Consider the following 72,089-nt stretch of genomic DNA (forward strand, 5'->3'; position numbering starts at 1 on the left):
TGTATATCACTGACATGTTCCTCTATTGAACTATTAACAGCTTCTGAAACTTAGGATCATTAAAATTTACACATTCCTGCAAATACATTTTGTGCTATACTGAGAAAACAGGTACATATCTCAACAGGTACGGCCTAGGAGATCCCAACACGTGCCAGCAACAAAAAAAAAAGAACACTATAATGCTACCGACTCTAAAACATTACAGAGTTGGCGATTTCAGGAGGGTAGTTGCAGTATATAAGCATTCCGCCAGAATTTACCTTGAAAGGTGAGTTCGAAAATTATCGCGCGATCTAAGAGACCACGCCTCTTGAGTTACGGGATACTAAGTTCTCTTTTCACAGCCCAAACTGAGATGGAGGGGTGACAGCATGCTTATAGCACTTGCGAGGAAATGAAATTGCCTCGAAGCGCGATAACAGAGGAGAATGTTTCAAAAGTTTCCATGATGGGGCTTACAAATACAAATAAGTAATTTCTAAGGTTCGTACAGAATTTGAACGGTCTTTTAATATTGGTGCCTAGTGTGGGAGGTAATACACGGGAGTGACCAGATAGAGATATTGTTCAGATGGTGCGATTTTCTCACATTTTCATTGGAACGGGAAGACAGGGCTGTTGTTGACCTCTATGCTGAATATATACTTACCATATCCCAAATGGACACCTGGGGACCAAGGAACCTTGTGCTACCGCAAGTCAGGGATCAGCTTCTGGAGGCCACAACCCAAGTGAGCAGCCCTTGGGAACCACCCCAGATTGCCATCCAACTCGAGGCAAGCTTTACTGTCACAAATCTAGAGCAAACACAGAATGTCCCGGAATTCGCTTCCTTTAGTGAGAACATTAGTCCCAGCACCCAAATGATATCACTATTCACTTTTACTTCAGAAATAAATGTAACTGAACCGACACATTATCAGAAGCTATCTGCGGAGATCATGTTACAGTGTCTTTGTTCCAGCTGTTAAGGTGAGGGTGCCCGTGTTGCGTCCTAGCTTTTTGCTGACGAAGCGTCTAGCGGCCAGCAAATTTCCTACTCATGTCGGGTAATACCAAGAGGCCCACTGAGCTTAACGTTGCCACCCTACGGACAGATCACCAGCAGCTGTGATATTTCAAGAAACACGGAGGAGAAAAAGAAATATTGTGGCGAAAACTTTAGCTTTGTAAAAGAGAAACGTGTTTTTAAACATTTAGTATTTCATATATTGTGTTCTGTCACGCAACATAATTGTTCCAGATACCTCAAGCAATACACTGAAAGAAAGAATCAACGATAGTAAAGTAACCAGAACCTGCACGACTTGACATTGATGATTGTTTTATGTTCACTTGCAAAACAAAAAAAAAAAGTACATCTGCCACACTAAACAAAGCTACTGCATAATCAGTAATGCATTGTATAAGATTAGAGTAACGTTTTTTCGAAAGAACATCTATCGGCGTACAACATTAGTAGACGAATCAGCAACCAAGTTACTCAAAATCTTAAATTCACTACTGGAATTTTATAATACATTTTGTAAGGAAATACCTGCCGTCAGCTCAATAGCCCCTTTACGATATTTCTGGTACAATGTGTAAACCAAACATTTGTGATCAGCTTCAACCCCCTTCAACCCCGATCAAAGAACCCGTGATCTCCACTCTTTCCCATATACTTATTTTGCCCATCAGCGTTTCGTTCACCTCTATTCCCTTGTCTTTATCCATCATCTTCATTTCCTAATTCTCGCTTATCCTTATTTCTCGTTTCTCTTCCGCCACCTTTATTCGCTGTTTCCAGCGCCAATTCTCCTACTCTGTTTCCCCTTCTCTATTTCCCTCTCTCAAACTCCTCCTAGGCAGTTCCCCGCCTCTACACCACCAAATTCCAACACTATTTTTCGTCGTCTCTATTCACCCATCCCCATTTCGCTGTATATTTTCCTGACTGTATTTCCCCATATATTTCGCCTTTGTGTCGACATTTCGTGAACGAGCGTCTCTTGCTGACTCGTTATCAAGTAGTTGTTACTAGGAGCACATCCAGGATTGATTGTTCTCTCCCATCTTCTTGGGCATATTATTTACCTCAGATAAAACAGGTAATGCACGTACCTCCCATACTACAACCTCAAGACCACAGGATCCATTGCGACCGTTTCGTCCTTTACCTTGGTAAGATCAGCTTACTACCCAATATGAAAAATGTGCACTATGTTCATCTACGTTGGCTTTAATTCTGTGCCGTCCTATGCACAGGATGCACGAAACTATTCTCTCAAATTAATATTGCAGGTAAAGAACATCAAAACAAATACATTTAGTTAAGGTACACAGGGTGCCTGGCAGCAATTTTGATGCTAGGGACGATTTACACAGAAGGTAGTTGAGCATGCTAATTCAGCACTGAAATTCGCGGGGACTGTTCGAAAGTGCGAGAATTAGCCTGTATGAACGCAGTAAATCGTCGGACTGTTGACTGTTGTGCCCGTTTGAATACTCCTAGGACGGAAAATCTAGCGACGAGGTATTCTTCTCCTTATACAGCTGCTTCATATGCTCCCAGAGTTTAGACTCCTGAGGTCAGATGGCGGGGGTTGCCTGGCCAACGGGCCACCTTGGCCGGTTCATCGATTCCTAAAGATCGTTCTCAGATAATTCCTCTCAGCAGTGCTTCTTTGTCTAACGTTCGGATGTACATTCAAACAGTACAGCCAAGCATCCGTACACAGAAAAGTTGACTTATATTTGTTTTCATGTCCACTACCTCCTGTATGAATTTGAATGAAAAGTTTCGTAACACCCGGTATGTTAAGTTTTTCTCTTAATCTGCTGCTCTTGATTTGAACTGTGCATCATTTGATTCAGAAATCAATATTCAAAAATCAGATATTAGTTCCAATCAAGCGTGAGTAAACAGACAGCGAAAGACATATTGGTACAAGGTCTGGTAAGATAATCTAATCGGACTAAGGGGTGAGTACGAGACTGACAAAATCGGAAGGTTACTTACATAGTAATTAACGGCAGCTTAGAGATTATGAGTAATTACGGTTAACGAAATTTCCTTAATTTCGAAAAGGACGTAGAGTAACATCCGAGCAATCAATAGAAAAGTAATACCTCAAAAAATTGTTGAGTCATTACAGCACCTGTTTTATACAACGGTAACAGCGACGATACAGCGGACAGAAGTCTGTAAACTATCACCTTCTAGAGTGCCAGAGATCAGGAAATCACCTTATTAGTACCGTTGTACCATGTGCTCCTTGTCAATTAATAAAGACTCTTGGTTTAAATAAAGATTAATAACTACCAATAATAATGAAAATGTAAAAGACATTCTTGCTATTACATTGTCGAGAAAATGCGGCAGCGAATCTGGATATAAAAAATGTATATTCTTTGAAGCAAAGAACATTATTTAACGCTTCACAGTAAAATGTAATACACAAATAATAGCTGTGACTCTCTCTCTTGTACTCTGGTCTCAGTAGCACACACGGTCGTCCATTGCCTACGTTGATGTAACTTTATGCTCATTACATGTTATTTAGGGCAAAATTGTTTTAACGTAAGTATCTGTTTTATCTCTCCTACCAAAGAAAAATAATTTTATAAGTTTTCAGGAGGCTGAGCCCAGATCAGCGCTACGAAATCGCCAGTATTGGTGGCAGGCATTGATCGTCACAGCAACTAATAAAGCTCCTTTACAGCTTCCTGCACGAGATACGGCTACGAGTACGAAATATAAGTACTATGCAAATGAATGGTTCAAATGGATTTGAGCACTATGGGACTTAACATCTGAGGTCAACAGTCCCCAAGAACTTAGAACTACTTAAACCTGACTAACCTAAGGACATCACACACATCCATGCCCGAGGCAGGATTCAAACCTGCGACCGTAGCGGTCGCGCGGTTCCAGATTGAAGCGCCACAGCCGCTCGGCCACACAGGCCGGGTGCAAATAAATTTCAAATATAACAATAACAATTCCTTTAAAAATATTAAGAAATTCAACCAGGACTACAGTTCAGTGATTTCTTTAACCTGCTTATCGGCCGGTGTTTTATTGATAAATTTTGAAGACGCGCACCCGTGTTACCACTGCGGCAAGGCCACTGGCATTGTACCACAAGGGTATTCCTATTTATAACTAAAAATTCAGTTTCAACCGGCTACAAGCTTCCTAGCTTCAACTTGGAGAGCTCATCAGGATACCACGTGCTTAGTGCATCGTAAACTAGCGCAGTCACACAGTGTTGATGTTCTTTTTCCTATTCTCTCTACGCATTTGAGATGGGGGCAGTATCACTCCTTTGCTGGAGATCATGTGGTTTATTCCTCTCTTCACGTTGCGAAAGGAACTGTCCACTCGTCTTTCTGTATCCCAGTCCCACTGCAACTAATCAAGAGTCCATTGTGGATCGTGTAGCTCACTATTTCTTGTGCAATCAGGACAATGTTGTAGTTGATCTAAATTATCTCGCTATAGCCAATATGTTCGGGCCACATATGTTACTGTCATATCAGTGGGACATATTCCCAGAATTACGAGGAGCGTTTGTGCTGGTGTTGAGATGAAGACTACCGTCGTCGTTAAAGTATCCTGCGGCGCGTATCTTGAGGTGGCATGCCGAATGGGGCCGGAGAACCAGAGTACTTGCTGCAAGGCACTAACGTTTCATCTCTGAGATAAGACCACGGTCAAGAAATGTTTAGCATTAGCAACAATACATTCCTCATCTAAAAAATTCTAGCAGCGATTCGATTGACAGGACTCCGAAAATTAATCTGCATTTTGATCCTTGGGAGTCTTTTTAAAACTTTCTGCTGTTCAGTCATTCTACCGTCGACTCACCTTGTAGTCAATGACATTCACGTAAAGAAATTTTGAGACTCAAACACCACACCACCAAAAATATTAAAATTCTCCTGAGATGTTGATCTTAATCATTGCACAATATTTATGTATCAGTTATTGGCTGTGTCTACAATTTGGACACGTGATGTCTATCGATTTACTTCAGTGGATGCCGAACTGACCTGGGCTCCTGAACTTTCGACAGCGTGTTTACTAAGCATACCAGTCTACCGTCTTCGGTTCTGCTGGATCTTTATTGAGGCCTTTCATTACGGTAACTGCAACAAAGACTGACGTCCCAGTACCTGATTCCGTGCCCAGTCTGACTGTCTCATTCAGTATATGTGTCAACAATGGTACTGTGTTTCTTGCTACCTCGTAATCACTTCCGAATACATACGGTTTTGGTGCCTGTGGCTTGTCGTGCTCGGTAGTAGCTATCTCTAACGCTACATCTATCTGAACAAACTGGAGAAGGAGATGGTTGTTAGTGTACTCCGAATTCATGCCATAGAACAGTGCCCATAACGTAAGAGCCATCTGGCATCGGAAAGATTAGTAAATATTCGGTCTGGTCTCCCCGGCTATTTGCAATTGTCACATCAGGCTTATGAAGAATGGACAGAATGTCGGCAGCACTCACCTTATCAGTGAGAAGTATGTATGACTAACCCTATAAGCCATGTTTCAATTGGTCATTCAGGAAACGCTCCCAGTGACCCTCCTTAGTTTCTCGCTTTTTGTTGTATATTAGTTCCAGATGCCAGTATGTTTGTGGAATTGCCTCGGGGAAACTCATTCAAACATACCAATGCAGTAATAAAAAGTACGATCGCACATTATGCTACCGCTTTATCGTATTTTCCAACACAGCCAGTCCGTGACTCAGTGCACCCGTACTTCCTAGCAACTAGTTTCCCAGCCGTGTTCGTAGAAAACTGCCGCCAGCTGTCTAGGTCACTTCGGCCTGGCATCCAGCAATCAGCCGTCGTTCACAGAACTGCTCTCGCCAACAACGTACCTCTATCACGAACTGGTTGACGTAATGTCAGAACGTTGGGATGTTGCTCAGTTCGCGTACAAATTGGCTTAAGTTCCGTGGATATCGGACTCTGGTGGTAAAGGCCATAACGAACTGGCATAATCGTGTTACATTCAAGGTCTACTGCAATAAATCCTATCATATAATGACTTTCATTCTAAACGTGTCAAAAGAGAGAATTTAGAATGGACTATGTTACTGACCTCCCCCCATGAACCATGGACCTTGCCGTTGGTGGGGAGGCTTGCGTGCCTCAGCGATACAGATGGCCGTACCGTAGGTGCAACCACAACGGAGGGGTATCTGTTGAGAGGCCAGACAAACGTGTGGTTCCTGAAGAGGGGCAGCAGCCTTTTCAGTAGTTGCAGGGGCAACAGTCTGGCTGATTGACTGATCTGGCCTTGCAACATTAACCAAAACGGCCTTGCTGTGCTGGTACTGCGAACGGCTGAAAGCAAGGGGAAACTACAGCCGTAATTTTTCCCGAGGACATGCAGCTTTACTGTATGATTAAATGATGATGGCATCCTCTTGGGTAAAATATTCCGGAGGTAAAATAGTCCCCCATTCGGATCTCCGGGCGGGGACTACTCAGGAGGATGTCGTTATCAGGAGAAAGAAAACTGGCGTTCTACGGATCGGAGCGTGGAATGTCAGATCCCTTAATCGGGCAGGTAGGTTAGAAAATTTAAAAAGGGAAATGGATAGGTTAAAGGTAGATATAGTGGGAATTAGTGAAGTTCGGTGGCAGGAGGAACAAAACTTCTGGTCAGGTGACTACAGGGTTATAAACACAAAATCAAATAGGGGTAATGCAGGAGTAGGTTTAATAATGAATAGGAAAATAGGAATGCGGGTAAGCTACTACAAACAGCATAGTGAACGCATTATTGTGGCCAAGATAGATACGAAGCCCACACCTACTACAGTAGTACAAGTTTATATGCCAACTAGCTCTGCAGATGATGAAGAAATTGAAGAAATGTACGATGAAATAAAAGAAATTATTCAGATAGTGAAGGGAGACGAAAATTTAATAGTAATGGGTGACTGGAATTCGAGTGTAGGAAAAGGGAGAGAAGGAAACATAGTAGGTGAATATGGATTGGGGCTAAGAAATGAAAGAGGAAGCCGCCTAGTAGAATTTTGCACAGAGCACAACTTAATCATAGCTAACACTTGGTTTAAGAATCATGAAAGAAGGTTGTATACGTGGAAGAACCCTGGAGATACTAAAAGGTATCAGATAGATTATATAATGGTAAGACAGAGATTTAGGAACCAGGTTTTAAGTTGTAAGACATTTCCAGGGGCAGATGTGGACTCTGACCACAATCTATTGGTTATGACCTGTAGATTAAAACTGAAGAAACTGCAAAAATGTGGGAAATTAAGGAGATAGGACCTGGATAAACTGAAAGAACCAGAGGTTGTACAGAGTTTCAGAGAGAGCATAAGGGAACAATTGACAGGAATAGGGGAAAGAAATTCGGTAGAAGAAGAATGGGTAGCTCTGAGGGATGTAGTAGTGAAGGCAGCAGAGGATAAAGTAGCTACAAAGACGAGGGCTGCTAGAAATCCTTGGGTAACAGAAGAAATATTGAATTTAATTGATGAAAGGAGAAAATATAAAAATGCTGTAAATGAAGCAGGCAAAAAGGAATACAAACGTCTCAAAAATGAGATCGACAGGAAGTGCAAAATGGCTAAACAGGGATGGCTAGAGGACAAATGTAAGGATGTAGAAGCTTATCTAACTAGGGGTAAGATAGATACTGCCTACAGGAAAATTAAAGAGACCTTTGGAGAGAAGAGAACCACGTGTATGAATATCAAGAGCTCAGATGGCAGCCCAGTTCTAAGCAAAGAAGGGAAGGCAGAAAGGTGGAAGGAGTATATAGAAGGTTTATACAAGGGTGATGTACTTGAGGACAATATTATGGAAATAGAAGAGGATGTAGATGAAGACGAAATGGGAGATACGATACTGCGTGAAGAGTTTGACAGAGCACTGAAAGACCTGAGTCGAAACAAGGCCCCCGGAGTAGACAACATTCCATTAGAACTACTGACGGCCTTGGGAGAGCCAGTCATGACAAAACTCTACCAGCTGGTGAGCAAGATGTATGAGACAGGCGAAATACCCTCAGACTTCAAGAAGAATATAATAATTCCAATCCCAAAGAAAGCAGGTGCTGACAGATGTGAAAATTACCGAACTATCAGTTTAATAAGCCACGGCTGCAAAATACTAACGCGAATTCTTTACAGACGAATGGAAAAACTGGTAGAAGCAGACCTCGGGGAGGATCAGTTTGGATTCCGTCGAAATGTTGGAACACGTGAGGCAATACTGACCTTACGACTTATCTTAGAAGAAAGATTAAGAAAAGGCAAACTTACGTTTCTAGCATTTGTAGACTTAGAGAAAGCTTTTGACAATGTTGACTGGAATACTCTTTTTCAAATTCTAAAGGTGGCAGGGGTAAAATACAGGGAGCGAAAGGCTATTTATAATTTGTACAGAAACCAGATGGCAGTCATAAGAGTCGAGGGGCATGAAAGGGAAGCAGTGGTTGGGAAAGGAGTGAGACAGGGTTGTAGCCTCTCCCCGATGTTATTCAATCTGTATATTGAGCAAGCAGTAAAGGAAACAAAAGAAAAATTTGGAGTAGGTATTAAAATTCATGGAGACGAAGTAAAAACTTTGAGGTTCGCCGATGACATTGTAATTCTGTCAGAGACAGCAAAGGACTTGGAAGAGCAGTTGAATGGAATGGACAGTGTTTGAAAGGAGGATATAAGATGAACATTAACAAAAGCAAAACGAGGATAATGGAATGTAGTCAAATTAAATCGGGTGATGCTGAGGGAATTAGATTAGGAAATGAGACACTTAAAGTAGTAAAGGAGTTTTGCTATTTAGGAAGTAAAATAACTGATGATGGTCGAAGTAGAGAGGATATAAAATGTAGACTGGCAATGGCAAAGAAAGCGTTTCTGAAGAAGAGAAATTTGTTAAAATCGAATATAGATTTATCTATCAGGAAGTCGTTTCTGAAAGTATTTGTTTGGAGTGTAGCCATGTATGGAAGTGAAACATGGACGATAACTAGTTTGGACAAGAAGAGAATAGAAGCTTTCGAAATGTGGTGCTACAGAAGAATACTGAAGATAAGGTGGATAGATCACGTAACTAATGAGGAGGTATTGAATAGGATTGGGGAGAAGAGAAGTTTGTGGCACAACTTGACTAGAAGAAGGGATCGGTTGGTAGGACATGTTTTGAGGCATCAAGGGATCACAAATTTAGCATTGGAGGGCAGCGTGGAGGGTAAAAAACGTAGAGGGAGACCGAGAGATGAGTACACTAAGCAGATTCAGAAGGATGTAGGTTGCAGTAGGTACTGGGAGATGAAGCAGCTTGCACAGGATAGAGTAGCATGGAGAGCTGCATCAAACCAGTCTCAGGACTGAAGACAACAACAACAACATGTTACTGAATTTAGAACTGTAACTTTCCAGGCACAAGGGTGTAGTTGATGCGTCAATAGAGTCCACACCACCATTGGTTTCACAAATAAGACCCCACGAGAGGAAAAAAAAACATTGTAAGAGATATATGCTTATGGTGTGGGAGGTACTAGATTCCCGTCCTTTTTTTCAATGGTATGAGTATAAATATGAAACAAAATTAAAATATTTAAGGATTTGCCTACAAACTGAAAACTAAGAGATTGGAGAAGAGAAAAAGTAATAAACGTCATCAAAAAAAAAATGATGACATCGAGAGTTCTTAAGTTGTGAAGAGAAAGGTAGCATGTTTGAGTACATCTCGTTACAGTTTTTTTTCATCTTATGTTAACTGAAAGATTTTGAACCTATATAACTCATTTATCGGAAGTATTGTCTCAAACGTCGATATTATTTATTGCAAATTTTCTCTTTTCTTCAATTCTTCTTGCAAAAGCCAACAACAGGAATGTGTCACCAGCGGGCTGTAATCTTAAAGTGACAGCTAGTAGATTTCTGAAAGTAAACACAAGCTACACACTCTCTGTAAACTATACATGCCCATCTCTGGGTTTATAGACTGGTTTTTGTTTGTATCTTCCAGAAAATATCTGATCCAATGATGGTCGAAAGAAGAAAAAATATCTCAATTCTACAGACCCTCTTCGAGTGTCCCAGGTACGGTTCCCAATAATGCCAGTTTTTCCTGGGTGGGATGACTGGATCGCTTTGCACTCAGAGTCGTGATGCCAATTGAGGAGCTTCGTGATTGAGAGGTAGCGGATCCGAGATCGCAACGTCGAAAACGCTCGAGATTACGGTGTACTGACCCTATATACTGAATCCAATGACGAACGACTCCGTGTGACACGACGGTCGGTCGAGTATCGCGTGGGCCTGATCGCGGGTTTCCTTCCACTCTAGGCCAGATTCATGGGAGAAGCTAAATACGCTTAGGACTGCCAAGGATCGGAAACGCAGTTGAAGGAAATTACTAGTGGTTTGAAAACAGGTTAAAGATTAACTGCAAAAGTCAAAGTAGGAGAATGGAACAAAAAACAAAAAGAAATTTAATGTATGAGAAAGAATCCGTAGATAGAACACATCATCAGGCATCAAAGAAACGCTGGTTTGATAGTGGAGGGAAGTGTGGGAGGTAAACATAGAAGTGAGAAATCAAGGGATGAATGCAATAATCACGCTGAAACAGATGTAAGTAGCGGTAGTTATTCAGAATGAAGACTTCCACAGGGTGAATTAGCGTGGTGAGTTGATAAAATTACTCTTACGACTGAAGATCGCAGAAAAAATGTACACTGAGTTGACAAAAGTCGTGGGACAGAAATGTTCACATATACAGATGGCAGTAGTACTCAGGTTACAAAAGGTCAGCACATTGACGGAACTGTCATTTGTATTCAGGTGATTCACGTGAAAAGGCTTGCGACGTTATTATGGCTGTACGACGGGAATTAACAGACTCTGTGAATGCAATACGGTAATTGAAGCTAGACGCACGAGATATTCCTTTTCGGAAATCGTTATGGAATGCAATATCCCGAGACCCACAGCGTCTAGAGTATGCCGAAAATACCACATTTCAGCCATTACCTCTATCCACGAGCTACGCAGTGGCCGACGGCCTTCGCGTAATGACCGAGATCAGTGGCGTTTGCGTAGAGATGTCAGTGTTAACAGACAAGAAACATGAAAGTGGGACCTACGACAAACGTACTCGTTAGTTAGTGCAGCGAAATTTGATGTTAATGGACTATGGCAGCAGATGTCCGGTGCGAGTGCCTTTGCTAACGGCACGACTTCGCCTTCAGCGCCTCTCCTGATATCGCGACCATATCGGTAGGACGCTAGAATACTGGAAAATCGTGATCTGGTTGTATGGGTCGAGATTTCAGTTGGTTAGAGCTGATGGTAGGATTGGAGTCTGGCACAGACCGCACGAAGACATGTAATCAACGAGGCGCTGTGCTGGCTGGTGATGGCTGCGTAATGGTGTGGGCTGTGTTTAGACGGACTAGAACCGACCAATGACTGGAAGTCATTCTGTTCGGCTTTTTGGGAACTATTTATATCATTTCATGGACTTAATGTTCACAAACGACGATGGAATTACGTCGATGACAATGCCCCACGTCACCGTACTACAGTTGTTCGCGACTGATTTGAAGAACATTCTGGATAGTTCGTGTGGATAGTTTGACAGCCAGATTGCCAGATGTGAATCCCTTCTAAGATTTATGGGACGCAATCGAGAGGTCGTTTAGCGTACAGAATACTGCACCGGCAACACTAATCCTGTTATGGGCAGCTATAGGAGCAAAATGGCTCAGTATTTCTGAAGGGGACTTCCAACGACTTGTCTTGTCCAAGGCACGTCGAGCCGCTGAACTACGCCGGGAAAAAGGAGGTACGATACGATATTAGGAGGTGTCCCATGACTTTTGTCACTTCAGTGTAGGTAGTCGTGTGCACCCGCGAAAGGAGCACCGACACAAGAGGAATAATTGTGGATAGCACTACAAGATACGTGGGTTAATATTTCTTCAGCAAGATTCATGTTCCACTTATAGACCATGCTTCGATGTTTTCAGAGCTCGCGATGGAGCGATTCGCTTTTAAGTCACAGCCATTGCCTTTCCATGACATGGTGTGTCTACTCAAGCACCCTGTTATCTACCAAACCCAATGACATAAACAGTAATTTTAAATCCGTAAAAATCACAGGACAGCAAGCCAGTAATTGCTACTTTAAAACCGAATTGTCGCCCTAGACTCTCATCTAAATCTTTGTTAACATTCCACCTGACCCTACAGACAAATTTTCAAGACTGATTCTGAATTAGAAAATCAATATTTAATTTTTTTCATCGGTACATCATAAAGGACGTGAAGCACTTAATAGGTAGCCGCAAGGCATGAAACCCTCATCTGACTCGTTCCGTAAAACTTACGAACCCTCCATAAGGCACAGGTCCTGAGATCGCTATTTGGGGGAGTGGGGGGAGGGTGGCAGGGGTGTTACAGGCCCCCCTCCAAAAAAAAATGTTGAAATGTGTGTGAAATCTTATGGGACTTAACTGCTAAGGTCATTAGTCCCTAAACGTACACACCACTTAACCTAAACTATCCTAAGGACAGACACACACAACCATGCCCGAGGGAGGACTCGAACCTCCGCCGGGATCAGCCGCACAGTCCGTGACTGCAGCGCCCCAGACCGCTCCGCTAATCCCGCGCGGAAACCCCCTCCCTTCGTCAGAACCAAACATTTGCCGTCACACTGCTTCTTACGTGCAACACATAGGTAGGAGTTTAATTACATTAACAATAAATTGTCTTCATTTTGTAAGTTGTATTCAAGTACTTCGTACATGGCTTCAGCATGTCTTCCAAGAAATTGCATTTGATAGAAATACACAATTTTGACGGCATTCGGCGAAAGATTTGAGAAGTACGTCTGTCACGCAACTGATTTGAGAACAGTTATTGAAAAAAGCTCTCACTACTTTAACAGTGACACACATGGTGTTGCAGGGTGTTAAGAAAATGATTCCATATTTTGAGAGGTGATAGTGAGTAACAAAGAAGAAAAAAATATCAAGCTAACATGGGGTCTACAATGCATCCGATAAAAACTATAAGTACGTCTTCATCTTCGCTACTGTCAAACGCATCTCTTCTACAGAATAGACGCTCATAACTCTTAAGATACACATTTTGGCGGTCATGTTCACGGGGCATGTTTATCTTGCTTTTGTCCAGAGTAACATATCTCAAAATATGGAATACTTTTCTTAACACCCTGTATAATCGAACTATAGACCTGCCATTTTCCGTAGCTCAGTAAGCATTGTGTACAGTTCTGCAGTTTAACGGTGTACGATCGCCTTAATGAGGGTGGCGGGGAGCTTGCGTCTCATTTCAGTTGTTTCTGTCTACATTGGAGAAAATTAGTCTTTGGTACTTTAGTAGAGTGAGGTTTACCTTCTGTTTTCCGTTATTTAGCTTCTTGTATTATCCCTGCACTACCTGTGGACTTACTACGGAACGTGTATGATTCGATATTCTTACTGGGTATGGTGAATCTGTGAACAGATGCATTTGCTTGATGTAACGTCTTCTGCTCCGGACACTGCAAAGCCTATCCCAGCTGGTAAGGCCTTAGGCAAGGAACGGAAGTCTATTCTACGTTAAAATTGAAACAAATGAGCTCTATCACAGTTGTTTAATCTTATTAGCCAGGTTCCAACCCTTCGAAGAGTGCCTTCATCAGAATGTAGACATTTAAAGTGGTCTATAACATAATTACAAATTTATGGGAAAAATTTTACATAAAAAATAGTGTAAGTACTGACCAACAACACAATACAACACAGAGGCAGTATTTACATGTCACGTATAAAATAAATAACAGGCCAGAAGGGCTGTAGTCACAAAATATTTAAGAGGAATGTCTGAAGGCGAGCCTCTGAGGGCTGCTCACACCTGTACAGCCACAGGTTGCAACGGACTCTTCTACGTTACGCGTAGTGTGCAATATTCTAAAATCCCTTGACGTTTCGACTTTGTTATTTTTAGTGGTAATTACGTCTTGGAAAGTTACCTGAAAATGTGCGAAATTATATGCGTTAAGATATAAACGCTTTCATTAACAATGTAGGCTTCCGCAACCCAATTTGCATCCCTTGTGAGGTTTTTTATATGGTCGCTAAGCAACGTCCTGACGCACCTTTCTGTGCTTGACGTTTCAACTGGCAATACTGGCGACATCAACAGACCCTATAGAGAGTCAGACACTATGAATTGGCCAGGCTAGACGAGTCTGTCAGGCGCAATACTTGAAGGAGGAGATCCATCATTTAAAAACTGCTTTAAAAATGGCTATTCTGGCAAAATGAGACATAGTAAATTGCACGGAAGAAGGTCTGGAGCTTACTGTGAAAGTGAATCAGTTAAAGAGAATGTCTCATTCCCATTTGTAAAAACAGTGACAGATCGCTTCAATAGTGTCCTATGAACAAATGGTTTTGAGACAGCGCTTCAACCGATAGAAAGATGCATGACTATTTGAACGCTGCAAATGACCTAAACCCGCCACTTGCGACTGCACGAGTTCACGTAACCCCTGGCACATGCTTTCAGGTTACATAGGGACCACTACAAGAAGCAATAACACCTGGCTCAAACAACAGAAGGGAGTTTATTTGCACAAGACAGATTCATGGGCAGTAGCATATCATATACTGGGAGCAGGGAACTATCAGATTCGTTTCTCCAATACTATAGTGTTATCATGGTCCAATCATTACTGTGCTACAATGGACAGAGCATTTTTTTTTTTGAGCCATCAGAACTGGTTTTTCACGTAGCCCGTCACGAATTCCTCTCCTGTGCCAATCTTCTCAACTCAGCTGCCTCTAGTACCGTGGAAGTTATTTCCTGATATCTTAGATGTCTCATCATCCTGTACCTTCTCCTTGTTAGTGTTTTCCATATATTCGTTTCCTCTCCTATTCTGCGAAGAACCTCCTCATGCCTTACCTTAGCAGTCCAGCAAATTTCCAACATTCGTCTGTAACACCACACTTCAAATGCTCCGACTTTCTTCTGCTCCGGTTTTGCCACAGGCCATGTCTCACTACGATACAATGCTGTGCGCGAGACGTACATTCTCAGAAATGTCTTCCTCAAATTAAGGCCCATATCTGATGCTATTTGATACTACTATCAGATTACTTACAGAAATTCATATTCACAAAAAAATAATATAATAAAGGACGCCTTAAAGATAAATAAGGCATATAGCTACGGCTCTTCCGAATTACGGGCTCCATAACACATGCGAAAGAGACTCCATCACGATATGACTGTTTCAAAAGTACATGTAAACGGTTCGGTTGCTAGCTTTGTTTGAAACAACTATCTGCGCCTTTATCGTCCATGACCGTGCCATCAGTACTAACAGACGAAATAGTAGGAACCGAAGCATTTCTTAGAACAGTGGTAGCTGGTTATCATGGGCTACAGCACACTGTAAATAGTGCCATAAAACTATGCCATTTTACCTTGAAAGTGAGCCGGATATCGCAGTAAAATTACCCATTTCACTCCGATTGCGAGCCGAAAATCGCACTAAAATTACCATTTTTCTTCTGATGCTTCCTGGTATGCAAATGAAACGGATGAAGGTCTATTTTGTTGAGTTAACTCCGCATGAACTGCTACGATCAGCTCAGACAGGCGATGCAGTTTTCTGTTTTCCACTGCGCATGCTCTGATGTGACGTCATCCCTTCTCATTAATCTGTGATACGCTGTTCACAGCACCAGGTCAATACAATTCTCGGAACTGTGTGTAGCCTATTCGATAAGCGTAGAGTAGAAAGCACTCTAGTATATATATATATATATATATATATATATATATATATATATATATATATATAGTGCCGTGTGGCTAGGGCCTCCCGTCGGGTAGACCGTTCGCCTGGTGCAGGTCTTTCGAGTTGACGCCACTTCGACGATCTGCGCGTCGATGAGAATGAAATGATAATGATTAGGACAACACAACACTCAGTCCCTGAGCGGAGAAAATCTACGACCCAGCCGGGAATCGAACCCGGGCCTTTAGGATTGACAGTCCGTCACGTAGACCATTGAGCTACCGGGGGCGGGCAGTAGCACTCTAGTAATGACTCCATCGTGGGTGAGTGGTCTACAGCATGGATTAGCAGCCGGCCCATGTGGTCGAGCGGTTCTAAGCGCTTCAGTCCGGAACCGCACTGCTGCTACGGCCACAGGTTCGACTCCTGCCTCGGGCATGGATGTGTGTGATGTCCTTAGGTTAGATAGGTTTAGGTGGTTCTAAGTCTAGGGGACTTATCACCTCAAATGTTAAGTTTCATAGTGCTCAGAGCCATTTGAACCATACATTAGCAATTTCGCAGACCTGAGTCCGATTCTTGCTAATATAAAAAATTGTTTACATTTTATTCTCTTCATCCCAATATTGAACTATGAATTATAAAGTTTAAATACGTGTAAACTGTTCAATTTACATGTGTAAAACAAATATTCTCAATTCAGTTACAATTATTAGCATTGTAGATCAGAAGGCTACAAGCCACGACATTGTAACACGATACCCACAAAACGAAAGCCGGGAAGTACAGAAATGCATTGAATAAAATGCCCTTTGGATGCGTGTGGCCGTCACGATCAGCGCCCCTGTACCACTATGGCTGGGTCGGACCATTTGGAGAACGACGGTGACAGAGGCGCCACACTCGAGTGGAGAGAGACAGCCGTTCATCGCGGGCCCGCCACTGGCGCGCACGCAGCCGCTGACCACCGTCACTTCGCTGGTTATTCGCGGCACCCCCTTGTCCCGCCTTTGATCTACCGACGCCTGCGGCACGGCACATTAAGTGAGCCACGCGCTGCCGAAAACTGTTTGGCCCCTCTGAGCGCAGCGAGGCGGACGCCGGCGGCTGCGACCCTGGCGGAAGTCTGCGGCCGCGTTTCCGGCTCGGCATCTGCTGGGACGCGCTTTGTGCGTGCGGAGAAAACACGCCGCCGGCCTGAGAACTGCTGCCAGCTGAGGTAACAGTTATTTGTGTACGCAGCACTGAGAGGCGGAAAGATCAGGTTACGATATTCTCTTAGGGGGGACGCTATATAGCAATGACTGAGCTCACGAGACCATATTATCCCACCTCCTTAAAAGAGCCCAGAGGTTGCTTTAGAGCGCTCTACATGCTCCGCATCTGGTATCACGCAGTCATTTGGTCCTCCACCGCTTATCTAATTTAAAATTAGATACAAAAAAGAGTGCTGATCGCATGAGAACAACTTTTAAAAATAGCAATAGGTTTCTGTCAAATAGCGTTCGTTTTCACAACATGTGTGCTGACACGTAAGTACAATACGGATTTAGAGGATCTAATACACACATAAAAAAACAGTTTCGCATCACCTCGGTTCCGAGAGCTCCGGAATCTGTACAGAAATTTGGAATAGAGGTCAACATAAACAGCCTGCATCTCGTGGTCGTGAGGTAGCGTTCTCGCTTCCCGCGCCCGGGTTCCCGGGTTCGATTCCCGACGGGGTCAGGGATTTTCTCTGCCTCGTGATGGCTGGGTGTTGTGTGTTGTCCTTAGGTTAGTTAGGTTTAAGTAGTTCTAAGTTCTAGGGGACTGATGACCGTAGATGTTAAGTCCCATAGTGCTCCGAGCCATTTGAACCATTTTTGTCAACAAGTTCATCAAGACACTCTTGGTCCAGACTGACCCACTCCTCAACGGCGATTCGGCGTAGATCGTTCAGAGTGGTTGGTGGGTCACGTCGTCCATAAACAGCCCTTTTCATCCCAGGCTTCTTCGATAAGGTACATGTCTGGAGAACATGCTGGCCACTCTAGATGAGCCAAATCGTTATCCTGAAGGAACTCATTCACAAGATATGTACGATGGGGGCGCGAATTGTCGTCCATGAAGACTAATGCCTCGCCAATATTCTGCCGATGAGCACTATTGGTTGGAGGATGGCATTCACGCATCGTGCAGCCGTTACGGCGTCTTCCATGACCAACAGTGGCGTACGCCCGTCCCACATAATGCTACCCCAAAACACCAGGAAGCCTCCACCTTTCTGCATTCGTTCGACAGTATGTGAAAGGCGTTTTCAGCCTGACCGGGTTGCCTCCAAACACGTCTCTGACGGTTGTCTGGTTGAAGGGTTATGCGACACTCATCGGTGAAGACAACGTGATGCCAATCCTGAGCGATCCATTCGGCATGGTGTTGGGCCCACTTGCACCGTTCTACATGACGTCGTGGTTGCAAAGATGGACCTCGCTATGGACATCGTGAGTGAAGTGGCGCATTTTGAGCACAGCGTGAGTCGTAACATGACATTCTGTGGCTGCACGAAAAGCGTTATGCAACATGGTGGCGTTGCTGTCAGGGCTCCTCCGAGCCATAATCCGTAGATATCGGTCATCTGCTGCAGTAGTAGCCCTTGGGCGGCCTGAGCGAAGCATGTCATTGACAGTTCGTGTCTCTCTGTATCTCCTCCCTGTCCGAACAGCACCCCCTTTGCTTCATTCTAAGACGCCTGGACACATCCCTTTTTGAGAGCCCTTCCTGGCGCAAAGTAACAATGCAGACGAGATCGAACTGACCGTCTAGGCGTGGTTCAACTACAGAAAACACAAGCCGTGTACCTCCTTCGTGGTGGAATGACTGGAACTGATCGGTTGTCGGACCCCTCCTTCTAATAGGCGCTGCTCACGCATGGTTGTTTACATCTTTGGGCGGCTTTAGTAACATCTCTGAATAGCCAAGGGACTGCGTCTGTGACACAATATCCACAATCAAAGTCTATCTTCAGGAGTTCGGGGAAGTGGGGTGATGCAAAACTTTTTTGATGTGTGTAGTATCATTTAATGTGAGATACATAACTACGACCAAAATTAAAATACGTTTTCGCATGATGGCAGTATCGTGAATTCACGAATGTCAACTGTTGATTATGGTAGAAGGGCTGGGACCTAAGTACTGGATGCTTCGTCCACCGCTTATCACCCTACGTCAGTAACAGCCAATCAAGCATACAGTAAGTAAAAAGCGTTATTAAAATAATGTACGGATATAAAAATTCTACAAAGATTTGAAAAAGTTACGTATTAACCTAAACATTTGCTAAACACTGCAGTTTCTTAAAACACATTTAAATAAATACAACTAAAAGGGACGGAAGATTCTGTTTAACGTCGCGTTGACATCGAGGTCGTTAGAAACGGATGAAATACAGGAGAATAACCAATTTTATTCGCCTGTAAGTACATAAATTGCCCTCTGTGGGCATTTGAAAAACCTCTTAGTGCGTAATCATAGTAAATATAGAGCTATATGATGCCGTTGCTTTTCATGAAGATGGAATGAAGGTATCGATATGCACCATCCCAGACTCGTGGAAAACGATTTCAAAGATGCGACAGCAAAATGCCACTACACTGTGCCAGCATGGAGGCACGAAAACCTGTTGATGTGCATGAAAACCACTGAATAACATTGTGAAGTAGCCATCATGATGACTGGAGACAGAAGCGTACTTAGTATTAGATACGAGCAGTATATTAATATTAGATACAAGATTAATTAGAAATTAACAGTATCATGTTGACTAGGCACCGAAGCATATATAATATTACGTATGAAGTAGTACAATACGCACAACTTACCATGTAATTTATAAATAATATACTGCTTATATCCAACATCGCGTACGCTTCTGTAACCAGTCATCATGATGGTTGTTTCACAAACTTCTCACGGTTTTCTTACATACATAAACGTTTCTTCTTGTCTCTATGCTCGCACACTCTGGCGGACGGCTACTGTCTCATTCTGACATCGTTTTCTACAAGCTCTGAATGACACATTCACGCTGTTTCCATGAAAACCAACGGCGTCAAATACACTATGTAATCAAAAGTATCCAGATACCCCCAAAAAATATTCTGGGTCCCAAGATTAAGCTGTTCAGTCGATCTTCCTGGTAGTTCTCCCACCCACTCTAATATTTCCACTTCCTGCCACAGAAGGGAGAGATCGCAATGTCTTTCAGTAGCCACCATCTCAAGCTGCCGCTCAAGCATCTCACTCTCGCCGGAGTTCTTGTTGTTGTTACGGAGCCATAGATCCATCTCACGGAAGTAGCCTACAACAAGATATTGATTATTAGAAACAACAACAAGAAAATATGTACTGAATTTGATTATAGAGAGATACTGACTATAGATCACTACGACAAAATTAAATAAATAAGAAAAAATTTCATACCAGATAGAAGTGATGACTCCTGGCCATCATTCTCGACTCATACCCCTACAGGAATCTCATTTTCCTCTTGAGCAGTAGCAACATCTACAACAATGAATAATACATACCTCAGACAACAGTAAATGATGATAAAAAGTCTAATGGCAATATGTTACAGCTGTACTTACTTTCTTGCTGCCTTTCAGACTCCAGCAGCACAATGTCCATCAGCTATTGCTCTAATGCGGCAACAGCGAGATCAAAAGTTTTGTAAGCACTTGTTAATACATCAAGAGCTGTTTCCTGAATATGTAAATTCCCATACAGAATTTCGATATGTACTTACATGAAGGTAGCACAAGCTCTTCCACTTGATGGGGACTTCCAGCTTCCAGCTGCTGTTGCTCTAATTCTAGAACAACAGTATAAATGTTATAAGCACTTTTTACGATTTGAACACATTAAGAGATGCTTACTGAGCAGATAACTATCACACACAGAATTTTGAAACGTACTTACATGATGGTAGTCCAACATCTTCCGCTTTCTGGAGACTTTCAGCTTCAATTGGTATTCTACTCCATCAATATTTCGGGAATGAACTTTTATAACAACTGGTTATGAAAATGTATTACAATCCGGAAAATTTTTGAATACTCTCCTATTAAATTTTATACCTATCGCAATTTGAACTCATAATATTTTTTTATAAACACTTACATGGCAAATGACCCAGGTTTGGCCGTTTCCCACCATCACTGCCGCTGGCTCAGCGTTTCATGGTGCAGGAATCACACTGCCACAACGATGCACTGTCGGAAACTGGTGATGATTGTGGAGGCCCGGGGGGGGGGGGCGGGGGGGCTTTATATTGCTTCACACTCCACCCTCTATTTTGTAAAGGACCAATAGGAACTAAGAGTGCCATACCAGCAAGTTATAACTTCCCTTCCATTTTCCTTCAAGAAGGCTTGGTGCAGCTGTTTGAGAAAAATATCACTTTTTTTTTGGGGGGGGGGGGGGGTAGAAAATAAAGATCTGAGACAAACATACAATGTTTGCTGGCGAGTTAATGGAATATTGGGTGCAGTTGATAGCTTTAGAAAAACACAATTTGTTCATTCTGAGACAGACGGATAGTCTGACACGCCCAATGCAAGCTGCCTCCTTCGAAATACATGTTGCTGTTTTCCTTGGGACAGAGCTGTGGGGAAAGACACTAAGGATGCATTCGTTTTCTTCTTGGTGCTGGCAGTTGCTGTGGGAGACAAAATAATTCTATGAAACAAGTAGAGGCCACTTTCCGAAAACATCCTGTGTTTGCTGGCAAGATGATGGAAAATTGGATGCAACTGCTACCTTAGGAAAGCACTCTTTGTTCAGTCTGAGACAGATGGAAAATCTGACACACCCAATCCTAGCTGCACCCCTCAAAATATATATTGCTGTTTTCATTAGGACCGAGCTGTGGGGCAAGAAGCTAACCTTCGAAAACAATTCAGTCGTTGGTGGTAATGACCAGCAAAGCGTGCCTTGAGAGCAGCATTGTACACAGATTTCCAGCTGCTGGCTGCCGCCCCACTGACGGAGGCAGCAAATTGGTCATCAGTAGACCGCCGGACACATGGCCGAGTGGCGCGGTTTTGTCATTATTCCTCCTGAGAGTTGAGATCCCCCGCAGCAGGTGGGGAGGGTTGGGATAGGCGGCTCCAGCAGTGTCACATGAGGCAGCATGAAAGCAGTCCTGTTGTGGAGGGCCAAAGCCGGTAACTTGTTGCTGCTAGTTGATGCTGGGTGGAGGGATGGGGAGCTGGCTGCGTGGAAGCTACAGTAGTGAAGTCTCTACACGAGGTGACAGCGGTAACGTGCGACCACAATAAGTGTTACTGTCGACATTGGTCTAATGTGTCTGGAATACATTGCAATATCACCGGGAAATATACACTACTAGCCATTAAAATTGCTACACCAAGAAGAAATTCAGATGATTAACGTGTATTCATTGAAGAAATATATTATACAAGAACTGGCATGTGATTACATTTTCACACAATTTGGGTGCATAGATCCTGAGTACTCAGTACTCCGAACAACCACCTTTGGACGTACTAAAGGCCTTGATACGTCTGGCCATTGAGTCAAACAGAGCTTGAATGGCGTGTACAAGTACAGCTGCCCATGCAGCTTCAACACGATACCACAGTTCATCAAGAGTAGTGACTGGCGTATTGTGACGAGCCAGTAGCTCCGCCACCATTGACCAGACATTTTCAATTGGTGAGAGATCGGGAGAATGTGCTGGCCAGGGCAGCAGTCTAACTTGTTCTGTATTCAGAATATATCCAGAAACCTTAAATATCCGGTCGTGCATTATCCTGATGAAATGTAGGGTTTCGCAGGGATCGAATCAAGGGTAGAACCGCGGGTCGTAACACATCTGAAATGTAACGTCTACTGTTCAAAGTGCCGTCAATGAGAACAAGAGCTGACCGAGACGTGTAACAAATGGCACTCCATACAATCACGCAGGGTGATACGCCAGTATGGAGATGACGAATACATGCTTTCAATGTGCGTTCACCACGTTGTCGCCAAACACGGATGCGACCATCATGATGCTGTAAACAGGGCCTGGATTCATCCGTAGAAATGACGTTTTGCCGTTCGTGCACCCAGGTTCGTCGTTGAGCACACCATCGCAAGTGCTCCTGTCTGAGATGCAGCATCAAGGATAAAAGCACCCATGGTCTCAGAGCTGATAGGCCATGCTGCTGCAAGCGTCGTCGAACTGTTCGTGCAGATGGTTGTTGTGATTCAAAGGTCCCCATCTGTTGACTCAGGGATCGAGACATGGCTGCACGATCCGTTAGAGCCATGCGGATAAGATGCCTTTCATCTCGACTGCTAGTGATATGAGGCTGTTGGAATCCAGCACGGCGTTCCGTATTACCCTCCTGAACCCTCCAATTCCATATGCTCCTAACAGTCATTGGATCTCGACAAACGTGAGCAGAAATGTCGTGATACGATAAACCGCAATCGTGATAGGCTACAATCCGACCTTTATGAAAGTCGCAAACGTGATGGTACGCATTTCTCCTGCTTACACAAGACATCACAACAACGTTTCACCAGTTAAAGGCCAGTCAACTGCTTTTTGTGCATGAGAAATCGGTTGCAAACTTTCCTCGTGTCAGCACGTTGTAGGTGTCGCCACCGGCGCCAGCCTTGTATGAATGCTCTGAAAAGCTAATCATTTGCATATAACAGCACCTTCTTCCAGTCGGTTAAAGTTCGCGTCTATAGCACGTCACCTTCATAGTGTAGCAATTTTAATGACCATTTGTGTAGCTAACAGAACAGTCTGTTGAAGGTAGTTGCCGACGCATTAACAAGTGGTTATAGGTGTTATCCATCAAAGGAGGTGAATATTTCGTAATCTGCCTCAGTCCTTGTCTGTAAATGCTTCCCTATCAGCCTCAGCCCAGCCTCCTCTGCCTCACAACGACAGTACTGCAGTGCCAAGTCACGTGAAACAATATTACCTCACTTCAGTGCAAAAGATGACAGGCGTATGAAGACGAACTCAAATTGTATACCGTCTATAGGAAATGAGAAGTGGGCAAACGAGGCAACGATGAATTCCATAAAAGTGATAAATACATATACGATCAGAGGTACAGTACACAGAAAAAGAAAATAATATGTGTGGAGGCCGAAATCTGAAAATGGGCTTAAGTGTTCCCCAACCAAATTGCTGAAGCGTAGTAGCCTTCCTCCGAGAAAGAAATTCAAGGTGTTCGCACAAGCTCAGGTAAGGTCTTCGACTGCAGGTGCTCTCTGCTCGTCGAGTTACTCGAACGGGGAACAAAAATCAATGCGCAGCGCTACGAAGACACTTTGTACAAACTGCGAAGAGCCTTGAAATCAAAACGTCTAGGAATGCTGTCTAAGAGCGTCATGCTCTTCCACGATAACGCCCGCCACCACCCTGCCAGTGAGGCAGAGGCTACGCATCAGCGAGATAGTTGGGACACACTGCTAGAATCCTCCGTACAGCCCGATCCATTCACCGTGTGATTTTCACATCTTTGGTGACCTGAAGAAAGACATACGTGAACATCGGTTTCAGTCCGGCGCGGAATTCCAAAAATGGATGCGGTTGTGGATCAGTCAGCGGCTTGCCGCGTTCTACGAAACGGGAATTGATTGCATCGTAGTACGTGTGGTGACTACTTTTGAATGGAACCATAACATCGTCAATTTGGGGCGAGTTCCGATTTGACCGCCCTCATACATTAGTTTCCACGTCCCATAACTCTGGTGTTAGGTATATCTAAATTGCGAAATTTGTAGTTCTGTGATTGTACGGATACCCCTTAATTACGTATTAAAATAAAGATTTCATTTTTATTTCAGACTTCTTTACCGAATTCCTTGAGCCCTTTGGCAAAGAACTGAAGGGTGAGCGTCAGACTGTTTGCAACTGATTGGTCATAGTGGTATTCGGTCGAATTGTTTTCGAACGATATACAATACTCAAAACCACGTTTAATCATTCTGGAAAATGTTCAGCGCCACGTCTTGCGTTAAAAAGTTTAGGAAGCCGTACCCTTACATAAAAATAGACTCGTCCAAGAAGCCTGATTTCTCTTCTTCTTACTAACTTATTCCTGTGGAATTCAAATGCAGGATATCATCACTCACTTCCACTAGCTAGCTTTCATCCATTTCGTGATTATGCTGCGGCTCATCTAACGTTACTGAGCCGGAAATGTACTCTCGCAAACACTGCTGTCATCAATTCCGGAATTATAGCCATACACGTGGCAGCTTTTCGTGTGGTCGCTGTGTTCCCGGAAAACTTTGCCCTGATACAATTTTATGGCCCTTCTAAGCGTACCTTACGGAGGAATCTTGACGGTGTGGGACGCAGCATGTGCGCTGAAATCACGAACAGCTGGCATGCGAGATGATACCAACCTTAGGGTTGACGACCTTGTGTGGCGGAAGATTAGCGTGACAGCCAGTCAGCGACCCCACGGCAGGGAATACGGAAGGAGAGAGTGAGTGAGTGAGTGAGTGTGTGTGTGGGTGTGTGGGTGTGTGTGTGTGTGTTGTGTGAGTTGTGAGGACGGAAGGCCTGGGGGCGCAGCACTCCACTCCGGCAGGCAGCTGTTTCACGCTCCAGGGACGTCACAGGCCCGCTGGTTCTTGGCGAGCCGCCAGCACAGCTCGGGCCACGCCGGCCACACCACACACACGGCGCGTGTCTGAGTCCGGGGCTGCCTCCACACTGACGGAGGGTGGGTTTTCGGGGCGATGACGGTGTTGCCTCCTACTTGCAGCCGGGACTCGCGGCACGCACGCGAGCTGTCGTCGTCTCCCCGCTGTCGCTGCTACACACGTCATACTTTCTACACCAGGCCGTACCATCTGCCGTAATTCTATTGAGTAGTGCGCTCTTAATCTAATCACAGGTCTTCTGCAGCGTTTTTGGTTTATCATTTAGAATTTATCCCCAGAATTACTAAAATTTCTAATTCATCATAACTAGTATTCGCGGCGACAATAACACGTTCTGTGGGGAGTGGTTTCCATCGACCAACCCACACAGCCTGCTACGACAGCACTGCTCCTCCTACTTTCCGACACTTTCTTTGAAAACCTTTGCTAAGCGTCACACTTTTCATTCAAAGTCTACCTTTTATTATTTTTTATTTAACCCTGACCCGATTAGGGTCATGAGTTCCTCCCATATATCGGGCCAGGGTTCCACACGTACAGTACGTTTTTTACACCTTATTTACATGCGAAATAACAATTTCAGTGTGACAACTGGTGTTAAAATGATTTATTGCCTGAGGCGGAAGTGTGGCAATTGGAAATTTGTGGTAAGTCCTATGGGACCAAACTGCCTAGGTCATCGGTCCCTAAGCTGACACACTACTTAATCCTGCTTAAACGAACTTACGCTAAAGACAACACACACACCCATGCCCGAGGGAGGACTCGAACCTACGACAGACGCAGCCGCTTGAACCGTGACAAGGCGTCTCAGGCCGCACTGCTACCCCGCGTGGCGTGGAAGTGTGAATTAAATTTATAATGACATAAAAGAGTTAATACTGGCGTTATGTGTACCTTTGTCACTAATAATGTAAAAGATAATCATAATGCTGACTGTTACAAGCCGGCCGCTGTGGCCGAACGGTTTAGGCGCTTCAGTCCGGTACCGCGCTACTGCTACGGTTACAGGTTCATATCCTACCCCAGGCATGGATGTGAGTGCTATGCTTAGGTTAGTTATGTATAAGTAATTCTACACTCCTGGAAATGGAAGAAAGAACACATTGACACCGGTGTGTCAGACCCACCATACTTGCTCCGGACACTGTGAGAGGGCTGTACAAGCAATGATCACACGCACGGCACAGCGGACACACCACGAATCGCGGTGTTGGCCGTCGAATGGCGCTAGAAACGCAGCATTTGTGCACCGCCGCCGTCAGTGCCAGCCAGTTTGCCATGGCATACGGAGCTCCATCGCCGTCTTTAACACTGGTAGCATGCCGCGACAGCGTGGACGTGAACCGTATGTGCAGTTGACGGACTTTGAGCGAGGGCGTATAGTGGGCATGCGGGAGGCCGGGTGGACGTACCGCCGAATTGCTCAACACGTGGGGCGTGAGGTCTCCACAGTACATCGATGTGGTCGCCAGTGGTCGGCGGAAGGTGCACGTGCCCGTCAACCTGGGACCGGACCGCAGCGACGCACGGATGCACGCCAAGACCGTAGGATCCTACGCAGTGCCGTAGGGGACCGCACCGCCACTTCCCAGCAAATTAGGGACACTGTTGCTCCTGGGGTATCGGCGAGGACCATTCGCAACCGTCTCCATGAAGCTGGGCTACGGTCCCGCACACCGTTAGGCCGTCTTCCGCTCACGCCCCAACATCGTGCGGCCCGCCGCCAGTGGTGTCGAGACAGGCGTGAATGGAGGGACGAATGGAGACGTGTCGTCTTCAGCGATGACAGTCGCTTCTGCTTGGTGCCAATGATGGTCGTATGCGTGTTTGGCGCCGTGCAGGTGAGCGCCACAATCAGGACTGCATACGACCGAGGCACACAGGGCCAACACCCGGCGCCATGGTGTGGGGAGCGATCTCCTACACTGGCCGTACACCTCTGGTGATCGTCGAGGGGACACTGAATACAGCACGATGCGTCCAAACCGTCATCGAACCCATCGTTCTACCATTCCTAGACCGGCAAGGGAACATGCTGTTCCAACAGGACAATGCACGTCCGCATGTATCCCGTGCCACCCAACGTGCTCTAGAAGGTGTAAGTCAACTACCCTGGCCAGCAAGATCTCCGGATCTGTCCCCCATTGAGCATGTTTGGGACTGGATGAAGCGTCGTCTCACGCGATCTTCACGTCCAGCACGAACGCTGGTCCAACTGAGGCGCCAGGTGGAAATGGCATGGCAAGCCGTTCTACAGGACTACATCCAGCATCTCTACGATCGTCTCCATGGGAGAATAGCAGCCTGCATTGCTGCGAAAGGTGGATATACACTGTACTAGTGCCGACATTGTGCATGGTCTGTTGCCTGTGTCTATGTGCCTGTGGTTCTGTCAGTGTGATCATGTGATGTATCTGACCCCAGGAATGTGTCAATAAAGTTTCCCCTTCCTGGGACAATGAATTCACGGTGTTCTTATTTCAATTTCCAGGAGTGTATGTCATGGGAACTGATGACATCAGACGTTAAGTCCCATAGTTCGCAGAGCCATATAACCATTTTTTGGACTATTGCAACAATAATGATAGTGGCAGATGTCAAAAGAGTTCACAGGTGTACAAATTAAAAGTTTCCTCATATAGCGAGTTACCGGGTAAGTAAATTTAAGAATACTACATCGGCTAGGAATACTGTGAAATAAGTTTCAAATGGCTCTGAGCACTATGGGACTGAACATCAGTGGTCATCTGTCCCCTAGAACGTAGAACTACTTAAACCTAACTGACCTAAGGACATCACACACATCCATGCCCGAGGGAGGATTTGTACCTGCGACCGTAGCAGTCGCGTGGTTCCGGACTGAGTGCCTAGAACCGCTAGACCAGGGAAATAAGGAACATCGGGTTGAAAAGAAGAATGTATGTTCTTTCTTTCGCTACTGCCTGTATCCCGCTTAGGGCTGAGGGTCGGCAGGGTTAAGTACGGATTTGGCATGGTAAATTTTAAGGGGTGGCCGGGTTCCCCCCGGAGTTGGAATTAGTGTACTCCGGCTGTCTGCGTCTAGTGTAAATCGTGAAATAGTGTCAATGTGTTTCACATGTCTGCGAGGCGGAACGTGGGGACGAGCCCCGTATTCACCTAGTACAACGTGCAAAACCGCCTAGAAACCACATCCACGCTGGCCGGCACACTGGCCGTCGTCGTTAATCGGCCGGGCGGATTCGATGAAGGGCCGGCGCCTACCCGAGTACAGGAAGCAGCGCGGTAGCGCTCTCGGTTATCCTGGTGGGTCATGTTGAAAAGAAAAATGTACAACGGTAACGAATGCACATAGGGACAATGCTAATCAATACTAATTAATTGAAACATATGTTTGAAGACATTGATGAATTACTAGACAGTTTGCCGCTGAAAAATCCCAATCTGGATTTGTAATCTACGATTAAAATACAATCTTTCGAGATACAAGGGCTATTTAGCAGCTCCTACTAGTGAGTGTTATGCAACCGACTTAGCCTTCAAACACCATGCGCAGGACTTTTATATTCTCTGGCTCGCCACACAAAGAATGAACAGGAACTTTTTGTAGCAAACTTAATGTATTCAAATTTTGCACCGGGATACGTTCTCGTTAGATACAATGGGTTTCGAGATACTCAAGAAAAAGGCCTTTGAATATCACTTTCCCCATTTTTAGTGAATAATTCGATAACTACGGCCTCTAGTGAAAACGTATCCCAGTACAATATTTAACTACATTAGATTTTCTACAAAAGAGCCTTGTAAATATTTCTGTAGGAATAACTGTTTGCGTGTAGCGAGTGAGAAGGTATGAAAATGTTGCAAATGGTATTTGGAGTCACTGCAGTTTGCTTAAAGCCCATAAGTATGAGCGGCTGAATCGCCCTGTATGTAGGAGGGAGCAGTGGGTGTTGTAAGTAGGGAAGCTGCAACAGCAGATTAGTTGAGCTAAGGGAACTCTGTGACTTCGAATGTGGAGTAGTCATTGAACGTCACCAAACTAACAAATCCATCTACGACGTTTAAACACGTCTAAAGCTGGTCGTATATTGGTGATGTGATAGTGAAGTGGAAACGCGAAGGAACAACTGCAGCTGAACCACTAACATGGCAGACCTCACGCACTGATCGACAGGAACCATGGAGTATGGTGGAGTGTGGTTGTAAGACATCGCATGCCATCAACGGAAGCAGTCACTCGTCAAAGTGCTAGTAACAGTCAAGCTAGCACGCTGACCAACTTTAGGGAATCAGAAAGTGTAGTGTACAGTAGTCGAGCAGCTCTTCATGAGCCACAAAATTCTGTACTCAGTACTAATCGACGCTTGAGCTGATGTAAAGGTCGGAGCCAATGAACAGTGGATGACCAGAAAGGATTGCTTTGTAGTGATGAATCACACTAGATGATAACCCCATTGAACGTTTGAGGTTTGATAATTACCTAGATAACGTTACCTGCTTCTTGTTTAGTGCCAGCAGTGAAATACGGAAGAATGGTGTTAAGGTATGGGCGTGTTTAATGTGGTTCGGGAGTGGTCCTCTTACTTCCCTTAAGAAAACTATAAATGAACACATTTTACAGCCCCATTTCATACCACTGTTTACTGCGCCCAATAGGAGAACAGCTCTAACGCGATGACTGTTTGTAGCAGTATTACAGTGTACCTTATCATAAAGCAGCATTAGTGAGGCAACAGCTTGTGGAAAATAACATTCCTCAAATGGATTGGTCTGCCGAGATTCTAGGTCAGAAACCAGTGGAACAGTTTGGCGATGAGCTACAGCTATGACCTCGCTCCAGACCTCAGAATGCTACACCTCTTCCTTCTCTTGTTTCGGCTCTTGCCGATGATGCCATTCCTCTAGTCATTTCGACGTTTCGTGGAAAGTATGCTTAGACCAGTTCAAGCTGTCGTAAAGCCTATGGGTGGATACATCACATACTGATGTGTCCTAATATGTGAGTATTCTGGTTTGTTTTTATTCTGACATTTTTGTTGTGACTTTTGTATTTGTATATGGTTGGTCCTTCCATTCCGATGCAAAACCGGTTCAGTCAATATAATATAAACTTGATTTGCATACAAAAACAACTAGCAGTGATTGATCATCTATAAGTGTATTTGGATACGCTGAATCATACTGAAATCTGGCTTTCATTATATGTACAGTTCACACAAATGATAATCTGATTCTTCGTAATTCTGTCGTTCGGATTCGTTGACTCCATAACAACGACATCAGATGCCACCATAGTAAAAGAAGAGTGTTTGGAGAGGTTTCAGTGAGATAGACCAGTTTATTGAAGGGCAAAGGAGTAACAGTGTCAGATGATCGTTTGTTTCCGAGACTGTAAATTATACGAAGAGTACATGTAGCTGAACGTAAGAGTTTGAGCAGCTAAGTAATTCGCTACTTCCAGTTCATGTTTTCATCAATATGTACACCCAAAAATGGGGAAATATTTACCCTGTTTCCTGTCTTCTTTTCATGTGCTGCGCCAATTGTGACTATGACTCTGTTTATTGTATAGAACTGAATATAGTGTTGTAAGTTCGTAGGACTCTATGGCCAGTTTTACTTTGAATAAAACAATATGTGTACAAGGTGCGGCTTTATGCACCTCTAAAGCAACTGAACTGGCCAGTTTTCAAGCGACTTTACAACTGTTCTCAATCTAACGTGTTCTCTCAAAACGTAGAAACCATCAAAACGGATACAGGGATTAGTAAACACAGGGTTTTAATAGCAAGATTGAATATTGTAACCCCCAAATCCTCCAAAAATGAACTAAACGTTTACCTATTCAATAAAGCAGATACAAAATCACTTGACACCTTCCTGAGAGACAATCTCCAATCCTTCCAAATTAAAAAACCACGGGGCTGATCCTCCTTGTTACACAAAACTGGTCAGAACACTGTTGGAGAAACAACGAAACAAACATGCCAAATTCAAACAGATGCAAAATCGACAAGATTTTTACAGAAGCTGGAAATTTAGCGCGGACTTCAATGCGAGATGCTTTTAACAGTGTCCACAATGAAACTTTGTGTCGAAACCTGGCTGAAAATCCAGAGAGATTCTGCTCGTGTGTGAAGTATGTTAACGCCAAGAAACGATCAATGCCTTCTCTGCGCGATAGCAGTGATGATACTATCGAAGACAGTGCTGCGAAAGCAGAGTTACAAAACACAGCCTTCCGAAATGCCTTCAAAAAGAAGTCGATGTAAATATTCCAGAATTCGAATCACGTACAGCTGCCAACATGCGTAACGTAGAAGTAAGTATCCTCGGAGTAGTGAAGCAATTTAAATCACTGTATAAAGGCAACTCTTCTGGTCCAGACTGTACACCAATTAGGTCCCTTTCAGAGTATGCTCATGCATTAGCACCATACTTGACAATCATATGCAATCGTTCTCTCGACGAAAGATTCGTACCCAAAGACTGGAAAGTTGCACGGAAGTGAATTCTGGCGTTCCCAAGCTAGTGTTATAGGCACTTTGCTGTTCCTTATCAATATAAACTACTTGGGAGACAATCTGAGCACCCCTCTTAGGTTGTTTGCAGATGACGCTGTCGTTTATCGACTAATAAAGTCATCAGAAAGTCAGAACGAATTGCAAAACGATTTAGAAAAGATATCTGAATGGTTCGAAAGTTGCCAGTTGATCCTAAATAACGAAAAGTGTGAGGTCATTGACAAGAGTACTAAAAGGAATCTGTTAAACTTCGGTTACACGATAAATCAGTCAATATAAAGCCAGTAAATTCAACTAAATACATTGGAATTACAATTACGAACAACTTAAATTGGAAGGAACCCATAGAAAACGTTTTGAGGAAGGCTAACTAAAGACTGCGTTTTATTGGCAGGACACTTAGAAAATGTAAAAGATCTACTAAGGAGACTGCCTACACTACGCTTGTCAGTCCTCTTTTTGGTTACTATAGCACGGTGTGGGATCCTTACCAGATAGGACTGACGGGGTAGATCGAAAAAGTTCAGAGAAGGGCAGCACGTTTTGAATTATCGCGAAATATGGGAGGGAGTGTCACTGAAATCTGGGCTAGACATAATTAAAAGAAAGGCGTTTTTGGCTGTGACGGAATCTTCTCACGAAATTGCAATCACCAACTTTCTCCTCCGAATGCGAAAACATTTTGTTCATACCGACTTACATAGGGAGAAACGATCACCTCGCTAAAATAAGGGAAATCAGAGCTCGTACGGAAATATATAGGTGTTCATTCTTTCCGCGAGCTATACGAGAGTGGAATAATAGAGAATTGTGAAGGTGGTTCGATGAACCCTCTGCCAGGCACTTAAATGTGATTTACAGGTTTTCAGAGAACTACACTTATCAGAAAAGGATATTAAACAATCCCGTCCGTTGCTTTCTCTCTAGTAGTATTTACTGTGACACTAGTATCGTCCGCTAAACGTACCAATTCTGCTTGCTGGCTGTTAAGTGGATGATTATTGATATATGATATATTGATATATGATACTTGATACAAAGAATATAAATGGATCCAAAATAGAACACTGTGGGACTCCCTGTTAAATTTCTCCCCCTGCCCCGAAGTTTTCTACACTTCCATCAATGACTGAATTATCCAGCGAAAGCTTTTGTATTCTCTTTCTTAAGTATGATTCAAACCAGCCTTATATGAAGCCACCAGTTTCAAAAACTCTTCAAGAGAGTGACATATCTATGCAATCCAATTATTTAGCAAGAACACAAAAAATATCAAGTGGTGATATTTTACTATTTAAGTATTGTAATATTTAGTGACTGAATTTATATGTAGTAGAGTCACGCGAATCTCCCCTCTGGAATCCAAACTGTGTTGTGCTCAGTAAATTACATTTATTAAAATGTAAGTCCACACATGGGTGCATAACTTTTTCGAATACAGGGAAAAAGACGTCAGTAAGAAAACCGAATGATAATCATTTAAGTCTTCCTTATCACCTTTCACATAAAGACGTGTAACAAATCATATGTTTCTTTGTGTCTGGGAAAAGTGTCTGTGCAAGTGATGCATTACATACGTCTCTAATGATATTACTTATTAAATTATAACAACTTTACAGAATTATGATCCGAATTTTAAGAACACCGTATTAGTCTTTTTGTTAGATCTTCTATAGTTAATTTCAGTGGAGGATGTCGGTGTGACTTGTAGCTGCTTAAAGGTCGTGGATTGACACTTCTAGTGGGATTACATTCTCTTGCTGCTACTACTGAACCATTTAATCCTAGCTCTGTTGCTACATTTAGAAAGTGATAGCTAAAACCTACTTGCAACATGTCAGCTATCAGTAACACCACTGTCATTTAGTTTAATTGTTCTGTGATCTCTGGAATCTTGGGCACTGACTGGGTGTCCTGTCTCCCCCATATTATTGTGATATAGTGCTGATCTTATTTTCCGCCAGAAAACATTTTAATTACTTTCCTTAAAATACTACAGACCTTTGTGTAGAACACAAGTAATGTCGGATCTTGATTTAATCTAGCCTTTCCGCTACTTTTTTCTAGTGAACTTCCTCTACAGCCTTTTAGAAAAGCTACTGTCAACAGTCGACGCAAATTTACAATTGACTATACTGAATTTGACATTAGCATTCTTTCTACATTTGCCTTATCTCATACTACCTCTTTTAAATTATTTTTGGAAATGAATTGATCCTGTGGCACTGATGGCCGGGATGCCACTTCAGGAAGAGTTCGGCCGACGATTGCAAGTCTTATTTCACGTGACGCGTCATTAGGTGACTTGTATGTCGATGATGATCAAATGACGAGGAGGACAACACAACATCCAGTCCACAACTGGAGAAAACCTTCAATTCAGCCGGGAATCGAACCCGGGCCTGCTACATCGTAGGCAAGCACGTTACCACTATGCTAAGCACATGGACATTACTTTTAGAGTAATGTACCCTTTACTCAATAATAAGCCTCTCTGCTTTGTAAGACGATGCCTCAAAACTCTGAGGTGCTAAGTTAATTCCAATAATTGTGCATCATTATCAATTACTCCACTATCAATTTGTTACAAACAGTTTCAGCCTGAGCACTATCATTGAAAGTATTATTAACCATGATCCTACTTTATTCTCACACAGGAATTTCTGAATGATCTGTACATTCCTCAAGGAGTCAGAGCAGTGAAATGTTGTGTGAACTATTAATGAATGAACTGTAGTATGATGGTAGGTGCTATGACCGTGAAACGTATGACAAGAGGCTTTACCATTCTTATCCAATACTAGCAAACATTCAGCCTTCATTCACGATTCAAAAAATCAGACTGTTGTCATTTCCGATAGCTCCCTGCGTAATGATTTCAGGATCTGGGCAGATATGGATCTCAATAACCGCTGCTCACTGTGATTTTCCACCGTCTCTCCGCCACCAACGGAAACCAGGCTCGTCGGTGAGCAACACAGGAAGCCACTCAATGACCCACTTAACTGTGGCTATACACCATACGAGTCTTTGCCAGCGATATACAACGCATGGCAACTAGAGATCTCTACCCAGCTGCCAATAATTTTTTCTCGACGATTCGTGCTGAAGCACTCTATTTGTGACCTTTTATCATTCATCTGATCGTCAGAGCCAATGGAGAATTCCTCTGTTATTCTCACAGCAAAGTTCTTTCGGAAGAACACGTGCCTGTTCTTCTTTCCTCACTGTCGTCCTGAGCCCATCTCGTGAGCAGTCGTACAACAGCTTTTGCATTACAGGCAGATGTCTGTGTGATCTCAACATGTCGCTCCCATGTCCTCCATACGAATGATTCGACCTTTCACAATTTAATGGTGAATTGCTATCAGGCAATCTCGAGCCGAAAAGTTCCATTAAATTTAGACTTACCCAACTTCGTATACTCACACCATTCGTCGTCAGCAGAACTGGTCCTGTACTGAAAATACTGAAGTAAGTTCGCGTAAGGACAAACTTCCAATCAACATATCCCATATGTATCATCATTGATCGTTGTCCACTCAAAACGATATCTCTGAACTGGAAGTTGTTACGGACAAAATTCAAGGAGCAACACTAGAGCATGAAAGGCATTCTCTTACTCTGTTCCAGAAATTCCGATTTCTGGATACATATGTCTTATGCAAAGCTTATTACGTGTCCCAAGTTTATCCACTTCCCTCGATGATGGCGAAGAAACTATAACAATTGTCTGGTAGTTTCTTATGGAGGTATGAGGTGATCACGAAGCCTCGATCCTTTGGGGGGATGGACCTGACTGAAATATGAAGGAAGACGCAGATGCTATATGTACGCCGTACTGTTTCGACGATGACTCAAGAAACTCACATTCACGCCTCATTTATTCCTCTGTGTCCGTCCTGCTAGTCTTGAATCCCCTGTTGATGTTGGTCACATAAATTATAAGACAAAACAAATTCATGACTTCTATCTTGTGGTGAGCTATTTAGAGGCTAACATCTTATGGGGATCTGTCCTCACTATCAAATTCCTAAAGACTCGTTGGGAAGCAGTTCCTTGCCCGAACCTCGCTGAAAGGGAATCACCGCAAACCATGTGGAAGGCGGTTTGGTTCAATATCGGTCTTCCGATTTTGCCGATGCGCGTAACGTCCTTGTGGCATAAGGTAGTAAATAACTTGAGTCCAACGAACGAGCGACTTTTCCATATTGGGCTTAGTGACACGGATTTATGTCGTCGTTGTACGTCTCCCGACACGACGTCGCTTTACTTGTGGAGGTCATATGGCAAATTGGTCTTGGATCAGGACACCACTGGCATTCCTTAATCAACCTTCTGAGACTGCGTACACTACGGACATCATATTGCACCCAGGTTCTTCTTTCTTTCCACTGCCGAAAACCTATACCGTTATGTCGTTGCTGGGACACTTCGTTCTTTATGTTGTTGAAGGCCAAGGAGAAGATAACATGAACTTCAGGCAGTACGTGATCACTGCCGATTGGACATGCTTACGAATGCCTCGACATCGAGACATATTCTCCAACATGATGAATCTTTCTTTACGTCGACAAGGTGTCCGTTAATTTAAATATTCTGATAAGTGTTTTTCTTTGTTATTTATGTTACCATCTGATTTGCTTCGGCTTGTTCTCTCCAGGTTTCCCTATTCGTTTTGTTTTGTGTATTGACTCAGCATCGCCCCAGTTCTACTATAAAATGTGTATCGATGAAGTATAGATACACATGAGCGTATACAATCCTTGCAATCAGATTGCGATTTTTCTTAGTTTTCTATTTCTAATGTACTCTTATTTCGTATTCCTTATATTTTTAGATTATAGTAAAAACTTAAAAATATATGAAAAACACAAAATAAAAAATAAAAAAATTACGAAAAACATATAAAAATGATTGTTGATACATCTCATGTGAGTTTGGTGGTGGTTTGTCGGATACATTCTCCTTTATTTTCCTTTCTCCTTTTATTTCTTTTTCTGCTATCATAATTAATTTTTTCACCCATTTACCGATAATATTACATGATGGCCCGCAACTCGTGGTCTTGCGGTAGCGTTCTCGCTTCCTGCGCACGGGGTCCCGCGTTCGATTCCCGGCGGGCTGAGGGATTTTCTCTACCTCTTGATGACTGGGTGTTATGTATCGTCATCATTGTTTCATCGTCACTGACTCGCAAGTCGCCGAAGTGGCGTCAACTAAAAAGGACTTGCAATACGGTGGCAGAACTTCCCCGCATGGGGCCTCCCGACCAACATTGCCATACGATCATTTCATTCATTACATGATGATTTCAGTGTGGGCTACTAAAGTGTCATGATAGTACCAAGTCATTCCGAAAATTAAAAAAAAAAAAGACAGCGGTTAAGGCAACCACTTGCGTAAAGCGGAAAAATCAGGTCCGAGTCCCGGTTCGCCACAAATTTTCATTGTCGCCATTCTAATGTACAGCTGAATGTGGTTCATATTCCTGCTGCGAATACATTTCCTGTGTATCATCCATGATGATTTACTTCTAAGATGCAGCTGTCACAACCATAAATCTAGCATTTACTTTAATAAATGCAGTGCTTATGAGTGACGTGTACTGTGTTAAGAACTCTTCAACTATCGTGAGTGGCTGGACAAAGCCCTGGCTCAAATGGTTCAAATGGCTCTGAGCACTATGGGACTTAACATCTTAGGTCATTAGTCCCCTAGAACTTAGAACTACTTAAACCTAACTAACCGAAGGACATCACACACATCCATGCCCGAGGCAGGATTCGAGCCTGCGACCGTAGCAGTCACACGTTTCCGGATTGCAGAGCCTAGAACCGCACGGCCACCGCGGCCGGCGAAAGCGCTGGCCTATAAGACTGAACTCAGTTATAAGAATCTTCATGACCCGATATTCAATTTGTAAAAGTTATCTGACCACAAGCAAGTACAAGAATTCATCACAGTAACACACACATACTGATGCAAATCTGCTCAACAAATAATTATGTGCATAGCTTGCATAAGTGAACATCAAGTACGAGGTCTGTACAAAAAATTCCGGAACATTGACCACAATTTTTTTCTACGCTTACCTTTTACTTATTGTGTACGGCCTCCTTCGAAATACTCTCCTCCATAACTGACACAACGCTCCCAACGCCGTTTCCACTTCCGGAAGTGGTCTTGGTACACCTCTAGCTGGCTCGGACGAAGCGCCATCTGCGAATTATTTTTATCTCATCTATCATCCCAAATATTCGTCCTTTCAACGTGATTTTCTAATTTGGAAAGAAAAAAAAGTCCGCAGAGGTCTGGAGAGTACGGAGGATGAGGCAACACACTGATTTCTCTTTTTTGTGCAATAGTCACGCACAAACAGGGACGAATGAGTGGGTGCATTATCGTGATGCCAGAACCACGACATGTCTCGCCACATTTCAGGCCGTTTCCTTTTCACATTTTCTCGCAGGCGTGTGATGTTTGAAGTGATCACTGTAGCACGTAGATACCTAGAAATACCAGAGTTGCTGGCCCCTGCTTCGATCACAAACGAGATAGATTATTCCTACACGTCGGACCGGGATGTGAAGACTGCGTAATAAAGAGCTGAAGCTGGATGCCTAATATAATAAGGTTGGAAACTGACGGCTGAAAGGTGTTTAATTTGACATACTAAAACACTATTGAGTTCCAATTATACGATGTTGTCCAGCAGAACGGACGAAAACGTTAATTAGAAGTAATATCAGAACTAACGAGTACAGGAAGAGCATAACTATGAGCTCGTACCAAGGATCCTGATTTCAAACCCCAATGATGACAATTATTTTTACTGTATTGTGCGTGAAAGTGTTATATAGCACGTCTATGGCATGTAAACGGTCTGTTTGGAGTGTACAGCAACGTTCTCTCGGCACTCTGCTTTTGCTTCGTTTCTTTGAAAGTAGTAAACCTAAACAATACATTTATAGTTTCACAGACTATGCAATAAGAACAGAAAAATAACCAACAATTTCATCACACGTGCGAAAGTAACGGTAATAATAATAATAATAATAATAATAATAATAAGCTCACAGTAGTAATAATAAACAAAATTATAAGATGAATAATTAGTACATAACATTCAAAAATCAATGCAAATACAGCCACTCACGCCCACTGTGTCATTCAATCATAAAGAATAGGGGCTGGTACGAAGAAGTGTTTGAAGCAAATTACGAGTAGATGTAACACTTTCAGACCTACAAACAATTGCTCACAGGTACGCTTTTCCTGTGCTCCGTAGTTCTGGAGTTACTTTCAGTAACCGCTTATGAATGTTCTTCAGGACGACAATACATAGCACAAACTAAATCGGTGTTTTAGTTGACACTCTGTCGACATACAGCGTCCGATACCGAAGTGAGCGTCAGACATCTGGATGTTTGGGTGTGAGTGGCGCTACATCGCTCAACGTGCGCCTGCTGGCCGCATGCAAAATCTGTCACGCAGATGAGAATCTTTTGCTATAGTAATAAACAGCCAGCCAGCTGTAAACTGGAAGGTTTGTTAAAATCGCTTTAACACGGTTTCAACGTTTATAAAAATGTCTTCTTTAGAAGGAAATATTGACAACTGGGTTACATGTTGTGACCGAAGTACTTTAAAATATAGCCGCAAGGCTTTTACAAGACATCATCGTATGGAGGCTGCTCCAGCTATGTACAAAATTTTAAAATTAAAAATCTTAATCAACTAAAAAGTTTTAAAAGGCCCATCGGCCACAATTTTCGGATATTTGCTTCCTGAGAGTGTTCAGTGGTCCCGTCGTTCATAAAATTATACTAGGCTAACACCATATTATAAGTAGTTACATCTGCTCCAATTCATGCGCACCGTGTATAGTAGACTTTCAGTATTCCATGGCCAGTTAACATGACTGTAACTTTCGATGATACTGATAGCTTAATAACTAAAAGCTGTCGGCTCATAGTAAAATAATGTTTAGCGTATCCCCTTTTTAGCTCTCTGCCACACAATCTGCCATTTGTTTCTTAACTCTTCTCTTGGTTTTCTTTTTAGAGTACTTACAGGTATTTTGCAGTAGCTTACCGTTTTCCGTGATCAGGCTGCTCTCTTAATTAATCATCTGTGCCCCTATATGACATTTAATTCATCCGAAACCTATTTACCCGTTGTGCACCTGGTATTTCTTCAGTCAGGTAGTTATGATTCTTTGTATTTATTAAAGAATCCGATGTTATCCTGCTAAGAGAGTGAATTATCTCAAATCTGTCAATAGACATTACAGCGTTAAATGACCCACCCGTGTTTAGAGTGACAAATCGTCCGGCTTGGTTATCTGCGCATTCATTATCCAGTTTGTGATGTAGTTGATCAGTCGGTAACTTAGTGATAAATATAACTATCCATGAACCCACACCGTCGCCTGAATTGCGTCCGCCTCTGTTTACTTCAACAGAGTAGTACTAACTTTATTTCTTCTCATTTATTCTTGAAACGCATGTTAGGTGTGAATAGCCTCTGTACTCTAGGATGACAACCATTCTTTGTTAGGCTTCTTAAGATTTGTTATAAAATTCGGCCATTGCCTGTGTCTGAATAATTATGAGCACGTTAAAACATGTAGCGCTACACAGTATATCGTCCTGAAAGTTATCACTATTTATGAATTGATTAATCTTTCTGCTCTACTAATAGTATGGTTATATGGTCCATAATAGCGAGATGTAGGATACAACACCCTTTCTTCTAGTTACTGTCTATCACTTGCTCCTGTCTCACCGATTCTGAGGAAACCAATCAGGCGAGTTAATTTTGAGCATCCTTCATTAACACCTCATTTCATCCCCATAGATCCTATTCTTTACCGGTGTGTCCAGAACCCATGACTCATTTCCAGGGAACACTGTGTTCTAAACTTGAATTCTCACGAATTTCTTTCTCAAATTATGGCATATGATTGGTACCATGTATTGTGCTCAGCAGACTGTTCATTTCATTCAAAAAGTGCTGTAATTCCTCCCCATTTTTATTGTTTAGCAATGTCAACAATGAATCTTATCACTGATACCATTTCACCATAATTTTTGATTCCTCTCCCGAACCTTTCTTTCACCCCCGCCATTGCTTGTGCGATCTACAGGTTGAACAAGAGAGGAAGAACCCTGCATACCTCCCTTACGTCCTTTTTAATAACAGCACTTATCTCTCAGCCTTTCATTAAGACAGTACAGTTGTCTTGGTTCTAGTACGCAATATAAGTTACCCATCTTCGTAACAGTACGTGTAGTGTTAACAGTACGTGTAGTGTCCCACAAACGCAGAACCCAATAACTGTTATTACGATGATATATTTGTCATCCGTCACAGGAGCGAAACAGAATACGTAACATGTTCTTGATGGAGAGACAACGCGTTAATGTATCAATGATTTAACCGCAATTCTCCAAATCAGGGTAACAATGCAGCGTCGGCAGTGTGTAGTCTGTTCGTGACGGGCAATACGTTCGGCGGTCCAGCTGTCAGCTGTAAGCCTACAAGCTGCGGCTGCATTAATGATACAGTCGTGCCTGGTCACCACATCAGCGGTTTACCTACTGCCGTTGATTCTGAGCCATCACAGGCCGCGTGATAAACCACCGCGGTACCCAGCACAGCAATGCGCTACTGAAACCTTGTGCTTTCTTTTTTTTTTTAGTTTTATCCTGTAGCACGTTCCTACGCAGTTCATTCAACAGGCACAGGGAACACGCACGTAACACACACAATCACACATTTATGTGATAATTTACTTACATGTGGCTTTCCTTGCACTTAGAGGAGACCTACATGTAATGTGATTTAAAGAATGACTCTAGTTTAAGAACCTCTTCAGTTGTTCAGAGTTGTTCAGCTTAGTTTCTATAGATGACTCCGCGCCGACAGCCCCCACTGACAAAACTTCCAATACAACATGATTTGTGAGTGGAAAAACTTAAGCCGAAAATGATGGATGTGAATGTCGGGAAACCAATAACCATGATCAAACGAAAAGTATAACATTGTAACTAAAGTAAAGCGGATACAATATCACTGAACATTTAATTGCCTAGGTCGTATCCCCAGTGCAGAAAGGAGAAGAAAAAAAAATTATGAAAAGTAGACGCAGGCGCTGTCTGTTTAATAGAGTGACGAGATACGTCATCAACAAGAGATACATATGGAAAGGTATAAAGTTGGCTCTATACTGTTTTATCTACGTCCCTACATCGACATAGGTCTGCGAATCGTATAAAGTAAGGGAACGAGCATGAAGGCACTTCTAAGCTGCAGAAATAACATACTTCTTGAAAACAGCAACACTTGGAAGGCAGAATCCTAAACACAACTCTTGGAAAATTCTAAATACACGCAACCCTGAAGAAGAGTATGCCAACAAATAAAGAGGTTCGAAATGTCTTGCGAAATGTCGCAAGACCTCTGGCTCTAAATCGGAAGAATGCTTGTGTCACAGAAGGTAAAGAAAAGAAGAGACGTGGAAACTACACGGTTCGGTCACATTAACGTGACCATCATCTACGTTCGACTTCAGTGTGCTTTAACCACTCACAGACGGCGGGTGCCACTACTCGCAGTGGAGTATATACAGAGTGGTCCCTTGATCGTGATCGGGCCAAATATCTCACGAAAAAACTACCAAAAAACGAAACTTGTTTAGCTTGAAGGGGGAAACCAGATGGTGCCATGGTTTGCCGGCTAGATCGCGCTGCCATAGGTCAAACGGATGTCACCTACGTTTTTTAAAATAGAAACCCCCATTTTATTACGTATTCGTGTAGTACGTAGAGAAATATCTATGTTTTAGTTGGAGCACTTTTATTGCTTTGAGATACATGGCGCTGTAATAGTCACAAACATATGGCTCACAATTTTAGACGAACAGTTGGTAACAGCTAGGTTTCATAAATTAAAATACAAAAGGTAGGTACGTTCGAACATTTTATTTCGGTTGTTCCAATGTAATACATGTACCTTTATGAACTTATCATTTGTGAGAACGCATGCAGTTACAGTGTGCCGCGCGGGATTAGCCGAGCGGTCTCAGGCGCTGCATTCCTGGACTGTACGGCTGATCCCGGCGGAGGTTCGAGTCCTCCCTCGGGCATGGGTGTGTGTGTTTGTCCTTAGGATAATTTAGGTTAAGTAGTGTGTAAGCTTAGGGACTGGTGAACTTAGCAGTTAAGTCCCATAAGGTTTCACACACATTTGAACATTTTTTGTTACAGCGTGATTACCTGTAAATACCACACTAATGCAATAAAAGCTCAAAATGATGTCCGTCAAGCTCCATGCATTTGGCAAAACGTGTAACGACATTCCTCTCAACAGCGAGTAGTTCGCTTTCTGTAATGTTCGCACATGCATTGACAACGTTGTCAGGCGTTTTCGGTGGATCACGATAGCAAATATTCTTCAACTTTTCCCATAGAAATAATTCCGGGAAAGTCAGATCCGGTGAACGTGGGGGCCATGGTATGGTGCTTCGATGACCAATCCACCTGTCATGAAATATGCTATTCAATACCGCTTCAACCGCACGCGAGCTTTGTGCCGGACATCCATCATGTTGGAACTACATTGCCATTCGGTCTTGCAGTGAAACATCTTGAAGTAACATCGGTAGAACATTACGTAGGAAATCAGCATTCATTGCACCATTTTGATTGTCATCGATAAAATGGGGGCCAACTATCCTTCCTCCCATAAAGCCGCACCATACATTAACCCACCAAGGTCGCTGACGTTCCACTTGTTGCAGCCATCGTGGGTTTTCCGTTGCCCAGTAGTGCATATCATGCCGGTTTACGTTACCGCTCTTGATGAATGACGCTTCGTCACTAATTAGAACGCATGTAAAAAATCTGTCATCGTCCCTTAATATCTCTTGTGGCCAGTGGCAGAACTGTACACGACGTTCAAAGTCGTCGCCATGCAATTGCTGGTGCATAGAAATACGGTACGGGTGCAATCAAAGTTGATGTAGTATTTTCAACACCGACGTTTTTGAGATTCCCGGTTCTCACGCAGTTTGTCTGCTACTGATGCGCGGATCAGCCGCGACAGCTGCTAAAACTTCGGCGTCATCATTTGTTGCAGGTCGTGGTTGACGTTCCACGTGTGGCTGAACACTTCCATTGTCCTTAAATATCGTCAATATCCGGCGAACGGTCCGGATATTTGTATAATGTCGTCCAGGATACCGAGCAGCATACAAAGCACACGCCCGTTGGGCATTTTGATCACAATAGCCGTATATCAACACGATATTTACCTTTTCCGCAATTGGTAAACGGTCCCTTTTAACGCGGGTGATGTATCACGAAGCAAATACCGCCCGAATTGGCAGAATGTTACGTGATACCACGTACTTATACGTTTGCGACTATTACAGCACCATCTATCACAAAGCGAAAAAAGTGGTCCAACTAAAACATTCATATTTATTTAGGTTACTACACGAATACGTAATAAAAAATGGGGGTTCCTATTTTTTTAAAACGCACTTGATATCCGTTTGACCTATGGCAGCGCCATCTAGCTAGCTAACCATAGCGCCATCTGGTTTCCCCCTTCAAGCTAGATGAGTTTTCGTTCTTTGTAGTTCTTTCGTTTGATGCTTATTCCGTGAAATATTTGGCCCGGTCACTATCAATGGACCACCCTGCATAAAGAGTGTCGGGGGGATAAGGGAAACGGTGTAGTCTTATCTGACGTGCAAGAGAGCATGATCATTGCCTTTCTGGCCAAGGTTGGAAGCATTTCCCAAACAGCTAAATTTCTAGACTGCTGCCGTGGTTAAAGTATACCGTACATGTCGCTATCCAAAACCGCTGCGCGCAGTGGATGACACGGGTGAAAGACGGCTACGGGGTGGGTACGGACGAATAGACGTGCAACTGTTGAGCAACTGACCTTCCAGGTAAACCAGGGGCCTACGAACTGTGCCTTCTTCTACATCTACATCCATACTCCGCAAGCCACTTGACGGTGTGTGGCGGAGGGTACCTTGTGTACGTCTATTGCTTCTCCCTTCTATTCCAGTCTCGTATTGTTCGTGGAAAGAAGAATTGTCGGTATGCCTCTCTGATTTTATCCTCATGGTCTCTTCGCGAGATATACGTAGGAGGGAGCAATATACTGCTTGACTTTTCGGTGAAGGTATGTTCGCGAAACTTCAACAAAAGCCCGTACCGAGTTACTGAGCGTTTCTCCTGCAGAGTCTTCCACTGGAGTTTATCTATCAACTCCGTAACGCTTTCGCGATTACTAAATGACCCTGTAACGAAGCGCGCTGCTCTCCGTTGGATCTGCTCTATCTCTTCTATCAACCCCACCTGATACGGATCCCACGCTGCTGAGCAGTATTGAAGCAGCGGGTGAACAAGCGTACTGTAACCTACTTTCTTTGATTTCGGATTGCATTTCCTTAGAATTCTTCATATGAATCTCAGTCTGGCACCTGCTTTACCGACGATCAACTTTAGATGCTCATTCCATTTTAAATCACTCGTAATGCGCACTCCCAGATAATTTATAGCATTAACTTGTTCCAGTTGCTGACCTGCTATATTGTAACTACATGATAAGGGATCTTTCTTTCTATGCATTAGCAGCACATTACACTTGTCTACATTGAGATTCAATTGTCATTCCCTGCACCATGCGTCAATTCGCTACAGATCCTCCTGCATTTCAGTACAATTTTCCATTGTTACAAACTCTCGATATACCACAGCGTCATCCGCAAAAAGCCTCAGTGAACTTCCGATGTCATCCACAAGGTCATTTATTTATACTGTGAATAACAACGGTCCTAAGACACTCACCTGCGGCACACCAGAAATCACTCTTACTTCGGAAGACTTCTCTCCATTGAGAATGACATGCTGCGTTCTGCCATCTAGGAACTCTTCAATCCAATCACACATTTGGTCTGATAATCCATATGCTCTAATTTTGTTCATTAACCGACTGTGGGGAACTGTATCGAACGTCTTGCGGAAGTGAAGAAACACGGCATCTACCTCGGAACCCGGGTCTATGGCCCTCTGAGTCTCGTGGACGAATAGCGCGAGCTGGATTTCACACGACCGTCTTTTTCGAAACCCATGCTGATTCCTACAGAGTAGATTTCTAGTCTCCAGAAAAGTCATTATACTCGAACATAATATGTGTTCCAAAATTCTACAACTGATCGACGTTAGAGATATAGGTCCACAGTTCTGCACATCTGCTCGACGTCCCTTCTTGATAACGAGGATGACCTGTGCCCTTTTCCAATGCTTTAGAACGCTACGCTCTTCTAGAGACCTACGGTACACCGCAGCAAGAAGGGGCGCAAGTTCCATCGCTGTGTAAAATCGAACTGGTATCCCATCTGGTCCAGCGGACTTTCCTCTTTTGAGCGATTTCAATTGTTTCTCTACCCCTCTGTCGTCTATTTCGATATCTAGCATTTTGTCATCTGTGCGACAATCTAGAGAAAGAACTACAGTGCAGTCTTCCTCTGTGAAACAGGTTTGGAAAAAGAAATTTAGTATTTCGGCCTTTAGTCTGTCTTCCTCTGTTTCAGTACCATTTTGGTCACAGAGTGTCTGGACAATTTGTTTTGATCCACCTACCACTTTGACATAAGACCAAAATATCTTAGAATCTTCTGCCAAGTCAGTACATAGAACTTTACTTTCGAATTCATTGAACGCTAGTCGCATAGCCCTCGTCACACTACATTTCACTTTGCTTAATTTTTGTTCGTCTGCAAGGCTTTGGCTATGTTTATGTTTGCTGTGAAGTTCCCTTTGCTTCTGCAGCAGTTTTCTAGCTCGGTTGTTGTACCACGGTGGTTCTTTTCCATCTCTTACGATCTTGCTTGGCACATACTCATCTAACGCATATTGTACGATGGTTTTGAACTTTGTCCACTGATTCTTAACACTATCTGTACTTGAGACAAAACTTTTGTATTGAGCCGTCAGGCGCTCTGAAATCTGCGTTTTGTCACTTTTGCTAAACAGAACCTTCTTCCTACCTTTTTTAATATTTCTATTTACGGCTGAAATCGTCGATGCAGTAACTGCTTTATGATCGCTGATTATCTGTTCTGCGTTAACTGTTTCAAATAGTTCGGGTCTGTTTGTCACCAGAAGGTCTAATATGTTATCGCCACGAGTCGGTTCTCTTTTTAACTGCTCAATAAAGCACTTTTGAAAAATTTCACTGGATTCTTTGTCCCTGCAACTCGTTATGAACGTTTGAGTCTCCCAGCCTATATCCGGCAAACTGAAATATCCACTCAGAACTACACTCCTGGAAATAGAAAAAAAGAGCACATTGACACCGGTGTGTCAGACCCACCATACTTGCTCCGGACACTGCGAGAGGGCTGTACAAGCAATGATCACACGCACGGCACAGCGGACACACCAGGAACCGCGGTGTTGGCCGTCGAATGGCGCTAGCTGTGCACCATTTGTGCACCGCCGCCGTCAGTGTCAGCCAGTTTGCCGTGGCATACGGAGCTCCATCGCAGTCTTTAACACTGGTAGCATGCCGCGACAGCGTGGACGTGAACCGTATGTGCAGTTGACGGACTTTGAGCGAGGGCGTATAGTGGGCATGCGGGAGGCCGGGTGGACGTACCGCCGAATTGCTCAACAAGTGGGGCGTGAGGTCTCCACAGTACATCGATGTTGTCGCCAGTGGTCGGCGGAAGGTGCACGTGCCTGTCGACCTGGCACCGGACCGCAGCGACGCACGGATGCACGCCAAGACCGTAGGGTCCTACGCAGTGCCGTAGGGGACCGCACCGCCACTTTCCTGCAAATTAGGGACACTGTTGCTCCTGGGGTATCGGCGAGGACCATTCGCAACCGTCTCCATGAAGCTGGGCTACGGTCAAGCACACCGTTAGTCCGTCTTCCGCTCACGCCCCAACATCGTGCAGCCCGCCTCCAGTGGTGTCGCGACAGGCATGAATGGAGGGACGAATGGAGACGTGTCGTCTTCAGCGATGAGAGTCGCTTCTGCCTTGGTGCCAATGATGGTCGTATGCGTGCAGGTGAGCGCCACAATCAGGACTGCATACGACCGAGGCACACAGGGTCAACACCCGGCGTCATGGTGTGGGGAGCGATCTCCTACACTGGCCGTACACCTCTGGTGATCGTCGAGGGGACACTGAATAGTGCACGGTACATCCGAACCGTCAACAAACCCATCGTTCTACCATTCCTAGACCGGCAAGGGAACTTGCTGTTCCAACAGGACAATGCACGTCCGCGTGTATCCCGTGCCACCCAACGTGCTCTAGAAGGTGTAAGTAAACTACCCTGGCCAGCAAGATGTCCGGATCTGTCCCCCATTGAGCATGTTTGGGACTGGATGAAGCGTCGTCTCACGCGGTCTGCACGTCCAGCACGAACGCTGGTCCAACTGAGGCGCCAGGTGGAAATGGCATGGCAAGCCGTTCCACAGGACTACATCCAGCATCTCTACGATCGTCTCCATGGGAGAATAGCAACCTGCATTGCTGCGAAAGGTGGATATACACTGTACTAGTGCCGACATTGTGCATACTCTGTTGCCAGTGTCTATGTGCCTGTGGTTCTGTCAGTGTGATCATGTGATGTATCTGACCCCAGGAATGTGTCAATAAAGTTTCCCCTTCCTGGGACAATGAATTCACGGTGTTCTTATTTCAATTTCTAGGAGTGTAGATAAGGAACAGCAAAGGGCCTATAACTTCTGTTTTACTCGATGACTTTCCGTCAATTACTACGGATTGCGACCTCTATGACAGGAAATCACAGATCCAGTCACATAACTGAGACAATATTCCATAAGCACGCAATTTCACTACGAGCCTCTTGTGTCGTACGGTGTCAAAAGCCTTCCGGAAATCCAGAAATACGGAATCGATCCGAAATCCCCTGTCAATAGCACTGAGTACTTCATGTGAATAAAGAGCTTGTAATGTTGTTGCATTAATTTAGTCTGAAAGCGGTGCTGATAGCTAATAAAAGCGGGTTAAAAGCTGTGAGCTGTCTGGGGAAGTTAACCTTGCATTACTGTGCAACTGTTTCACCAGGTATCCAGTCTAGCTTACCAAATTCCCAACCAGACTAACATTAATTATACTCTTTTAATAGTCATACGAAAACCGGTGATATATATATATATATATATATATATATATATATATATATATATATATATATATATATAAAAGAGAATTTAAATAAAAAGAAATAAATCAGTTTATATTTGGAAATTTATTGTAACATTGATCATTGAAATTTCAGCATATTAAACTTGCGTCATAACTAAGCTGGTGCCTTATTTAGGATTGTGAAAATGTGAGTTTGTAATCTTACGGAACACATCAAATATGGAAGCAAGATTGGGAGACTGCATACAACACTGCATTCATAAAATAAAAACGAAGAACGTTGAAACATATGCGAGGGGAAATTAACCTCAACCAACCGATTCAATTTTCACCCAAAGAAGTTGCGTTCGTAGCACAATCCTGTCCGTCATGTAATTGCCACACACTGGTATACTAAATTCATACTAACTCTCTGTGAAATCTTCCCGAAAAGAATACGTGAGGGCTACTTTAATGGTTACACCACATGCTTCACGTTGTCAACTTGGCTTACACAAAGAGTGTAACTCCACAATAATTCTGATAATTAAAATAAATTAGATCGAAAAGCAATTTACAAAAGAAAAACCTCGAAATGGTTACTATCGTCTTACTATTAACCTGATGGATCAAACACTTGTATAAGCACGTGGTACTGGTCTCACAAAGTACACCCCACGAGGGTTGAACATAAAGAAAAGTTGCTATATTGAAAAATATTGTCAAATATAATCTCACGCACATTCAAATTTAAGATTGATGATCTTAGTTAGAGTTACTGATCAACACATGGTTCCACTTTACTCACAAAGTAGTGACAAAGCAACTACCGGAATACATTTCGAACTTCACACTCGAATTACACTGCGTTGCAATTTAAGATAACATTAGATATTTAAGATCTAAACCTGAAATAAAGGTGATTAAATTTTCAGTTAGGCTGAACTTAAGAAATCCATTGTCCTACGGAATTAGCGGACACGAGCTTAGCCGGAGATCTTACCACTTCAGACGCTCGCCACGGACAGACAGACCTGCGCTCCTACCAAGGGTGCTTCCGTATACAAAACGGAAGTGACCAGAGGGGCAGCTTCCTATACCAACATGACAAGGGACGGACAGAACCATACTAAGGATAGAAACCTCTTTTCTTTTAGAAAGTGTAGCTACCTGTTCCGACATTGGTCCTACTGTTCTCTAGCAGACAGGCTTGTCTGCTACCATCCAGGATGCAACTAGATATACATTTGCTCATTCATCCTCTCACACAGAAGGGAAGGGGGATGACAGTATCTTATCACATACAGTACATAAAAGAAAGCGGATGTAGGTTCCGTATGAGACTGTGTGACATGAATTACATGTAAACTGTGTTTTAAAGTGTAGTAGTGTGACAGATCGTTCTTGTTTGTGTGTAAAAGTAACACGTTCCGCTGCTCAGTCTCCTCCCAAATAGTCAGAAACACCACAGTAAATTTAGAAGAGGAATTTATTCCGTAAATGGCAACAGATTTAAGAAATTAACATGATTGGAATCCAACAGAGACCTTTCAAGCTAGTTGCGTTTCGCAAGAACGATGTTTTCTAAACCCATGTTGCATGTGTGTCAATAGACCGTTTCCGTCGAGGTAATTCATTATGTTCAACACAATATATGTTCTAAAATCCTGCTGCACATCGACGTTAACGATAAGGGCCCGTAATTTAATGGATTACTGCTACTACCTTTCTTGAGTTTTGATGTGACCTGTGCAACTTTCCAGTCTTTGGGTGCGTATCTTCCGTCGATCGAACGGTTATATATTATTGTTAAGTATGGACCTAATGCATTAGCATACTCCGAAAGCAACCTAATTGGTGTACAGTCTGGAACAGAAGACTTGCTTTTATTAAGTGATTTAAGTTGCTTCACTACTATGAGGTGTAATAAAGATTCTATCTACAACTGTTTCTTGGTTTCTTATACAACTGAGGCTTTCAGAGGCCTATTTGCACTATCTATACGTCCATTGATTGACGACAAGTGGCCTTTTGAGAAGATGGTTCAAAAATGGTCCAAATGGCTCTGAGAACTATGGGACTCAACTGCTGTGGTCGTCAGTCCCTTAGAACTTAGAACTACTTAAACCTAACTAACCTAAGGACATCACACACATCCATGCACGAGGCAGGGTTCGAACCTGCGACCGTAGCAGTCGCACGGTTACGGACTGCGCGCCTAGAACCGCGAGACCACCGCGGCCGGCTTTTGAGAAGAATCACGTTCTATCCCACATCAATCAGAAACGTCTGAAAGCAAAATCGTTGCAGGAATCGTCGGAGAGTCGAGGCCAGAGGAGGAAGCGTTATCGTCAGGAGAATTTCTCTGTGGCATACCGTGGGTCATCGTATCATACTGGGAGGCCCAATGGATCAACGCAGTATGCACCGGCCCTTCGGGACCATGTCCACCCTTGTTTCTCCTCGGAAAGATGGCATCTACCATAGGACAATGCGAAGTGGCTCTCTTTGTACGTACGTTTTCAGAGAGCACCAGCATGAGTTTTTTGGTCTCCCCTGACCACTAGACTCTCCTGATTTAAGCCCAGTCAAGAGTCTGTGCGAACAGCTCGATCTGACTGTATATGCCATGCATCCTGAACGGAGAAACCTAGCGCAGCTAACCACGGCACTAAGGTCAACATCACATCACATACCTGTCGGTACGTTGCAGAACTTCGTGGACTCTCTTGCGTAATGTGGCCGGATATTGTATAAAGTCATCATCGGCAATTATGAAGCATTAAAGAACCAAAGGTTTGTTTTGGTGTACTAAAAGTAGCTAAATTCAATTGTTAAGGAATATATGTAAATATAGGCTAGTTTTCTATCCTCCTAGCTCGTGACCTAACTTCGCAGCCACGAGCCTCCACTGCATTCGTAATGCTTATTGCTGCCTTCCGTAATGTTGAAGGGTTCACGATAAGCCATTATTTCGAATGGAAGAGGGTAGAATGTCTTCCCAGATTCAATTTTCTTAGGGTCCAACGAATAGAAGGCAGTGATTTCTGTATGAATTTTTTAACTACATTCCGGAGAGTTCTTGGCGTGGTGTCTCAGATGTGGACGTAAAGCTCCCAGTAGAAATCTTTTCCAGCTCAAGCCCGCTTGCCAGTGGACTACAGAGAACGCAGTGCTCCACTTGGCACGAAAGCCAGCTCCAAGCGCCGCCCCGCCACTGTTGTCGCGGCGTATTAATGGGGCGAAAAGCAGCCCACCTGGCCGCGATTAAACAACGGCCGCCCACTGCTAATGTGGCTGGCAGCGCCGCCCGCTGACTCACTGCACTTCACCCACGTGGGGCGGCCACTTACGTCCTCAGACGTACTGCGGGACGTAGGGTCGGATGCTGCTTACACTATAAAGCTTTCCTACCTTCATACTGCAAAACAGTAGGACAGTGACAACTCAGTGCCTTAGCCATTGAAACATAAAAATACCCACTGTCGACACATTTCTTCGTAAGCAACGTGACATGAACGTTGTGATACAACTCGGTTGTATCCTCTGCACTTCTGTGAATCTTTTCTATCGTTGCAAATCTTCGTCCTTTCGACGGGGCTTTCAACTTTGGAAATAAAAAAAGGCCGCAGCGGCCACGTCTGGAGAGTATGGAGGATGAGGCAGCATAGTGATGTTTGGGACGAACTTGGCGGCAAACGATGCATTCCAAGAGGCTAGATTTCAAGGCACAATCCAACTGAAATGTTAATTCTTCTGTAGTCTCTCGGACAGTCAGTCTTCGTTTGACACGCACAATTTCGTTGACGTTCATGACATTAAAGTTGTTTGCAAACGTCGAAGGGCATCCTGAATGAGAGTCACCTTTAACTTCCGTTCGGCCATTTTTAAACCGTGTGAACCATTACCAACACCGAGTCTGGCTTAAGCACTCATCATTGAAGGCTTCCTGCGTCATTTAATGCGTCCTCTAAAGCTTTTCTTTATTTTCACGCAAAATTTACTGCAGATGCGTTGTTCCTCCAACTCTGGCATTTCGAAATTCGCAAACTATGCGACATAACGTTCCACTCAACATAGTGCTGGATAATAACTAACAGACGCTCAACAATGAAACTCCCGGCAGTTACCCATTAAATCCAGGTGTGTACAGGTATTTCAAACACTTTTCGCTGCAACACAGCATTGGGGAAATATTTCGAATGTTCCGGAATGTTTTGAACAGACCTCGCATAGAGGATATTAAAAAAGTATCGACTATTTTGAGAGATGGTAGTAACCAAGAAAAACAGAAAAAGGAGGCCAGTAAACATGAATCCACAAACGCAAACTTCCTAAGATCTTCTCTTCATTGCCGGCTGTTGTGGCCGAGCTGTTCTAGGTGCTTCAGTCCGGAACCGCGCGACCGCTACGGTCGCAGGTTCGAATCCTGCCTCGGGCATGGATGTGTGTGATGTCATCAGGTTAGTTCTAGGGGACTGATGACCTCAGATGTTAAGTCAGAGCCATTTGAACCACCTGTACATTTGTTCGTAGTATCTTGAGCCGCTGTAACTCCCTGGAAACCAAACGTCGCCCTACCTTTCGATCTTTGGTCGTAGGTTGCGACTATAGCTCGAGGTGGCGCGTTCTGATGGAGAAAAAAGGGTCGCTGGAGAGAGGGAGAGCCTAGCAAGTGTCTCGCGAAGCGGTCGTCGTTTTGTCAGGCGCCGGCATCAGATGGTGATGTTTTGTGGTCAAGCGGGGGACCCTAGGCGCCTGTGGGCCGTTTGGGGGCTGTTGCTATGTGGATTCGATTCATTTACCTGCCAATTGGAGAATTTATGCTGTCAGACGTGGACTCTAGAAAATTTTTTAAGGTGATTTTCCTGTGCTTACGTCATTTATTTGAATATGTCTTCTGGCCCCTGTATCTATTTTTTTATCTAATAAATTGTGCCTAAATAGCCTTATACTGTTACTTTGCTTAACATTTTACATTTACATTTACATTTTTGCTTATTATTTATCGATTTCACTCTTCTACTGCACAGTTCTATGTGATATCGTTCACAGGCGTCGTTACACAGCTCACATACACATGTTGTGGTTGGGTCGTGATAAGTTTTGTTTTTGCATATTAGATGATGAAAGCCGTGAATAGAAAATATAGTTATGACTTGTCGCAGCTCGAAGTTTGGTGCTGTCCATGAGGGTTTCGTCATTGCTTCGGGGTCATAGAACTCCAGCCATACTTTTTATCGTTTGTCCCCCATGATTTTCAGTTGATTTCTGGAAGCCATGGTGTGTGGCATCATATATCGAAGTTTGATGTCTTCAATTAGGAATGTCTCTTTCGCTAGCAGGTACACTGGTCTATATCTTGTTGTCTTTGCGAGACCTAGTGCTCTTTTTAGATAAGTCGTTTTTACCTTTTCTAGTGTTTTTAGATTTTTTTCTGTCAGATGGTCCCATATAACCTCCATCCCATAGGCCAGGATTGGCAAGATTTTGGCGTTGAATAATGACATGGCTGTTTCCAGACTGAGTAGGTGGATGTTTTTGATGTCCTGTAATGTTTTTATTGCTTGGGCTGCTCCTTCTGTAGTATGTTTTGTGAAGCACGTGGTTGATGGTTGCAGTGCCACCCCTAGGTATTTAAAGTCTGATTTAAAGTATGCAGGTGAGTTGAAATGAAGTTGTTTTAAGTGCAGTTTGCTCATGAACTCTGAATACATATTCATGATTTATTGTGCTGGTCAGTTTTACCATCTGATAAGTTCAGCGTGGTGCTGAACAGCAACTCAAGTTATCCGCACCAAGCTTTGAGTTGCTTCATAGATATTACTACCTTGAAAATCTGTGATCATTGTGGATACTTGTTGTTTCACCCTTTTTCAGTGTTGGCTTTCAGACTGTTCGAGGCAGCACTGTATATTGTTCAGGAGAGGTCGTATTCGACAAGGTTGTTATTCATCCAGATATTTTCTGGGAGATTTTGATTCTTGCGTCTGCACCGGATAAGCAATGACCATAAGACAGATTTGTAACTGGGTATTGGATGAACAAGCTTTATAGCAATTTTGATGTGGTATTTCCTCAAGCGTCTAAGGTATTACATGACTTGTTCACTTGATTTGGCCATAGCCACTTACGTACTCGTAATTTATATTTTATACTCTCAGTACAACTTGTTACCGCAAAGGGGTTCCTTGGTGTGTTCTGAACGTAGCTGCGTTAATTTGATTTGGTGTGTACATAGTTTTGGTATACGTAATTTAATGCATGCTCTGTACTCCAGCTCTCTGCGCTAATATTGATTGCTAGTCGGCCTTGTACTGCTATGTACTGGCGTACGTCTTCGAGCCTGGTTGGTGCTTGTGATACCTGTTTCGCACGTCCGTAGTCTAGCGGTACACTGTTTGTCCCTCCGACGCCTGTCGAGCGGTCGCTCTAGCCACTCGTTAAATGTGACTACCGTTTTGTGCGACAGTGTTATCCGGGCCCAATTCGTGCACCGCATTCATATACAAGATAAGTGGTATTCGTTTTGTACTACTCCTCAACATCTGTGACACAACTTTCGGTAAGTGTGCTTTAATACCTTCTGATCTCCGTGTGGTCACTGAGTTCGATGTTAAAGAAAAAGGTTTTAATTTAGTATACTGCCATACCTTAAGGTGGAGTTTGAGGTTCATTCATTTTTACTGCTGTTTTTTTTATATTTAAAGGATAAAAGATTTGCTAAAATTGGTGGACGTGAAGAATTTCTGCTATGGTATACGCAAAGAGTATAGGAGTCTCTTGTCTCCGCTAATAGAGGTTGTTACGTGTTGTTCGAAATTCTTTTACAAAGCAGGACTGCGACTCGACTCTAATTTTTCTGGACCGAGTTCTTGCTGTTTATTGACATCATCTTGTTATTTCTAGGGGCAAATTGTAATTAATAGGGTTGCTGCCCAGGGAGCTTGTTATCTGTTGTAAATAAATTTTGGGAATCATCATTATTCTTTCGACACTTTATTAATTGCTAAAATTATTATTAATTGGTTCCTGTAAAATGAAGTGTTACCTACTGATCTCTTGATGTTAGAACCATTCAAACATACTTGAAGTTCGTTTAAGTTACTCTACTGTTTTTTTTCTTTCTGAAAGCTTTACATTATTGAATTGTTGTTTAAGAGTCATAAGCTTTGAGTATACAGAATAGAGTTTCATGGAAAGTTCATTGTTGGTTTTAATGCCGAAACCTTTAATGAATAAATCGTTTTGTGTGCAATAAATGGTGAATGACAATCCAAAGCCCTCGGTCGCAGTCCTTCCACTAAATAATTATTGGTGATTTTGGTGCGCCGAGGTTTCCCAAATACATGGTTGAAGACCTTTCGTTGTGACTATGTGCACCTCTGTGGCATACAAGGCAAACATCGATCAAATGAATACTGTATAGGCACAGTCATTGCCTTGCTGATCCGTCAACATGGTTCACTATTGTACATGTCTCTCTGCATCGACCTACTCTCGTGTCGTCATCGGTCGGAGCGCTGGTGAGTCAACAAGCAACAAGCAGTCAATATGTGGCTCTGCACTTGGCAGAAACTAAAATACTAAGCTAAGTCCACCCTAATATGTAGCAGCGGAACAAAATGTGGAATATATCTACATATACTTGTGTAGATATCTGTTTAAATTAATGTCTTGTACTACATTTTATTGTGTTAATCACATGGACGGAATCCGTGAGTAATAGATAAAACTTTGTTTTTGGTAAACAGACGCAAAATAAATTTGTTATAGGGGAACCATGCTTGAGAAAAGTTTACTTTGTGTGGATTCCCCATGGATGTACGGAATGCTGCTGCGTTGGAAGAGTGTGCTAGGATGTAGACATAAAGGCAGTCAGCCTAATTCACGGTATAGTATATATACAGATGGCGGTAGTATAGCGTACACAAAGTATAAAAAGACGGTGCATTAGCAGAACTGTCATTTGTACCCCGATAACACAGGTGGAAAATTTTCCGAAGTGATTGTGGTAGCAGTACGAGAATTAACTGAATTTGAACGCGGAATGGTAGTTGGGGCAAGACGCATGGGACATCCCATTTCGGAAATTGTGGACTTCACTATTTCGGGATCAACAGTGTCAAGAGAGTCCCAAGAACAAGAAATTTCAGCCATTATCTCTCACCACGGACAAAGCAGTGGCTAACAGCCTGCCAATTAACGACAGAAAGCAGCGGCGTTTGTGTATAGTTGTCAGTGCTAACAGACAAGCACCAATGCGTGAAACAGCCACAGAAATCAATGTGGGATGGTCAACGAACGTATCTGTTACGTCAGCATGACCACATTTTACGTTTATGGGCTATGGCAGAAGTCGTCCAACGCGGGTGCCTTTGCTAACAGCGCGACATCGCCCCACAGTGCCTCACCCGAGCTCGTGAACATATTGGTTGGACCCTGGGCGATTGGAAAATCGTGCCATTTTCAGATGAGTCCCGATTTCAAATGGTAAGAGCCGATACTAGGGATCGAGTGAGGCGCAGACTCACGATGCCATGGACCCAGGTTGTCAACAAGGCACTGTGAAAGCTGGTGGTGGCTCCATAATGTCGTGGACTGTGTTTATACGGTCCAACTGAACCCATCGTTGACCTGAAATTGTTATGTTTGGCTACTAGGAGATTGGAGGCCATCTGCAGCAGCTCATTGACTTTGTTCCCAAACAATGAAAGATGTTTTATGGATGACTTAAAACATTTATGGATGATATCCGAACATCAAATTCACTATGGAGACCGAAACAGAAGGAAGATTATCATTCCTGGACGTCATAGTCAAAAGAAGAGCGGATCGAAACTTGGCTCACGAGGTATACAGGAAGAAAGCGCACACGGGCCTGTATTTACAAGCGGATAGCTGCCACCAACCTGTACAGAAAAATGGGGTGCAAAAAACACTGATGCACAGCGCGCCCACGATCTGTGACGCAGAAAGTCTGCCGCAAGAACTGTAACACCTCAAAACTGTATTCCGGAAAAACGGGTACTCAGAATGGCAGATCAGACGCACTCTCTGCCTCACCTCTACAATACACCGTGTGGAGACAGAAGAAGTTACGGAGAAAGAGATAGCCACTGCCTATACACTGCATACAGGCGCGCTATCGGGGAAAATAGGACGAATATATTGAGGAATCACCGAGTAGGAACTGTCTTTCGCCCACCAAATACAACGCAAGCGTTATTGGGAAGTGTCAAAGACGATCTCGGTTTGCGGAAGGCCGGCATATACCAGATTCCGGGTCAGCTTGGGAGAACGCCTCGTGAGGAGAGGGGATTTAAGACGATCGGCCACCCTCAGGAGCTTAGTTCGTCAGCGCAACTGACGATGGCGACACGTCTGATCGTCGCAATATTGTGCCTGTTGTTCGCTATTGACCGGCAGTACACCCGTGGACTGTTCGACCAATGATAACCTAAATTGAACGCCTCAATATGACGTTCGTCTTTGAAGTGGATGACTGTAAACAACTAATAAGGAGTGTTGAATTACGCTGTACCCCGTGGGCTTCCAATGGAAGGGTTTGGGATCTCTGAAATCTTTGAGATAATTGCCTATCATCGTATGTAGAGCCCACAGTAAAATGCGGAGGAGGTGGTCTTACGGTATGAGAGCGTTTCTCATAGTTAGGGCGTGTTCCGCTTACTGCGCTTAAGACAATACTAAATGTGGAAAGATATGCACATACTTTAGAGCACTATGTACTGCGCACAGCTTACGAACAGTTGAGAGACGATGTCTGTAGCGTCATGAGCGTGCACACTGTGATGAAGCAGCGCCGTGAAGCAAGGGTTTGGGTACAATAACACGGCTGAAATGGACCACACTGCTCTGTATCCCTACTAGAATCGAATGGAACACCTTTGGGATGAGCTAAAATTTCGACTTTGCTCCAGACGCCAGCGTCTAAACATTTCTGGCTTCGTTTATTGTGGAAGAATGGGGTGGCATTCATCTACGGACATCAAGACTACCTTGCAGAGTTCAAGCATCATAGACGCAGAGGGTAGACACATCTCATATTAATGTCCACTAATTTGTACCCGGATTCCTTTGAACAGATAGTGGTTTGGAAAGAATGACAGATATTTGGTGTGAGTACACTGAAGATCCAAAGAAACTGGTTCACCTGCCTAATATTGTGTAGGGCCGCAGCGAGCACGCAGAAGTGGCATGAACTCGATGAACACCTGAAGCAGTGCTCGAGGGAATTGATACCATGAATGCTGCAAGGCTGTCGATAAATCCATAGGAATACGGGGTGGTGGAGATCTCTTCTGAACAGTACACTCAGAAGAGTGTTTCTGGTGCCACTCTGTAGCAATTCTGGACATGTGGGGTGTCGGATTGTCCTGCTGTAATTGCACAAGTCCGTCGGATTGCACAATGGACATGAATGCATCCAGGTGATCAGACAGGACGCGCTTACGAACGTGTCAACTGTCAGAGTCGTATGTAGACGTATCAAGGTCCTCCTATCACTCCAATTGCACACGCCCCACACGATTACAGAGCCTTTACCAGCCTGAACAGTCCCCTGATGACATGGGGGGCCAATGGATTCATGTAACTGTCGCCGTACCCGTGCAAGTCTATCCGCTCGATACAATTTGAAAAGAGATTCGTCCGACCAGGCAACATGTGTGCAGTCATCAACAGTCCAGTGTTGGTATTGATGTGCCCAGGTGAGGCGTAAAACTTTTCGTGCAGTCATCAACAGTACAAGAGAGGAACTTCGGCTCCGAAAGCCCATATCTATGATGTTTCGTTGAATGGTGCGCAAGCTGACACTTGTAGATGGCCCAGCATTGAAATCAGCAGCAATTTGCGGAAGAGTAGAAGTTCTGTCACGTTGAACGATTCTCTTCAGTCGTCGTTGGTCCCGATCTCTCAGGATCTTTTTCTGGCGACAGCGATGTCGGAGATTTGATGTTTTACCAGATTCCTGATAATCACGGTTCACTCTTGAAATGGTCGTACGGGAAAATCCCCACTTCATGGCTACATCGGAGATGCTATGTCCCATCGCTCGTGAACTGACTATAGCACCACGTTCAGACTCACTTAAATCTTGATAATCTGCCATTGTAGCAGAAGTAATGATCTAAAAACTGCGCCAGACACTTGTTGTCTTATCTAGGCGTTTCCAGCCGCAGTGCCGTCTTCTGCCTGTTTACATACCTCTGTATTTAAATATACATGCCCATACACGTTTCTTTGGCGCTTCAGGGTGTATCCAGAGTAAACTGGTAGGAGTGGAGCATAATGGAGACATGTTATTTCTATCTTAGTACCAGCCGCAGTGGCTGAGCGGTTCTAGGCTCTTTAGTCGGGAACAGCGCGAATGCTACGGTCGCAGGTTCGAATCCTGCCTCGTACATGGATGTGTGTGACGTCTATAGGTTAGTTAGGTTTAAGTATATCTAAGTTCTAGCGGACTGATGACCTCAGATGTTAAGTCCCATAGTGCTCAGAGCTATTTAAACCATTTCTATCTTCGTCTAGTCAATCGATTTAGTGTATTGTGGACTATTTGTTGGGCCGTTAGTAGGTGGGATTTTATGGTCGAGAATTAGTGTTATTTTAATGCATAATGTTAATGGATAGTTTGGCTCTAAATGGTCAAGGAAAAGAACAGGAGGCATAAGGTTCGTCCTACAGCAACTTCCCATAGTTTGAAGGGGTGTTTGTTAAGGAATCGCTGGTTGCACATGGAGATAAACTAGTTCAGGTGGATCTGCAGCGATTATCGGGGTAGTGGGTTTGGAAGGTTACGTCCTTAGAAAACCAGTTTTTTGTTAATTTATATTTTTCCTACTGGAAACCAGCTGGCATCGCTCTATTACTAATGATCAATATTGCGTTGTGCAGTTTACAGTTTCAATGTAAAAATAAAAGGTTACACTAGATGATGTTTATTACACGATTGTGATGATTGACAGACATTCGCTTCTTTATGAAGGTGATATGATTGGTGTAGCTGCCAACTGCTGGTAGGTATTGGAATGTTGGAAGTTTTGGTGAGGAACGTGTATGAAGAACGATGCGGGTTATCTATGTGACAACGGACTACTAGTTAATGGTGCATCCTGCCTACTCGTCTAATATAGAAGCTGCTTTCTCGGATGGCTGACAACATTCAAGAAAATCTTATTAACAGAATTTATTACAGTAAATTTATTTGGCAATACTTAACTCTGCCTGATATGGCGCGCGCCGCTATTCTGTGATCTTGTTTAGAGCGCGCGCTAAAATCGATTATAATTCGCTGTTCTGGTGCGGGTGGCGCTCCGGTGGTGATTTGCTATTACGTCGCTGGCGTGTGTTTGTGGTGGCCGGCGGAAAGGGAGAGGGTAGTCGGTTTCCGGGTATTGGACGGAACGTGAAATTCGCTCTGCCTGAGCTGATGGTGACTAGCGCTAAGATTGTTGTGCCTCGCAATATGAGCTCAGTGGTCTGGGGCGGAGGCGACTCACCTCTGTACTGGCCATCCGATGGTGATTAATTGGAGTCGGCGTACTTGTTCTGCCTGCCTGTCTGATGTGGAGGTCCGGTGGGGTCTTCTGATACTCTGGCCCGGGGACAACTAGTTGCTGAATTTTGGAGTTGCCTGCCACGTTAGGGTGTGGGCCTAGTTGGCTCGTCAGATTTTCTACTGGAAGCTCCAGCAGCGGTTTCTGAACTTCATTCTGATGTGGGACGACGTTGTTGGAAGTTTTGCTGTGTGTGTGTGTGTGTGTGTGTGTGTGTGTGTGTGTGTGTGTGTGTGTGTGGCACTTTACGATATTTGTTGATACTAATTTATTTTAATAGGAGTATCTTTTGGTCATCCCGCTGGGTGGGTCGTTGCCCAGTCTGCTCAGCGTTACCTTTGGAGGTGCCTGTTTGTTCCTTTCTGAAGGAATTCAGGTAGGTGGTTCCTGTTACCTACCCAGAGTGGCGTCAATGTATGGTATATTTGGCATTTGATGTGTTAGGTAAAGTCTGCCTAAGAAAGGCTGTTTTGGACAGTATATGCATAGTGAATTACTGCTGCTTGGTATATATGGTCTTCTGGGACCTGAACAACACAACCTAGTCAATTTGGTTTGTGTAACAGCTTTTAGTGGTATGATCTGCATTTGTATCTCACTGTGTTATTATTAACTTGACGGAACAGTCGCGTTTGGTATCGTTAAGGCACTTCTCAGACTGTGGTTTGACTATTCACGTGCGCTTGGCTTTTATTGTTCTGTTTTAAAAAGCGAGAATTGTTTACTAAGGTTTGCGTGTGTTGGCTTCCGGCACTTACTAATAGCGCCCGAGTTAACGGCGCCGTGTTTATCATGTGCTGTCGGGATGTTATATTGTTATTTGATTTTTGAATTTTATCTTGTGTTGATATTATCTGTCGTGTGTTACAGAACATAACCAAGGTGCGTAAGTGATCTGCAGTTGTGGGAGGCATGTCCGGGAGTTCAAAGTGGTTTAATTTGGGGACCGTTTCTAGTGGGAAGGCTTCGAAGTGTTGAGAACTCGGTCGTCTGTGATTGCGTTGGGAGTTGCCCTTGACCTTTCCTTGTATCAAATTTTTTATTTTGTTATTGTATTTATTGGTTGTGTGTTGCGCTGCTTTGATTTTATGGTGCCAATTGCCAATATCTTTCTCAAATTATTTTTATACAAATGATTTTTAATTGTCATGCCAAGTTAACTTATTATTGTATCTTGGTCTGGGGGGGGGGGGGGGGAGCAAAATCTTTTAAAGCACCATTGTAATTTGTTATTGCAGAAGAAACTTCTCTTATTTTATTTTGCCAAGTTGCCATTATTATTAATATTTTTAGTTTATTACTGCTTTTAATGATTTCCGATTTTATGGTGCCAAGTGACATTAACATTCTTAAAAGTTTTTGTAAATGGTCTTAAGTTGTATTGCCAAGTTCACTTATTATTGGATTTTGTCTCTTGGGTAAACTCTAAAAGCACTGTTGTAAAAGGTTCTTTGATTTTATGGTGGCAAACCACCGTTATTGTTTTTAAAGCTCATTCTTTTAACCACTTGTTAAGTTCTGTAAGTTATTTGAATTTTTTGTCGCTTAAAAGAGTTTAGTATTGGCAATTTAATAAATTGTGTATAGAGCCTGTTGTTTGGATATTATTGGGTGGAAATCCTTGGATAGTTGTCCTATAAGAAAACGCATTCCAAATGAATTAATCACCACCGCATGGCCAGCACAGCAGCGTGTCGCCTCCGCCCCAGACTACTCTGCTCATATTGCGAGGCACAACAACCTTAGCACTGGTCACCAGCAGGTCAAGTAGAGCGAACTTCACGTTCCGTCCAATACCCGGAAACCGACTACCCTCTCCCTTTCCGCCGGCCACCGCAAACACACGCCAGCGACGTAATAGCAAATCACCACCGGAGCGCCACGCGCACCAGACCAGCGAACTATAATCGACAATAGCGCGCGCTCTAAACAAGATCACAGTATAGCGTCGAGCGCCATATCACTACCTTTTCACAAACAGGTGTCGCAATCAATTGGCGACATGGAAGTAATCAGTGTTCTTCGATGTATACAATTTCCGTTCTAGTGCGGCTCTCCTACTGCATCCGAGGCTAGCTGGAGCAGCTCTTGTATTCTCTTCGCAGAGGAGCCGCTCCCGTCGCGGTGTCGTCCGTGTCAGCGTGCTGTTGCCTGACGCTGTCTTACAGCCCTCTCTGCTGCTACGATCCAGGCCGACGTGCCGGCGCTTGACGTTACGCCGGAGCAGTAGTGATATAGGTGTCTGAAGATACGTGGAACGCTAGCTGGTCAAGGAAAGAACTAGTTGGAGCCCTCATTTGAGAACGGGTGGGACGTGCAGCGTAGGATTAGGCTGCAAACAACGTAGATTTCCGGGGTGAATTCATAGTGTGGGTGGGGAAGATGATTGAAAATACGTTCGGAAAGAATATAGAGTGCTGAGAAGTGGACAGCTAGATAGATTTGGCAGCAGGTCAGAATCCTGAGGATGAGGAAAACCCTAGAGAGCGGGGCCCAAGTTTACGGAAGATGCCGAAGAGGCTGAGGTGTTCAAATGGTTTCAAGAGGTGTGGGGAGTTTATGAGCTGGTGTAGTATACGAGTGGGAGAAGGAAATGGGATAGGGAAAGCGTCGCGAAGTACGTCTCAGTGGTTAGGATGGCGTGATAAAATTTGAGAATATCGGAAGTCTGGGAAACAGACACAATTTTATTTTAAAATGTAAAGGGTCCGATGCTCCGTTAGCGTAATTGAAGTTGCGACGTAGCCGTTCATTTGCAAATTAGCATATTATGTGATACCTGCTGTAGTAGTATCGTCTCCATCTCGCGTGTTCGTGTGACGTATTGTCTCCCCGTCAGCAGCCTGCGCGAGCGGAAGGACATAGCGGGAAGAGACTCTCGTTTTGGAAGCGGCTTCTGATAGCCATCTGCCGGCGGCCTCCGTACTCTTGCAGGTACTGTTCCTGGTTATTTATTCCAACGCAGGGCACCAACAAGTCTTTCATCTCTGCCGCTCGCCGCTTTGATGTCGGCTAAAAAGGCAAATAATTTAACGCGCGCTACGTCGGACTTTGGTGTTTAAATTAAAATGTCATGCGAGCACCGATACAATCTTTTCCTGCTGGCTAACGAAGAGGCTAAAATATGATCGGTGGCTCTCTAGGACTCATTGTTCCCCCGCCAGCCTCCGGGGCCCGTCTGCGCAACGGAATCTCGCCGGAGTCGCTGCAGCGAGTGTTCTGCCGCGCTGCAAAGTGGATAAAACACCTGGCGTAAGTGCAGGCATCGCTGCGTCTATTCGTGTAACTGTGCTGTGATGTCATGCGAGAAACTCACTCTAGCATTCCTATGCGTGCAAACAGGTGGTTTGATTTCGATGCTCTTGCACTTTACACCCTTGCTACAATTTTAAAGCGATCTTTGGGGAATTAGTACTTAGCGCTGCAATAGTGAAAACTAAAATTGGATTAATATTCAGTGTGTCAGCGTTAGACGTATAATAACACAAAATTAATAACTTGAGAAGTAATAGAGATATTTATTGGTGGCATGTTTCTAAAAATGTGGTAACTGTGTGTGTGTGAAATCTTATGGGACTGAACTGCTAAGGTCATCAGTCCCTAAGCACACGCGCTACGTAATCTTAAGGACAAACACACTCAGCCATGCCTGAGGGAGGACTCGAACCCTGCGCGGGGACCAGCCGCATAGCCCATGACCACTCGGCTAATCCCGTGCGGCAGTGTGGTAACTGAAAACATTTTTTTCCACACCTAATACACCTCGATTGCGCACCATTAGTGGCGCGACGAACAACTAATCTCTATTCTACTTCTCTCCAAGCGTTCTGCGACACTGCAGGCGTAACAATTGCTATAGATGCACGAATGCGATGGCGCAGATCTGGTAGATCACGAGTGGTGTCTGGTAAACTTGGCTCTTATTAAACACCCATAGAAAAAAAACCCTCAAATGCCGTAATTTCTGAGGTTCTAACTAGTCAAGCAATAGATTGAATATCTCCCCTAGTCCAACGTTCTGGATCTGCATGATCCAAGAAATCTCTCACAAAAAAAAATGGTTCAAATGGGTCTGAGCACTATGGGACTGAATTTCTTAGGTCATCAGTCCCCTAGAAGTTAGAACTACTTAAACCTAAGTAACTTAAGTACATCACACACATACATGCCTTAGGGAGGATTTGAACCTGCGACCGTAGCGGTCGTGCGGTTCCAGGCTGTAGCGCCTAGAACCGATCGTCCACACCGGCCGACAATCCGTCACAATGCTGACAAAATGACACGGTGCACCACCCCGTTGAAGTATTACATCCTGAATAAGGTAAGGCATACAGCACTTACATGTCTACATACTTTGTTGCATTAACTCTCGGCTCCGCGAAGAATAAAGATCCTAGAACCCTGTCCTTAAACAATCTACACCACACGTTCACTTTCAGAGAATTAGAGTTAGTATTCTAGCAATACGTGGTTGGGGAAGGGGGCGTTCTGTTCCCCATATGCGGCAATTGTGCGTTTACTGTTCCGTGGCTCCGCGAAGAAGAATGGGACTAGAACCCTGTCTTAATCAATCTGCAGCACACGTTCACTTTCGGAGAATTGTAGTTAGTACTCGAGCAGTACGTGGTTGGGGAAGGGGGAGTTCTGTTCCCCATTTGCGGTAACTGTCCGATTACCGTGTGGACAGTTTTTGTCACATTTGCCTCCGCGAATGCCTCCGATCGCAGCCTGTACTCGGGCTTGACTTTGTGATGAAGCTGGTTTGTACGCCCTTAGGCAAAAACTTTCGTGGACTACACCGTGTACTGTCGAACGAGGGAACATTAACTGCCTATCTGCCTGTCGCATTGACTTACGACGGCTCCACTAGACGGGTGTTCGGATTAATTCGAACTGCGCGCTTGGCGTGGTGTTCCGAAATCGAAAGCAAACTCCCATTTTTCTAAATCCGCTTGCCCAGATTCTTGACTGTTATATTAAGTTGAAACACCATCTGTTGATCGCAATCAATACTCAGACCGTAAAACGACGTTGTACCAGTGTAACAGACGTTAGCTACACGACAGAAAGCACACCTTCTGCTGTGGACTCCTTACGTTTAGTGAAACTCGTTTACGTAAACAAAGCCCATGTGTACACGGTACCAAATGCCGCAAGCGAACGCAGAAGACATTTTGAGTTAGCATACCTGTGAAGCAAACCACCAATAAATATCTCAATTACATCTCAAGTTACTAGATTTTATATTGCTATGTGTTCAACCTGTGCACCCTGTATACCGGAACGTTACGCGGGTTACAAATTGCTCATAACTTGAAATAAATAATATCTGTTACATCGCTTAATCGTTCCTTACTATAATTGACATGTTTCAGCTACTAGCTGAATCGGGCTGTCCTTGTCACTCTTCAATCCGAAGAATGGTTTCGATACAACACTCAAGCTATCCTTCACGCTTCACCTCTTAATAACTACTATAACCAATATTCATTCTAACCGGCTTGCTGTAGTCATTCCCTGTTCTACCTCTACAGCATTCTTCGGTAGCACCACATTTCTGAGCCTTCCACTGTTTGATTATCTGAAATGCATAACGTTCACGTTTCACTTTCGCACGAGGCTACATTCTAGGCAAATGCGTAAATATGACTTTCTATCGCTTGTATTTGCTTTAGATGTTACAAAATTCCTCTTTTTGAAAACTGCACATTATATCCCCTCTACTCCGATCACCATCAGTTAATTTGATGCCCAAACCGTAAACCCATCTAATACTTTTACCATTCCATTTTCTAATCTAATTCCCTCAGCGTTACCTAGTTTACTTCGACCTCATTACATCGTTTTACTTTCTTAGACGTTCGTCTTATAACCTCTTTGGAAGGTATTACCGATTTCGTTAAATTGCTCTCCCAAGCCTTTTGCTCTTTCTGATAAACTTACGACAGATCTGGCTAATCTAAAAGCTTTATGCCTTCTCCCTGAACTTCAATTTCCTTTGCAAATCACTTCTTTGTTTCGTTGCTACTTCTTCAGGCTATAGATTGAATAACTTGGAGGGTAGGTACAATCGTGTTTCACTCACTTCTCAACTGCTGCTTCTCTTTTACATGCTTTTATCTTTATAACTGCATTCTGGATTTATACAAGGTGTAAATGACATTTCACTTCCTATATTTATCTCCTGCTATCTTCAGAATTTGTATTTCAAATTTTGTATTGTAGTCAGTATTGTCATTATCCGTTGCAAATATATTAATATTTGTTTTATAAATTCAACGTCTTTTTCTTCTGCTGTGTATTATATTTATTCCAAACTGTTCGCCGTTTACATGAAGTAGACTTCAGTGGATTTAATCTGGAATAATACAGTTTTGTTTTTGTGCACCATACTTACAGCCTAAATACCAGTTAACCTCATAATTTTTACGCAAATAAAGCTTTATTTCAGTACTTAAAATTATTCATTTTTCCGGCCTACATTTATGTTTACTCTCATCTGGTCACGCGTTAGACCTGACATTGTCACTTCCCTTACCAAACATCGATACAGTTTCGTGACGCGTCGTGCGTAGATTACGTATGCAGTTTACTTTTCTTATGTGTGTAATGTAAGCTAAACAAAAAAGTGTGTCAACGTATTCGTAATCCCCATCAAATTTGTATTATGTTTCAGAAGCAATAAAGCAAAATAACGCACTGAACTTCCCACAACTGAGTGGAAACATATTTGGGGATTAAACAAAAGCAAAAGTACGTTCTTGCAAGAAGGCAGACCCTTTTCGATTAATTATTATTTTCTGCATTCAAATGATAAATGACACCAGTAAACACAGTCTTTATAACATGGTATGTATATTGGTGATTTAATGTTTGACAATGATTTTCACCTGCTTGCACATTGTTGGCCTGTGCCTGATGGCGTACTACTTTTAAGGTACGGAACACTACATGGATGACGTAGATATATATCCATTAAATATACAGGGCTTCTGTAAATGATGCATTCGTTTTCAAAGTTCTATATTTTCCAAATTACTACGTGTACAAATACGACTGATGCGGGATAGGGCCATAAACTCATCGAGTTTGCATTGCGTCCATCAGTTGGCGTTGATGAAATTACGAAACAGCAAGAAAAGCGTTTTTGTGTTTTGGAATATGAGCGATGTATGTGTGTTACAACAGTGAAGCGTGCATTCAGAAGCAAACGTGGGAAAGAACCGCCATATAAACCGACGACTTTGCGTTGGTATGGATAATTTAGAGACGCTGGTTGTCTCTGTAAACAGAAGTTACCGGTCGTCCAGGTGCGCCAGATGTAACCGTTGAGAGGGTGAGGGAATGTTTCGTACGGACTACCAAAAAAATATCTGTGGTCTGTGGAAGCCACGAACTTGAAATAGCGTAGCAAATTGTGTGGAAGCTGTTACCACGGCGGTTACATTTCAGAACGTACCATTTGCGGCCCGTGTAAAATTAAATCTGCAAATAACCGCCTCCGACTTCTGTTTTACATTAGAATGCAGGAGACATTTGAGGATGAATATTTCGCCTCCAGACTGATATTGAGTGACGAAGCGGCCTTCTACTTACCTGGGAAAATTAATCGTCAAAATGTGAGTGTGTGGGGCCCTGAAAATCCTCATGAAATTCTGCCGCACCAACAAGATTCACAAAAGATTAATATTTTCTGTACAACGTAACTGACGAAGCTGTATTGGCCGTTTTTATTCTGTGAAATGACTGTGACTGGTACCTCTTACCTTATCGTCTTGCAGTAATGGCTTGTTTCCACAAATGACTGTTGACTGTGAAAATTTCAGCATCCAACAACACCGCAAACCCCATTTGAGCATCAACGTTCGTCTCTACCTAGGAGGCGAAATTTAGCATCATTGGGCGTAGTGGCGAAGATTGTGTGGCTCTGTTCCCTTAGCCACAAAGGTCGTCTGACCTAAAGACTTATCCTTTGGGGATACATTCAGGACGTGTTTACGTATCTGTACTGCGAAGCACAATGGAACAGCCTAGACAACGCATCAATGCTTCTGTGATGAGCATCGACCGGGTTTTTCTACGTAAGGTGCAGAACGCAGTTGACTAGCACTTGGACGTGTGACATGCGACCAGATGGGCACTGATACAACATTTTGTGAGTTTACGGTTATATTTGAGCAACAGTCAAATTTGTACATATAATACTTTAAAAATAAACAGCTTTGAAAACAAACACATTATTTTTACTGGGTGGTTACAAAGTGCGTGCAGCTATTCACGGTCGTTAACTTTGAGCGGTAATTATCGTATGCCATCAAAACTTAGCAGATATGCAAATGCGGTAATGCGGAACCGATATACGCTGGAAAAAAATAGTTCCAATTTTGACCACCAGGTGCAATTCTGATACTCTACAGCATCTTGTCGACATCTATGCTTCTCTTACTGAACAAACTGAGTAAGCGGCAGTTAGTAATAAAGTCAAGATTATGCCTTTCTCACTTTTTTGACTTTTTTGCCCACGTTTCATACCTAACCAATTACATATGAAAACATTTCTGTACACCTTGCATGCATAGAGCTAGATTTGCACCTGATGGCCAAACCTGGAAATAATTTATTTCCAGTGTAAATCGGTCCCGCATTAACACATCATTAGAATATATACCAAGTTTCGCAGCCCACAATGGACCTATGTGAGAAACAGCACTTGAATTATACCTATAACCACCTTATCGTAGCTTTGTATGTCTGAATGTTAAATAATGCAAAATAATGATTTATGAATTTCTTCTTTATAGAACATGAAAATGGGATCTGGTCTTCTCGACATAAACTGAGCTTTTAAATTGAATAAATTACAAATCAGGACAACTGGTGCTTCTTAGTATGAGAACTTATTTTGGAAGGGTATTATAACGACGCAGAGAGAAAATTATCTCAAGAGTGGTTTAAGAGAATCAAGGAAAGACTGGATACCTAAACCAGTGGCTGAGACCGCCTGCTCTAGAACATAAGTCCACTCCCTTATTACTGTTGTACCAGTCTACTGGAAAAGCTCCTCTATGCAGAACAAAGCTACTGCTGCCTTCTATTAAGAACGTGGAATGTTATTTACTGCTAATGATGAAGGGAATAAATCTGAGACATAATTTATTCAGCTGTTTACAGCAGAAAAATGAAACTCCTATAATGACGATTGTGACATGAATTCTTGAAAAAGATGGTGCGATACTTAAATTATGTCACATACACGTCTGCGACGGACTTGCGACAAGTTTTGTTACCGAGCTTCTGGGTTGAGATGATAACAAGAATTTCATTCAGAGGACGAAAACTTTTCCTTGTTTGCGGGTGCAAAACTGCGCCACGTCCTGCCTCTACGAAAAGTTTTAGAGTTTCCGGCCAAGTAATATCGCTCACCACGCCTCAGGGAGTGCCTCGTCGCTTCCCACCTATTTCCTCGCCGCAAGACGGATGAGGTGTCACCGTCGAGTCATCTTTGACGCCGAAGTACGTGGCGCATAGTCGTTTAGAGTCTGGACTTTTGCCAAGAACGTTTGGCAATATAAGCCGTGGTTAACTTATATCTTAAGAACCACTTTATAATTTTATAGTGACAGATGTCTGGGAACAGAGACTCGAGAAACATTTAAGCGTTTTCTTTATTTCGTCTTCCTTCTTTTTCTGCATATTTTCTATTTTCGTACCTCAATCTATGAATTGTTGGTTTCTTAACAGATAGAACGCAGGGTGTCTTCTTGGATGGAGATTACCGACGGACGTGGAAGTAAATTCAGGATTGTCATAGACAAATGTTGGCCCTTTTTTTCATATCGTATATTAATGACCGTGCAAATAATATTAATTGCAATCTTAGACGTTCTAGAGATGGTCCAGTAATTTATAACGAAGTAATGTAAAAAGAAGCTGCAAATGCATTCAGTCGCAGCTCGGTAAGATTTATAAGAGTGAAGTGATAGGCAACTTGGTTTAATTGAAGAGAAATATAAAATTATTGACTTCACGAAACCAAACAGCGTAATATCTTATTACTACAACTAGCATTTTCTCCGCAGCTTCGCGCTCGAACGCGCTGGCCACTTACATTGAACATACCTCTCCTTCCCCCTCCGGGGTGTATCTACCTCCACCTCCCTCTGTCCACCTCATCCTACCACCTCTACCTCCTCTTCACCTACTCTTTCCCCTCTCTTTTGTCCCATTTCCTCCATCCACTCCTTCTGACAATCTCGTCCGTCCCTAACCTCTGACATAACCTCCTCCTCCTCTCTTCCTCCGCCTTGC

The sequence above is a fragment of the Schistocerca gregaria genome, chromosome 4 (assembly GCF_023897955.1).
Source record: "Schistocerca gregaria isolate iqSchGreg1 chromosome 4, iqSchGreg1.2, whole genome shotgun sequence".
NCBI classification, from domain to species: Eukaryota; Metazoa; Arthropoda; class Insecta; order Orthoptera; family Acrididae; genus Schistocerca; species Schistocerca gregaria.